This window comes from Maniola jurtina, chromosome 21 (genome assembly GCF_905333055.1).
Source record: "Maniola jurtina chromosome 21, ilManJurt1.1, whole genome shotgun sequence".
In the NCBI taxonomy this organism is placed as follows: domain Eukaryota; kingdom Metazoa; phylum Arthropoda; class Insecta; order Lepidoptera; family Nymphalidae; genus Maniola; species Maniola jurtina.
The window spans coordinates 11,834,453-11,906,541 of record NC_060049.1 but is presented as its reverse complement, the minus strand read 5'-3'; the positions used below and the strand labels follow the sequence as shown (position 1 = coordinate 11,906,541).

The 72,089-nt window shown below is 37.2% G+C and overlaps 1 protein-coding gene across 1 annotated transcript; it reads right to left on the bottom strand.

Moving 5' to 3' along the window:
• Positions 1–17,650: 17,650 nt before the first annotated feature.
• On the bottom strand, positions 17,651–58,857 carry LOC123876216 (leucine-rich repeat-containing protein 24-like). Its single transcript, XM_045922398.1, has 2 exons — positions 58,689–58,857; positions 17,651–20,472 (listed from the first exon to the last, which is right to left on the bottom strand). The coding sequence occupies exon 2, from the start codon at positions 20,443–20,445 to the stop codon at positions 18,694–18,696; it is 1,752 nt and encodes a 583-aa protein (XP_045778354.1). The 5' UTR covers positions 20,446–20,472; positions 58,689–58,857; the 3' UTR covers positions 17,651–18,693.
• Positions 58,858–72,089: the final 13,232 nt, after the last annotated feature.

The window sequence follows — 72,089 nt, the reverse complement described above, 5'->3', positions numbered from 1 at the left end:
ACGTGAGTATAGCCGTAACAATCTAGACTTATAATATGCGTCATAGTATAACGTTACAAAAAGTAAGTTACTCAAAGCCTCATTACATTCTACATAATAGTAGATAGAGTCCCTAATAGAATAGCTTTGAAACTGCATCGTAGACAAAGTAAAGGCAATTGAATCTTAACTTTATAGCAATGGCGTATTTTATCGTCGCGCATTATCATACGATTTCATTTGTGACAATCCAATGAATATAAATGAATTGCGTTTTTTCACTAGAGCTCAAGAAAGCGAGTGGTTGCAACCTTTTAAGAGATGGTCTATTATGAAAAAATACTTTTGTGTAATGTGTATCAAACGACGATTTGAAAATTTACTAACCCCCAACCCAAAATAGGGGTGTTATAAGTTCTACGTGTGTGCCTATCTGTGTATCTGTCTGTGGCATCGTAGCTCCTAAACTAATGAGCCGATTTTGATTTAGTTTTTTTTGTTTGAAAGGTGGCTTGATCGAGAGTGTTCTTAGCTGTAAACGAAGAAAATCGGTTCAGCTGTTTGAAAGTTATCAGCTCTTTTCTAGTTTTTTTAAATTTTGAGTTATTGCAAGAAAACTTCACTCTTCATTAGTTTTAGAATTTCCTATTTTGATGAACTAAACAATTCATACTTGCGAATGAAAGGTTATCTTTCTTAATTTGCACTTGCTACGACTGTTCCAGCCGATCACATAGCAATGCACCATAAATGGCTTTCTACACTAAATTTATAACAGAAAACTAAATAAATAGTCGTAATACTCCCAATGAATTACTATCACAGAAGGTTCCAACAAATAAAAGCTAAACTATGAAAAAGACAAAAAAATGTGTTTCTGTCTTTATTACTCCTCAGAGCTTTTCCATACACTCAGCTTGCTCTAACAAGGTATTTTAAACCCCCGACCCAAAAAGAGGGGTGTGATAAGTTTGACGTGTGTATCTGTGGATCTGTGTATCTGTCTGAGGCATCGTAGCTCCTAAACTAATGAACCGATTTTAATTTAGTTTTTTTGTTTAAAAGGTGGCTTGATCGAAAGTGTTCTTAGCTATAATCCAAGAAAGTCGGTTCAGCCGTTTGAAAGTTATCAGCTTTTTTCTAGTTACTGTAACCTTCACTTGTTGGGAGTGATATAAATTTTTAATTTACCCGTCTTGTTATTTTGATGACGAGCCCATCTTGATTTTTTGTGCGCAGCGGAAACGCATCGTGTGTCCTCAGCATTAGTTTCACTAGTTGAAATCATGTTTCAATAAAGGAATTCCACGCTATTCCATTACAAGGGTAGCGGAGCATCGAACCGTGTTATAATGTTACCATACATCAAGTGAAACCGTTCCCGGGTTCCAAGATATGATAAAATGCCTCCGAAGTGTACGGAACGAAACTTTAACCTCTGAGGAGATATTATGCCGGAACGGAGGCAAAAGGTGGATTTAAATGTGCAATTTCATACTAAAATGCGAGCTAAATTGAGTCGCTACTAAACGGGAAATATTTTTTGAAATTTCTAGTGCGAATAGGAAAAATTTCGTTCTAGTCACGAAATAAATGGAAAAATTAAATACTCGCGTGCTTTTATTGAAAATCTGTCCGTTAAATGTTAGGTTAGCACTTGCTTTAAATTATTTAGCTAGCGAAAAATTTATAATTTCATTGGTTTAGTTTACAGGGCGGATTAAAACTGAAATTTTGTAGTAAAAAGATTTTTGTTTTTTTCAATCACACCCTTTATTTAATTTAGGCTCTATTGATGGTGATGTTTTTTATCACTTTCTGGTTTTTAACCCCCGACCCAAACAGAGGGGTGTTATAAGTTTGACGTGTGTATCTGTGTATCTGTCTGTGGCATCGTAGCTCCTAAACTAATGAACGAATTTTAATTTAGTTTTTTGTTTGAAAGGTGGCTTGATCGAGAGTGTTCTTAGCTATAATCCAAGAAAATCGGTTCAGCCGTTTGAAAATTATCAGCTCTTTTCTAGTTACTGTAACCTTCGCTTGTCGGTGGTGTTATAAATTTTTAATTTACACTTGTAATATAATATGTGCCATACGTGAGTAACAATCTAGACTTATAATATGCGTCATAGTATAACGTTACAACAAGTGTAAATTAAAAATTTATAACACCCCCGACAAGTGAAGGTTACAGTAATTAGAAAAGAGCTGATAACTTTCAAACGGCTGAACTGATTTTCTTGGACTATTCCGAGCCTACGATCTAAAAAGTATCTGAGTTTTCCAAAACATCATTTTCGTCATTTTCAAATAAATAATTATGTATTGAGGCAACGTCCATCTTGACAGCTTGACATTTGTCAATTGACATAATATTATGAACCTAGAACGGTTATCTAACCTTCTTTTGTACAAGAAAACTAGAAAAGAGCTGATAACTCTTAAACGGCTGAACCAATTTTTTTGGATTATAGCTAAGAACACTCTCGATCAAGCCACCTTCAAACAAAAAAAGTAAATTAAAATCGGTTCATTCGTTTAGGCGCTACGATGCCACAGACTTATACACACGTCAAACTTATAACACCCCTCTTTTTGGGTCGGGGGTTAACAAACAGTAACGTTACAAAAATAGGTAACGTTATTAAAAGTCTCATTACATTCTACATAATAGTAGATAGAATAGCTTTGGAATTGCATCGTAGACAAAGTAAAGGCAATTGAATCTTAACTTTATAGCAATGGCGTATTTTATCGTCGCGCATTATCATACGATTTCATTTGTGAGTTTGTGACAATCCAATGAATATAAATGAATTGCGTTTTTTCACTAGAGCCCAAGAAAGCGAGTGGTTGCAACCTTTTAAAGAGATGGCCTATTATGAAAAAAATACTTCTGTGTAATGTGTATCAAACGACGATTTGAACATTTACTAACCCCCGACCCAAAAAGAGGGGTGTTATAAGTTTCACGTGTGTATCTGTGTATCTGTCTGTGGCATCGTAGCTCCTAAACGAATGAACCGATTTTAATTTAGTTTTTTTTTGTTTGAAAGGTGGCTTGATCGAGAGTGCTTTTAGCTATAATTTAAGAAAATCGGTTCAGCCGTTTGAAAGTTATCAGCTCTTTTATAGTTACTGTAACCTTCACTTGTCGGGGGTGTTATAAATTTTTAATTTACACGTCTTGTTATTTTGATGACGAGCCCATCTTGATTTTTTGTGCGCAGCGGAAACGCATCGTGTGTCCTCAGCATTAGTTTCACTAGTTGAAATCATGTTTCAATAAAGGAATTCCACGCTATTCCATTACAAGGGTAGCGGAGCATCGAACCGTGTTATAATGTTACCATACATCAAGTGAAACCGTTCCCGGGTTCCAAGATATGATAAAATGCCTCCGAAGTGTACGGAACGAAAGTTTAACCTCTGAGGAGATATTATGCCGGAACGGAGGCAAAAGGTGGATTTAAATGTGCAATTTCATACTAAAATGCGAGCTAAATTGAGTCGCTACTAAACGGGAAATATTTTTTGAAATTTCTAGTGCGAATAGGAAAAATTTCGTTCTAGTCACGAAATAAATGGAAAAATTAAATACTCGCGTGCTTTTATTGAAAATATGTCCGTTAAATGTTAGGTTAGCACTTGCTTTAAATTTTTTTAGCTAGCGAAAAATTTATAATTTCATTGGTTCAGTTTAGAGGGCGGATTTGTAGTAAAAAGATTTTTGTTTTAAATTGCAATCACACCCTTTATTTAATTTAGGCTCTATTGATGGTGATGTTTTTTATCACTTTCTGGCTTTAACCCCCGACCCAAAAAGAGGGGTGTTATAAGTTTGACATGTGTATCTGTCTGTGGCATCGTAGAGCTCGATTTTAATTCAGTTTTTTTTGTTTAAAAGGCGGCTTGATCGAGAGTGTTCTTAGCTATATTCCAAGAAAATCGGTTCAGCCGTTTGAAAGTTATCAGCTCTTTTCTAGTTACTGTAACCTTCGCTTGTCGGGGGTGTTATAAATTTTTAATTTACACTTGTCTTTCACAGCTAAGCTCGATCAAGCCACCATTCAAACAAAAAAAAACTAAGTTAAAATCGGTTCATTAGTTTAGGAGCTACGATGCCACAGACAGATACACAGATATACACATATACACACGTCAAACTCATAACACCCCTCTTTTTGGGTCGGGGGTTAAAAGTACCTACCTATCTTGAGGGAACCTGTAGGTATGCCTGAGAGTTCTCCATAAGCTCTCAAAGGTGCGTGAAGCTTCCGCATATAGATAGCGTGGTGGAGTATGACCTTAACCATTCTCATTCTAAGAAGATACCTATGCTCATTGTACTGGTTGAAACCCATACATGTTACCATGCGCCACAGCTTACGGGTCGGTGACGATTTAGACCGGCCCGTTACCACCTACCGGCTTACCGCGTAGCAAGGACTTCCTGAGATACCTATGCTCAGTAGTGGCCCGGTGACAATGAGTTATCATGATGATGTTGATGAGTTGCGCAATTATTTTTTGTCGATTTCAAATATTTAGGCGGAATTTCAACCATTAAAATCAGGGCTTACAGGAATTACAACGAGAAAATAGTTCAAAAAATTTTGCAATCAAAAAATTTAGTTTCATCCACAAAACGTCGGTATTGTAAAGCGAAATCCGTATGTGGCCATAAAAATGGTATTCTAATATCGCGCTATAAATGTTTACGCTGTGGTCAATAGGTATTACGTGGTGCCATTTGGATCTGTAAGGGCGCGTACACATGCAAAACTTTTGTTTAAAATCAACGACTATTCATATAACTGGTAGTACTAATACTATCATATTAGTCTGCGACTGTATTATGTGTTACAAGTGTAAAATAAAAACTTATATCACCCCCGACAAGTGAAGGTTACAGTAACTAGAAAAGAGCTGATAACTTTCAAACGGCTGAACCGATTCTCTTGGATTATAGCTAAGAAAAGCTCAAGCCAGCTTTCAAACAAAAAAACTAAATTAAAATCGGTTCATTAGTTTAGAAGCTACGATGCCACAGATAGATACACAGATACACGTGGTCAAACCTTTAACACCCCTCTTTTTGGGTCGGGGGTTAAAAAGTGCGCGACAGAAATAATCTGACTGGTCTATTGAACATTCTCCTCTCTACGCAGACTTAGGAGGAATTTATGTTAGTCCGTGCATGCAGGCTTGTGGATCAAAACACAACAAAAAAAATTATAGTATGAACTACGAGTAATTTCTCCTTTACCTTTCTACCATCGTGCGTAAGGCGTCGTTAAGGTTTGTATCAGTACGAGTTGAAATTCCTCGGACACGTACAAAGCGATTTGCTTCCACGTTTCTAATCCGAACCGCTAGGATATTATGCCTCCACACTTTAAGTCAATAGGCATCTTTTAGGCAAGCGTGCTCCGTCTTAGGCTGCCTCGTCTCTTGCCAGTAGTTGTGTATCTCTATTGTAACATAATACAATAACACTATCTCTACCTGTGAATTTGTATGGACGACCGAAATAATATATCTTACATACTCCATATTATTATATTTCATACAACCATATTGAGTTTCATTTTGGCACAATAAATATTCATAACAATTTATAGATAAAGGTAGCTACTTTTAACTCTCTCCGTCACTTGCTCCATACAATCGTAGTTCCAATTTCATTTGAATATTAAGCAACCAAAGTCCATGAAATTTTGCAGACATATTCTAGAAACTAATATCTGTGTCTGTGGTGTTTTAGATTTTTCTAAAAATATGTAGTTTTAAAATTACAGGGGCTCAAAGATTTGTATGTGAATTTTAAGACCGCGTAACTTTGAAACCGAATATATTAACAGAAATCTGGAAAACCACAGATATAGATATTAGTTTCTAGAATATGTCTGCAAAATTTCATGGATTTTGGTTGCTTAAGAGTGTTGAACCGGTATGAGCTATTCTTAAGCTATTTTGCCCCCCTATATTTTATTAAACACTGCATTTATGTAAAACATTTATATACTACTTTGTAGAATATTTCCTGTTTTATTAAATTGACAGACAACATTTTGCAATTTATTCATAGTTTATCTTTTATCGCCTAAAATACCAAAAGACTATTACTGAATTTTGGATTTCGTGTCATCTTTGACGTTCACTACATCAAAAGTTACTTGGTAGATTCTCACAAAGAATTATATTTACCAAAGAAAAGGTCCTGAACTAATAAGATGACAGAACCAAATCTTTCATTTGGCATTTTTTACATTATAAAAATTCAAACAAAAAAGTCATAATTTCGTAAAACTACAGACACATAAAACTGTCATTTAGGTGGGTTATTTATCTTCATTTATAAATAAAACTAAGTACTCATTAAAGAAGAACATATTGGCAATATATACAGAAAAAAAAAATCTAAATTTAATTAATATTTTTTTCCAAAAAATAATCTTGAAACACACTACAAAACCGTGCAACGAGCAATAGTAAATTGAACTAGGAAATCAGTACCGGCCGAGGCCTCTCCGAGAACGGACGTAACGCTTGTTTGCTTAGCAATTGTTATCGGATTATTTACGATTTACCTGAAATTGTAGTGCGACTATCACTTCTCAATACTAGGTATTTTTAATACTCGCTATTTTTTCTTAAAGATAGATAAAAACTTTTTGTATGTTTTTAAATTGTGTATATGATGCTGTAAGGAATTGCATTCCTAAATCCTGGTGATCCCTCGGGATTTTTAAAGGATCATCCGTTTAGATGTTTTTACGTGGTACAGAAATGCGTTGCATCCCGGGGACGTACTATTACGGATAGGCTACTTTTGTCCTGGAAAATCAAAAGTTCCCACGGGATTTTTAGAAACCTAAATCCACGCGGGCGAAGCTGCGGGCATCAGCTAGTTAATAAATAAGTATTGCCTCGAGCAAATAGCTGCATCTATTGTTCCCTTTCATTGAAAGGGAACAATTTAACAGTAAAACGCGATTTCGGTAGAGAATAGATTAATGCCTATCAGAGCAGTGGCATTGATCTATATTTTTAATAATTTCTAAAAATTAAATTTTTAACTGTTTAAATTTTACATGGGTGTCACATTTATTTCAAAAGCTTTTATAAATTTGTAAAACTCAATACTCAAGGTTTCATTATACTGTTTGTGATAAGGAAAACCATGTTTTTTAAATAAACAGAAAGTTGAATTTTGTATAATTAGTTATTGACTAGAATTATAACTTTTCAGAATTAAATATTCTTAAAGGCTTATAGTTTTACAGTTATTACCGGCTGACAATGCTATATGCCAATACCCTTGCTATTTGTCCTAGCCGCTAAATAAAATTTTGATGATTCATCGTCCTTTTATGGCATTAGCGCGGTTTCTTGTATTCCATTATGATTTCTTTTTTGCATTTGCATAATAGCATTAGTTTATTGTCTTTTACAGCATTAGTACGGTATTTTGTATTTAGATTTTGGTTGTATACATTGTACACTCTAGCATAACACCTGAAACAATAGGATAATTACTATCATTTGCACGTGGTCATCCCTCGTGGATCTTTATGATGGTTTTATTTTTGAATAAAACAATTCTTTATCCAACTAAGGGAGGACTGAGTTTTCGGCAGCTATGTATAGTACGTGACAGGTCGAGATGGCAATCGAGGTATGAGGCGGGGGACGTTCTGCACACCCGCACGTCACCCGCGCTATCCCGCACCGGATTAGCCCAGGGATTGTGTGGGTGTGCGGGGCGTCCCTACCTTGATTGCCATCACAACCTGTCACGTGTTGTGTTGCGTGTTTGTTTGTTTATCGACTCATCAATTCACTTATTACTGCCAAACTGCACATTAAATTTTGATAAATGAGATCTCTCTTTGGCTTAGCTTTACCATTCCGTATGTTAGAGGCTATATTGTCATATGTCATAAAATTTTCTGATATGTCATAAAAGAACTTATCATAATCAAAACGAATGTAAGAGATATAACCTACAAAACCCAAAAAGTATATCGAAATTGGTATTACCTACACAAGACATGAAAAAGAAATGTATATCAAGAAAAAATAAACTTGAAATAGATGAATCGAGTTCGATATCAAATCATAGCAGTTACTATGAAAATTTCGAATACATGTATATAATGATTTATACATATTCAAATATAAATCAGTCATCTGCGGTGAAGTCTTTAAAAGTAGTTGGTGGGTTTTTGTACTTTCAGTTTTGAACTTTATCTTATTTTGTTTTTGTATCCCTAGCTGACTCGCGTAGCAGTGCACTTATTTTTGATGAATAAATACCTACTCAAGTGTAACATCTGCATTTTTGTACCTGTTAATCCCTTTCATTGTACTGTCCATTGTTTTGCGCTTACGGTAAGTACGATTTAGTACTAACAATAAAATTTGAAAAGATTGTAAAGGACCATAAATAAGAAAAATTGCTCAATGTCTTTATGAGTATTAGTAGCATTGCATTATATTTTCGATAATATTGCAAATTAAATATTTAAGACTTTTTAAATTTTAGACGGATTTCACATTTATTTTACCAGACTTTATAAATATATATGTGAAAATTAATATAGTAGGTGTAATTATTTATACTGTGCATGATAAAGGAACCATATTTTCGTAAATATGTATAAGGAAAGTTGAATTTTGTATAATTTCTTGACTCTCTTATACTTACACAAGTATATAAAAGATTAGTATTAAGTACTGACTACAATTATAAGTTTTATTCACTCGTACTTAATCTATAAAGACAATACACTGTTTTAAAAAACATCACTGTTTTAAAAAAAACGACAAACTAACACCACATACTTAAAAATATTGAAAAAATAATCCGTTTGAAAATCGTCTAGGATCAAAACGGTTTGTTATAAACTAAACTGAACTCGGTACGTCCGTTCACGGAAACAAACAAAGAACCTCGGGTAAATACCTAAACTTGCCAAGCAGGCTCATGCGTTAACGCTCTTAATATTCAAATGAAATTGGAACTACGTTTGTATGGAGTGAGTGACGGAGAGAGCCCTCTTAACGCACATCCGTTACAAATGAGATAATGCGGGCACGGAAAGCCTGTACCTATTAATTTTATGTAATGGCGACTATTCATTTTAATTTTGCGAATATACTTCACGGTAATTGTGGAAAGAGAACATAATATTACACATTAAACTTTGTCCATAATACCTACTATAATTTTTTAAAGTACTAGCGACCCGCCCCGGCTTCGCACGGGTGGACATTTATTTTCCGGGATAAAATATAGCCTATACGGATTCGGAAGAATCCCTCTAAGTAATGGTAAAAGAAATTTTAAAATCGGTCCAGTAGTTTTAAACCTATTCAATACAAACATACAAAAATACAAAGGTTTCCTCTTTATAATATTAGTATAGATATAAAGTTTTCGATACCATTAAATTAATTATTGTCAAGAAACGCGCCTCATACCTACACTTGTAACTTTTCCAAGTTAGGTGCGCTTTAGGCAATTAAATATCACTTGCTTTAACGGTGAAGGAAAACATCGTGAGGAAACCTGCATGCCTGACTCCATAATGTTGTCAATGCTGTATAATTAAAGTCTGCCAATCCACACTAGATTAGCGTGGTAGACTTTTCATTGTGAAAGTAGACAGAAATTCGGAATAACTCAAAATTTAAAAACCCCGATACAATAACCTCTATAAGAAAACTAGAAAAGAGCTGATAACTTTCAAACGGCTGAACCGATTGTCTTCGATTATAGCTAAGAACACTCTCGATCAAGCCAGCTTTCAAACAAAAAAAAAAAAAACTAAAATAAAATCGGTTCATTCGTTTAGAAGCTACGATGCCACAGACAGATACACAGATACAAACGTCAAACTTATAACACCCCTCTTTTAGGGTCGGGGGTTAAAAATGAAGGTTTTCTCACGTTTTCTCACGATTCATATACCCAGTTGAGTTTGTAGTGAGCTTCATCTCAGATCAGGGTGCGTTTGGAACCCTTATAGCTTTAGTTTTATGTTTACTTAATTTACTGTCACCATTAATTATTATGTTATACATTCAACTATCAAAAAGTGTACCTATATCAACGGGTCTTGGCCAGCATAATAGACTACCTATGGCCCTTCTCATGCTGAGAGCAGATCTGTGCTTCGTAGTGTGCCGGCGATGGGTTGATCATGATGATGATAATTTATTCCTTGAAAAATATTTTTTAGAAAATGTTACGCGAGTACATTATTTTCAAAAAAACACTAAAATTTCTAACCGCTCTCTAAATAAAACATGGCTGAAAAAAGTTTACGACATAGTAAAATCACCAAAAAAGTTTCACGAATATGATTTTACGACCGGAATAACGCTGTATATTCGACTTTTTGTGCCGAAATACCCAAAAACATTTTTTCTGTGGTTATTTTGGACAATACTGTAAACGTAGTGGTAACGCGAGTTTTTTTCTAGTTTTATTACAGCGTGTGTAGTGGCATTTACATTTTATTCTTATTTAGTTACTAGATTTTTATTCCCACTTTGTCCGCGTAGATTTAGGTTTTTGAAAATCATGTTAGATTTTCTAAAATGTCTTATTATAACTTTACTACCTTATGCTCGCGACTACGTCCGCGTTGTCTAAACAAATATTAAAAATTTCAAAATTGACGCTATAAAAATTAAAAAAAAAAAAAAAGTGCGACGGTACGGAACCCTGCCTGTGCGTGTCCAACTTGCACTTGGCCGATTTTTTCATAATATAAACAACTGTTAAACAGACCGCAGCTGTATTTATAGCGGCAATGGCTCATAACGATGCTGGAGTAGGCTCCACGGTAGGGGAAAGTTGGTAATGAAATGCCCCGCCCGGGGAAATCAATGCGGTTTATTGACTTGCCCCAACCGAGTTTCTTTCGCCCCATTACAGTTTGATGTTTCAATGAAATTTACGCACTTTGGGGCAACAAGGTATTAATTAGTCATTTATACTTTATCTACCGTGATAGCTGCGAGCCGTGAAACCGTGATAGCCTAATGGTTAAGACATCCTCCGTTCGTGAGGTCGGGGGTTTGATTCCGGGCACGCACCATTAACTTTTCGGAGTTTTGTGCGTTTTATAGTTTGAAGAATGAAACTATGTTTACTATCATATTATCATTTTTAACTTCCTAAGTCTGCATAACCGCGCATTCCTAACCGATTTAGACTAGGTATTTTAGGGGTGTGTATATGTACAGTGGAGATTAGGAACTGTGGAGCGTCACTCCCACATTTTTTAACCCCGACCCAAAAAGAGGGGTAAGTTTGACGTGTGTATCTGTATATCTATCTGTGGCATCGTAGCTCCTAAACTATTGAACCGATTTTTATTAAGTTTTTTTTTTGTTTGAAAGGTAGCTTGATCGAGGGTGTTCTTAGTTATAATCCAAAAAAATCGGTTCAGCCGTTTGAAAGTTATCAGCTCTTTTCTAGTTACTGTAACCTTCACTTGTCGGGGGTGTTATAAATTTTTAATTTACACTTGTTAAAAACTTGCTTTTTGGCGCCAATTTTCGTTATGATATTCGCGATTAGGAGGTCAAAATACGTTATTATTCCAAATTTCAGATTCATCGGAGGTATGCGCTTTTCGGATGTACGCCCATATAGTTCAGTAGTAGTCCTCAATTTCATGGCTTCAGGGTTCCACTGTAGCGGAATGCACAGGATAATAAGATAGTGAGTTTCCACAACTTGGGCGTCTGAATGACGTTGATAAATGGGAAGCTCTGCTTGATTCTACACTACAATCCTACTCGTACTTACCTATCACATTTTCACACTAATATTATAAAGGCGAAAGTTTGTGTGTATGTTTGTAACGGATGTGGAATGGAGGTAGATAATATCCTGGATTAGCACATAGGCTACTTTTTATCCCGGAAAATCAATGAGTTCCCATGGGATTTTTAAAAACCTATATCCATGAGAACGAAGTCGCGGGCGTCAGCTAGTATAAACTATTACTTTATCAGGTTTATAATATTTAGTCTGTGATTTGCGAAATCCAAGTATTTCATTTCTATTAAAGAAAATTGTATATCGGTTTTATGAAAACTCAATCAGAATTCCAAGATTTGAAATCAAAGTTCTTTCTGTATCTTTATGTGTAACAAAATCTGTTTTATCAGTAACAAAATATACAATTTAGTTTAATGATTAGCTTGCATAACTACATAATGCCCGCAACTTCATTTGCGTGAATTTGACTTTTTTTTTAAATCCCTTGGGATTTTTCTGGATAAAAGTTGGTTTTATCCACTCTCCAGATCTTTAACTATCCATGCAAATAACCAAGTTGATCTTTTGAATGAAGTTGAATCTTTTGAAGGTGTGATGGAAGGACAAACCAAAGAACAAAGACACTCGCATTTATAATATTAGTAGTGATTTTATTGTACTACGGGAATCTATGATATTTGCTTAATTTATATGTTTGCTATTTGGTAGGTACTTGTTTGAACATCGTTGCTTTGGTAAAAAATGTTGAAATAAAATAAAATGAAAACGTTTAAATTCCAAAAGTTAAAGTTTGGTCTATAAATTAAAGTAGGTACATAGTCAACAAACGCTGGTCAAATAGCCGCCCAAAAAAACTGAAAAAAATACTTTTTTTTTTTTTTTTTTTTTCTCTCGTCTGGCTTTTTACACTGATTAGCCAATGTCAAGTGTGTAGTTATTTACAAGTTAGGAAAACTATATGTATAAGTATGGACTTCGTCTGTGCTGGCGCCCGCCGACATACACGCGGCGCCCCTTTAGAGCGCTTCTCAGTCAGTTCCTCGGTCAGTTCCACCACCAATAAACACCAGCGGGACACAAAAACCAGCCACTTCTAACAAAAAAACACTCCAAAAAGTCACAACACGCGCGCCAACAAACGCCACCACAGACAAAGTCCAAAAAAATACTTTGCTGCCTGTGTTGTATATTATTCAAAAATTCTACAAAGAAAATATAAAAGTCGACTGAATAACCCTGTAAATGTATCAGACGACACCGCTGATATAGTAAACCAAAGATAATATCATTAGATACAGACTTTGTCCACATGGAATCAGGTTTTTTAATAATCCTCGGATGCGAATTCGTCCAGTAGTTTTTGCGTGAAAGAGTAACAAACATACACACATACATACAAACTTTCGGCTTTATAATATTAGTGTGAAGTGTGATGTGATAGTGTGATGTGATATCAATTCATAGCTCTGTTTTCACAGCATCATAATAGAGTGATTCAATATTTGATCACAAAGTCTGTACCTATATGTAGGTACCTACTTGGCGCCCATAATATACAATAATTATAGGCAGTTATCGCTGATTAGTTAGCCTACAGCATTAGGATTGAGAAGTTTGAACGCAAAGTTCACGTAATATTGTATCAACATGAAAGTAATTAGGAAATATGTTGCAGAATTTCAGAAGATACGCTTTTTGACTCATTAAAAGTAGCATTAAAAACTTTTTCACATGACACTGAATTATCTAGGGCTTAGTATATCAATGGACTACGCACAAAATGAAAAAAAAGTCAAAATCCACTTTGTGCCATGCTTTACACGCAGCGGTGTCGTGGAGTATTTTTCGCGGCATTTTTGTAAATTTTTCGGGTTTTCATAGAGTTCATAGTTAGCTTCATAGAGTTGCCATATTTCTAGAGCAGCAAAGTTCCACGAAATGTACTGAATGCTATTTAATTGTTAATCCCCGACCCAAGAAGAGGGGTGTTATAAGTTTGACGTGTGTATCTGTGTACCTGTCTGTGGCATCGTAGCTCCTAAACTAATAAACCGATTTAAATTTAGGTTTTTTGTTTAAAAGGTGGCTTGATCGAGAGCATTCTTAGCTATAATCCAAAAAAATCAGTTCGGCCGTTTGAAAGTTATCAGCTCTTTTCTAGTTACTGTAACCTTCACTTATCGGGGGTGTTATAAATTTTTGATTTACACTTGTTGATGTCTGTCCGTTGCACGAAGTTTTCTATTCTAGAAACATGTCATCTCAGTGGTTGGCTCCAAGTTTTCATGTTTTATTTACATGCGAGACAGCTGAGCCTGTGTTATTTGATTATAAATTATGATGATGTATTGCTTTTAACTTGATTATTTCGTGAACCCGGGCCCCTTTGCGACTCGTAATTATAATTTCATTAAAATAATGTGTAGTAGGTTTTTAGATCACAAACTTCTTCATTTTGTTTTAGAGTTTTTTTAACTAAGTATATGCTTTGCGCTTTACTGTAATCATACCAAAACAAGTGTAAATTAAAAATTTATAACACCCCCGACAAGTGAAGGTTACAGTAACTAGAAAAGAGCTGATAACTTTCAAACGACTGAACCGATTTTCTTGGATTACAGCTAAGAACACTCTCAATTAAGCCACCTTTCAACGAAAGAAAATTAAATTAAAATCGGTTCATTGGTTTAGGAGCTACGATGCCACAGACAGATACACAGATACACACGTCAAACTTATAACACCCCTCTTTTTGGGCTCGGGTCAGATGCGAGTGAGACTCGCGCACCGAGGATACCGTACTCGGGTATTTTCCCCGACATTTTGCACGATAAAGTTATATTACTTTGAACATACTAATTATAATTTGTTCATGAACACATTTTATTTTCGTTAGTTAAAAGATGTAAGTGAACAATTAATTTTTAAAATGTGATCTATTATTTTATATAATAAGGTTAGCCCGCTTCCATCTCAAATTGCATCATCACTTACCACCAGGTGAGATTGCCGTCAAGGGCTAACTTGTGTCTCAATAAAAAATTATAACAACGATCAGGGGTCTATTACGAAGGTATACGTAAGCTTACAACTCGTATGTAAAATGAATGAAAGACTAAATGAATGATGCATGAAATCCTAAAAACAAACACTGTCGCGTCATCGTAAGGGAAATTGGCATTTATTCGATACACGCCAATCTCCCGACATTCGGTACGCAAATTCGATTACTTTCCGTTGGTATGCGCCTCACGCCGCGTACGCTGCGCGCCTTACAATGGCCGCCATTATTTTGGGCAAATTGAAATGTCAACGCCCGATCCCTATGCGAAGTAAGGCTGCGGTTTTATGCAAGGAGAGCGACGAAAATATTGCAATACTAGATGATGCCCGCAGCTTCGCCCGCGTGGATTGGTCAGATCCCCTGCAGCATCAGGATTGAAGAGTTGGAATCCAAATTTTTTATGAAACAATGTCGCAAAGTTTCCTTAACGATAAAAAAAATTACGCAAATCGGATCAGAAATCTCGGAGATATCAGTGTACATGGGTAGAAAAACACAAGTCCATTTTTCAAAGTCGGTTAAAAACTAGCCTATATTACTTTTAATATTGGTTAATCCTCTACTTGTCTGTGAAAATCTTGTCAAAATAGGTTTAGCCATACCGAAGATTAGCCCGTTTAAACAGACACGACACTTCAATTTTATTTATTAGTATAGACTAGATGCCCGCGACTTCGTCAGCGTTGATTTAGGTTTTTTTAAAAATCCCGTGGGAAGTCTGATTTTTCAGGATGAAAAGTTTTTCCGGCATGCAAGCTCTGTGTAAAAATTCATATAAATCGGTTAAACGGATGGGCCTTTAAGAATCCCGTGGGAACTCTTTAATTTTCCAGGATAAAAGTAGCCTATGCCCTTCCCTGCGATGTAAGTTTTTTAATAATAATAAAATTTTATAATTTAGTTTTTTTTGTTTGAAACGGGGCTTGATCGAGAGTGTTCTTAACTATAATCCAAAAAACTTGGTTCAGCCGTTTAAAAGTTATCAACTCTTTTCTAGTTACTGTAAGCTTCACTTGTCGGGGTGTTATAAATTTTTAATTATTTACACTTGTATTATATCATAGCCCTGCATAGCTTCAATGTTGCATGTCGAACGGATTCCTTAAACGTATAGAAAAGTTTAGCAACTATGTTACGACCCGAAAGTTATATTTACCGATACAAGTTGGAAAGAACATGGGTTTCATTCGGTTCAGTTCGATACACCGCATAATAAGTATACCAACATTACTACAGTAAGAGAATTCGTATTTACTTTCAGGAAAAGAAAATGTTTATCTTACGAGTTTGTAGATAGCGCTACGAAAGTAATATTAAAATGTAGTACCTACCTATATACTTACCATGTTAGGGTACCGTACCTCAAGAGGATAAACGGAACCCTTATAGGATCACTTTGTTGTCTGTCTGTCTGTCCGTCCGTCGTGTCTGTCAAGAAAACCTATAGGGTACTTCTCGTTGATCTAGAATCACAAAATTTGGCAGGTAGGTAGATTTTATAGCACAAGTAAAGGAATAAATCTGAAAACCGTGAATTTATTGTTACATCACAGAAAAAAAAAATTAAAATGTGTTTTAATTTTCAAAGTAAGATAACTATACCAAGTGGGGTATCATATGAAAGGGCTTTACTTGTACATTCTTAAACACATTTTTATTTATTTTTAAGCATAATGGTTTTTGATTCATCGTGTAAATATCGGAAAATACCCGAGTACGGAACCCTCGGTGCGCGAGTATAACTTGCACTTGGCCGGTTTTTTTCTTATACGACTATTTAGGGTTCCATATCCGAAGGCTATTTGACGGTCTCATTGGCGCAGTGGTCTTATTAGTGGGAGGTCCCGGGTTCGATTCCCGGCTGGGGTTTAGAATTTTATAATTTCTCTGGTCTGGTCTGGTGGGAGGCTTTGACCGAAGTTTTATGCGAATACTTCGATTATGCCTACGTAAGTATATTTTTCCAGATCATTTCTTTCACGGAAATCTGGAATTCGGTGGTGTTCCGACTAAACATTTAATTTAATTATTCGAAGGGCGGATTAAAAAATTCCTGAAAAATGGGCAACGCGTTGGTGGTTCCTCTGGTGCTGCTAAATTGCATGGTAATCATTTCTTTTTTTCCATGACAAGTCAGCCCTTGACTGCCATTTCACCTGATAGTAAAAGAAATCTTAAGATGCAGACTAAGATGGAAGCAGGCTAACCTCGAATGGGTATGCCTGTTTTATTATACTCACTAATTACTGTGTATTATAAGCTTAGAAAATTATAAATTGCCAACATATACCTACTTTTATCTTCCATACTTACTATTTTGAATTCTGTGGTTACAAATGTAGTACTTTGCAGGATTTCCAGTTTCATTTATAAGTTATCCCTATTTCTGAAAGCGCCGTATTTTCGGTTTTCCATTTTCCAGCTGTCCAATTTGTTTCGTACCCTTTTTATTTGTTTTTGGATTCCAAGACAACTGTGCTTTTACTATTTTGCTATAACTATACAATTGGCATTTAGAATATTTATCAATTTTACATGTACTGTGTGTTTCCATAAAATAAATAAATAAAATTAAATGATACCCGCGACTTTTAACAAACGAAAATACGGTTTTTTTAAAAGTCCCACAGGAACTCTTTTTTAATTCTAATTTTCTGATATAAAAAGTAGTTCAAAGTAAAAGTTAATTCAGGGTATAAACTATCTTTATTCTAAATTTTAACCAAATCGATTCAGTCACTGTGGCGTGCAAAAGGAACAAATATCCAATCACATATCAGGATTATAATAAAACTACAAAACATTACTGATATTTTTTATTTCTCTCATGAGGTTTAAAGCAAGATTGTCGATCCAAAATCTTAGAACTATTAGTAATAAATAACTACCTATTTTTTAATTATTAGTACATTATACACACTAGCGGTCCCATCCATCTAGCGGGGCGACGAGCGGAGCGGCAAGTGGGTAACAATAATTATTATAAGATATTCTAATGCAAATATCAGTGATCATCAAGAGATGGTATCCCATCATCTGAATAGTGACTGTGAAAACTGACAGAAAAACATATTCATCATCATCATCATTATCAACTCTTTGTCTCACTTCTGTGTAGGGTTTTCCTCCCATAATGAGATAGGTTTGGCCATAGTCTACCACGCTGGCCTAGTGCGAATTAGCAGAACATACGCACCTTTGAAAACATTATGAAGAACTTTAGAGACATGCAAGTTTCTACACGATGTTTTCATTCACCGTTATGGCAAGTGATACATTTAATTCCTTTAAACATACATAACACTGAAATGTTGCAGGTGCGTGCCTGGAATCGAACCTCCGACCTTCGAACGGACGGACGTCGTCATCACTAGGCTATCGACGGCTTTTATACTATTAGAACATATTATGGATGCCTTTATTTCTGCTGCTCGCCGTGCCGCGTTTAGCTACAATAGAAGTCGTGGGCGGGCCCTAATCAATCTACGTAAACGTAAACCCAGTTAAAATAGCCACATCAAAAAAATAAATTAGTACTGAAATAATAAACAAATAAGCATTACATTCGCTAATATTGATATGTTCATATCTTTTACTTAATTAATAAATTAATTTAAACTAACATGAAAGGAAGGAAGTAGTGTCATTGCATTTTACCATTTTGCCTTTTTACGCACGAAACCCAAAAAAAGTGTATATTTTAAATCAGAAAAAAAAAATTAGGTGCAATGACACCACTTAGGTACAATAATGACTGAAAATGTATTTCCTAACATATCGTTAAAGCTTACTCTTTCATTAACAAAAACAATCACACGATACAAAAATTTTACAACAATAGTTTTCAAAGGGCAGTAAATTCTGTAGAAAACGTTGACAATGGCATAGTAGGGGTCGTATCTTTATTTGCTTTCCCATCTGCCTTAGCACCTGGCAACGACCAGGTGGAACTACCAGCAGCTGTTACTCTAGGTCCCATATTATCGTACGCAGATTTCAAAAAACATGTCTTACTTCGTCTGGGTAAAGTTGCTCCACCACTCAATAAATCAGGGAACTCTTCACTATGCGCAGTCACTTGCACGGATATAAAAATGTTACCATAAGGTGCAGGAATCGAAAACTCTGCTGGTGGTGGAGGAAAGGATCCAGAGGGACCCTCTATCGTGATCTGGACCGGGTCTAAGCAACGCTGAGTATCCTCGCTCTCCAAAGACATCGATCTGTCAAACATTTCGAAACCATACGAGGAACCCATCTCTACACTAGTCCTGTCACAACTGACAGCCAGAGACGTATCTAACAACTTCTTCTCTTGGTCGGTGAAACTTCTACTAGGAGGTACTCTCCGGCGTCGTATTTTCCAACAGAAGCAAGCCGATAAAAACCCAGCACCAGCCATAGCCACTACGGAACCCACTGCTATGAAAAATTTGGAGTAATCTGGAGCACTGCGCGCTGTAGCCGTTCGCGCCTTGGGTAAAAAAAGTGTTAGATAAGCGATAGCTTCACCGGCAGGACTCTTCGCTGTACATCTCCACTCTCCAGCTAAATCACTAGTAACATTCGTTATGGACACATTGAACCACTGAGAACTTTTGTTTACAACTTCGTCCCCATCCTCATTCGAATGTCTTACAGAATATTCGTAGATTACAATTTCACTATCACTAATAGTCTTATTCGTAACTTCCGTGTGTCGAAAAGACCACGTGACGGTTGGTCTCGGATCACCTCGAACGAAACATCCAAAAGAGATATCTGCGCCAGTTTCAGTTCGTATCACGGATGGGCTCGTCACAGTCGATGGAGGGCAAACCATTTCTTCACCTCTCGTGTCTAACCATAGAACGTGTGCCATACTTTCCGGACCTGCACAAAAAACTTCTTCGTTCCCAAGATTGCTACGAAGGTACCACTCGTGGAAGCCTCTGAGTCTACAATCACAGTACCACGGGTTGTCTGAAAGCGTCAAAGTTTTGAGCGCGGGCAGGTTGAATGTATCTTGGTGTAGATAGGAGAGCAAGTTTTGATGGACGTGTATAGTTTCGACGGCCCGCAGGTTCACAAAGGCGAAGGGGTGAACTTTGCGGAGACGGCATCTCGAAAGTTCTAGTTTCTTTAAATGTTGTAGGGGCGGGAATTGCTGAGCGACTAATTTACTTAACGGGTTGTCGCTAAGGACTAGAAGCCTCAAACGCTCGTTCCCTTTGAACGTGTCAGGTGAAAGTTCGGTGAGGTGATTCCTTGAGAGATCTAATTCTATTAAAATGCGCAGTTCGTTGAAAGCGTTTTGATGCAGGTAGCGTAGATTCGTCGCGCTGAGGTTGAGGCGTTGTAAGTTTAATAGCTCTATGCTCGCAAAGGCGTCCTGATGGAGCTCGTTCAAGGGGTTTCCGTGTAAATCTAGTACTTGTATTTCGTTTGCCAAGTGCGGTAAGCGTCCCAGACCGGCGGAGACGCATGATGCGGTTTTCTTGCCGGAGGACCATTTGCAGTGGCACGCGGAGATGTGGCCGCAGCTTAGCCAGTCGCTCCCCGAGGGACTGATTAGGACAGCCACCAGCAGTCCGCACCACAGTTCTCGAATGCCCATCTCATATCAGATTCGGGTTGGGTGTACCTAGAAAAGAAGAAGAAATTTATAAGTTTCACTTTGTTTTTTTTTCGGAAAACAAAAAGAAATACTTCGCATTTGAAAATATCTTAAGTTCGGTAGGTCTCTATTTTCCTTTTGGAGCTTTTTGGAGTTATATACTTATACGTTTTAAACAATTAAATATCACTTGCTTTAACGGTGAAGGAAAACACCATGAGGAAACCTGCATGCCTGAGAGTTCTCCATAACGTTTTCAATTATGTGTGAAGTCTGCCAATTCACATTTGAGCAGCATGGTGGCTATTTCCTTAAAACGAGCTTCAGAAAGTATATTTTTAAAACTTAGAAAACCGCAATCTTAACCACAAGTCTACCGCAGACTATCATTAACACTTATTAATATGGATGATCCTTGATCAGTTATGATGCTAATATAACAAGGTATTCAATTTGAGGGTTAATTATATTCGAAATTATCAGTCAACCCACATCAAAGCCACTCCTAATTCACACTCTCTGGACGTGTTCTTGATTAAATTAATATACTTGACTTGGTACCTTTTAACCTTTGATATTATTATTCATTAAAGTGGTGATATCCTAGAGGTTAAGACATCGGCTTTCTTTTCAAGAGGTCGGGGGTTCGATCCCGGGCACGCACCTCTAACTTTTCGGCCTTATATGCGGTTTAGCAATGTAATATCAACAAGGAAGACAGACAACAACAAGACAAGGCACAGATATTAGTTTCTAGAATATGTCTGCAAAATTTCATGGACTTTGGTTGCTTAATATTCAAATGAAATTGGAACTACGATTGTATGGAGTAAGTGACGGAGAGAGCCCTGTTAAAGTTAACCGATTGTGACAGGTTAACAGATTGGTAGGTCAATGGGTTGACTACAAAGCGACGTGGCCTGACAACGGACGATACGTTCAAAGCTTGTATTTCATCGCTTAATTAATTGCAACCGCTAGGCTTTGTGCCTCGCTGTTGGTATACTTAACTATCGTTTTACTAAAACCTCGCCTGAGTGTCCATTTTTTTAAATTCAGATACAAGTTAACCCTTGACTGCAATCTCACTTAGTGGTAAGTGATCATGCAGTCTAAGATGAAAGCGGGCTAACTTGGAGTTTTTATTAAACCTCTTTGGTTTTTGCACGGCATCATACTGGAACGCTAAATCGCTTGGCGGCACGGCCTTGCTGGTAGGGTGGTGATTAGCCACGACCGAAACCTCCTACCAGACCAGGCCATTGATGTAGAAATTATAAAATTCCAAACCCTGCCGGGAATGGAACCCGGGACCTCCCACTAATAAGACCATAACAGTGCTTACCACTGCGACAGGCAGGTCGTCTGTTACTGTCACATGATTGTGTCATTTGTGGTCCGTACTCAAAATTACTCAGGCGGTGATAGCATAGTTAAGACGTCGGCCTTTTAGGTCTGGGGTTCGATCCCGGACACGCACCTCTGACTTTTTCGAGTTTTGTGTGTTTTAAGCGATTAAGTAAAGGAAAATATCATGGGAAAGCCTGTATAATTCAAAGTTCTCCACAATTTTCACAAAGATGTGTGAAGTCTACCAATCCGCAATTGGCCAGCGTGGCGGACTATGGCTCAAACCCTTTTCATTCTGAGAGGAGAGCCATGTTTAGTAGGCCGGTAATAGATTGATCATGATGTTGATAATACTAAGTCGAATTCCTATAGTTACTCTCAGTTGTCCTAATACCTAAGTCGAAATTCTATAGGTACTGTTATGTGGAAAGATCTGAAAGCCCATCCAATAATTATCCAAAGAAAACCTCTACCATTAATGTAATTAATGGATAAGAGTTATGACCCTCAGTAATAAGGATTACAGCATAAATCAAGAAGAAGACCTTTAATTTAAAAGGTAGTATAGTACCCAGGTCGAACCCCGCTTCACGCCCCTGTCGTATGCGGCGAGCGCCGGTTCGTTATGCAGCCCCTCTTCCCTCACACCCCTCTAGTAGCTAGGCGCTCACCCCTTCAGTCCGTCCTGGTCGCTCGTGCCTGTGTGCAGGACAGCGGAGCCGCGTAAATTGTTCTCGTAGTCAATAATAGGTTGTTTTTTCTATTTAATACAGTGTTTATCCACTTACACGGGTTTCTTTTATTACTTACCCTATAAGTGGCGCCCAACGTTGAGCGCCACTTATAGGGTAAGTAATAAAAGAAACCCGTGTAAGTGGATAAACACTGTATTAAATAGAAAAAACAACCTATTATTGACTACGAGAACAATTTACGCGGCTCCGTCCGTCCTGGTCGCTCGTGCCTGTGCGCAGGACAGCGGAGCCGCGTAAATTGTTCTCGTAGTCAATAATAGGTTGTTTTTTCTATTTAATACAGTGTTTATCCACTTACACGGGTTTCTTTTATTACTTACCCTATAGTAGATGAATAAACCCTTAAGTCTAATGCCTGATTTAGAGTTATAACTGTTTAACTTGAAATGTAGCAAAGATAGTATCAACTCAAAATTAAATGACGGACCGCATAAGTCTAATTAATTAAACTAAATCACTGTCCGTCAAACTGGGCCCTATATTATACACAAACTTATACAATAAGCTCGAAATACGTCGCTTTTGTTAACTGTAGGGTTAGTATGAGATACATAATATAACGTTGATGAAATTCGAGCCTCAAAATATAATACCTAAGTACTACATGTTAAAGTAAAATAAACTTAAAATAGTCATAGCACGTCCTGTTAAGACACCCGCCTCCTATTTGGGGGCTCGGGGGTTCGTACCCGGGCATAACTTTTCGAAGTTAGGTCCGTTTCAAATAATTACATGAAGCATTGTGAGGAGACCTACATGCCTGAGAGTTCTCCATAACGTTCCCAAAGGTTTTTTTTAATATTCAGATGCAAGTCGTTCGTTGACTCCAACCTCTCCTGGTGGTAAGTGATGATGCAGTCTAAGATGGTAGCGGGCTAACCTAGAGATGTGTTAAGTCTATCAATCAGCACTTAACCAGTGTGGGAGTCAGTGGCCAAACCCTTGTTCTGAGAGGACCGTTACTCAGTAATAGTAGTGGGCCAGCAAAATGATGATGACAAACCTTATCTATCTTATTAGAGAGATCAAATTCCTGCACACATCGACAGTCGGCATTTGCGGAAACTTAATAAAATTAAAATAGGCGGTACTGAATTGTTGACTTTAAATCAAGGGACCTTAGGTTTATTTTACTCTGACGCTATTGTTTCGATGCTCGAAATCTATCAACGTTGCTAAGAATATGTACAATCTCATACTAAGCTTTATGTCAGAAGTACTTATGTAGATGGGTCAGTGAGATAGCAAGGGGTCGCGTGGTCGCTATTAATTAGTGAATAATGAGGACAAGGTGTAAACTTTTAGAACCCCTGATTTAACATAACACGTTTTCCGTCGTAAAGAAAAACTACCTTCCTGGTGCAGTAGTGATCGTTGTGGTCTTATAAATGAGAGGTCCTGGGTTGAGTTTTGACAGAAGCAATTTAGAATTTTTAGCTGGCGGGAAAAACTTGGAGGAGGCTCGCACAACACCGAGAGGAATGGCATGCACGTGAGGAGGCCTATGTCCAACAATGGATTAACAAAGGCTTATAAAGAAGAAAGAAGAATTTAGAATTTCTAAATTGTCTCTGGTCTGGTCTGGTAGGTTTTGTAGCTAGTTATCACCCTACGGGCAAAGTTATGATGCCAAGTGATTCAGCGTTCTGGTACGATGCTGCGTAGAAACTATTAGAGCTGTGAGTTTAATATTAAACTGAAATACCGCCAACCTTATAACTACTGGAAGTTTCTTGACAGAAAAGTACAGTATCATTTTTGGCAGACCCGGGAGTCGAAACCAGGACTTCATCACTCACAGTTCAACATGTTAATTACTAACCACAGTCAATATACGTATTCACTCAATCAGTAGTTAATATAAATATTTGCAATTAATATTAAAAAACTATCAAAGTTTTCGAGACGTACAAACTTGTACTAGAGTTACCTACCTACTTGTGTGAAAAATACTTTATAGATTCGATAGATATAAATATTCGCTCAACAAAACCATCAAAGTTTTCGAGACGTACAAACTTGTACTAGGGGTACCCGCTTGTGTCAAAAGTACTCTATAGATAGGTCAGCGCGATACAAAGCGAAGTGGTAGATATTAATTATAGACAACAAGGTGCAAACTTTGAGAACAGATGCATCTCTCGCGATTTAATTATTTAGTATTTTTGAAGTGTATGGTTGATTTTAATTCAAATAAAACAGAATGATATAAATTCTGAGATCGTGGTTAGCAAACCTAGATAGAGAAACGGGCTGAATTTATAGTCATTTTAGGTAGTAAACTTAGGTCCAGTCCATAACTTAAACTATCATGTATTGTATCATAGTAGAATCAGTAGAATTGGCGTTCTTAACCGGTGCAGCGGTAGTAGAATCACATACGTAGCGTAATAAGAGACACTAGTCTTACATGAAATAAACAAGTGGTAATTAAAAATTTATAACACTCCCGACAATTGAAGGTTACAGTAACTAGAAAAAAACTGATAACTTTCAAACGGCTGAACCGATTTTCTCGGATTATAGCTAAGAACACTCTCGATCAAGCCACCTTTCAAACAGAAAAAACTAAATTAAAATCGATTCATTAGTTTAGGAGCTACGATGCCACAGACAGATACACACGTCAACCTTATAACACTCCTCTTTTTGGGTCGGGGGTTAAAAAGAGATGAAAGACTCGATCTGTCGAAGAACAAACCGTGATATTGAATAACATGGATGATGAATTTTGGTTTACCAATTTAGCAAATTTAATTTTCATACAATATTAAGTAATTTTAATGATGTAGTTAATATTGTATTCACGTGTAATTGTATACAGTGCTTTTGACTGGCCGGGATCAAAATTTGTTATTAACGCTAGTACATTTTGCTGGTGTTATAATTAGGCCATTTTCATGCCATTATTTTAATTATTATTGCTGAACACATATGTTTAATACATAGTAATAAAGTTTATTCTGAGAGAGCAATAAAGTTGAACACTAAAACCCGACTCCTAAGTGACTTTCACAGTTAGGTATCAATACATTATATAACATGGAACGTAGCGTTTGCTGTTTCTTGTTGCCTTCTCTCAGTAGAATCTGTATACCGAACTGCCGCGCTGGTAGTTCACAGATGTATAGGAAGACTTTAGTTGCCTAACATAAGATCTTAGACCAGGGCGCGTTTGGAACCCTCGTAGGTTTAGTTTTAAGCTTACGTAATTAATCATCATTACATTTCCACATTCCATTTCCATTGTGGAATTTGATCCACAAAAAAGTGTACTCAATTTGAATAAATTATTTAAGTTTTAGTTTACATGATATATATGAATTTTTAACCCTCAACCCAAAAAGAGGGGTGTTATAAGTTTGACGTGTGTATCTGTGTATCTATCTGTGGCATCGTAGCTTCTAATTTATGAATCGATTTTAATTTTGTTTTTTTTTTTTTGTTTAAAGGTGCTTGATCGCCGTTTGAAAGTTATCAGCTCTTTTCTAGTTACTGTAACCTTCACTTGTCGGGGGTGTTATAAATTTTTCATTTTTGTGGTGCTTGTGATTTTGATTGTTTGAAAACGTAGAACAAACTTCTTCACTCCATGTGACCATGTATCCCGCATCTTTCTAATATCAGAATAACTTTTGGTGAGCACTCTGCAAAGTGCACCATAAATAACTGCACTTCCTTAAAATAATTTAAAGTAGAAAACATTTTACACGCGGGGGAAATTTCTAACTTCGTTAGTATCTGCTTTTGTATGTTAGACGATAGAGATGGGCATTGATGCTACTTTTAAATCATTTCCATTTGTGAAATAATCATTTTTTCACAGTGATTTCACAGGCCGATTTCTCACGGAAAATGATTTTTAAATTTTCGTACTTGCCATCGCTTGCTACATTTATTAAAACTAGAAATTATGACCAAGATCATTAGCGCTGATATTGCACAGGTAGGTACCACATACCTATACCGAAATTAAATTTTCACACGAGTAGAAAATTCGCGTTAAATATGGAAACGATTCTTTGCTACTTGCTTTTTCACTTTCCAACACGCAGCGATGCGAGTTTTCTCGCTCGCGCGCTCTTAAGCATCTCAGCTCTGATCCATGACCGTGCACGTGTGAAATTTAAGTAACAAAGCAATATTAAGTGCTACTTGGTACATATTAAAAAGCTTTTCACATGATTTTTCACATGCTACCTGTGAAATGGTCCGCCTCTAGTTAGAAGCACAACTTTCTAGGCCAGTTGCAAATATGAATTATGAATCTAAGAATTTATGGGTCTAGTTAAGCGTTAGAGCAACATAGTTGTAAAACTTGTGACGATAATGGGCACTGAGTTGGGAGTTTGTTGAGGTCCCGAGCAGGTAATAGAAAAACAGCATAATTTATGGGTCCCTGGTAATGGTCCGAGTCGATGGAACACCGCAAAGTTTTTAATTACCGAAATTTGTGAAGAAGCTTAAAGACTTTATTTTCGTTTAAGACTAGCTGTCTCACCCCGGCCTTGCACAAGTGGGCCTACGCGTTCTTTAGACATAAATCTTTTATTCGTCTCACTAGTTCGAAAGGCTTTCTTTGTCATTCGAAATCTGTGTTGAAAAGTTCATTTTGCTTCGTAGCGTGGAAAAGGTTTTCACAATTCGAACGTGACGAATTAACCTCATGTTCGACCTCCTAATCGGATGTCAGGGGTTCGATCCTGGGCACGCACCTCTAACTTTTCGGGGTTATGTGCATTTTTAACCCCCGACCCAAAAAGAGGGGTGTTATAAGTTTGATGTGTGTATTTGTGTATCTGTCTGTGGCATCGTAGCTCCTAAACTAATGAACCGATTTTAATTTAGTTTTTTTGATTTGAAAGATGGCTTGATCGAGAGTGTTCTTAGCTATAATCCAAGAAAATCGGTTCAGCCGTTTGAAAGTTATCAGCTCTTTTCTAGTTACTGTAACCTTCACTTGTCGGGGGTGTTATAAATATTTAATTTACACTTGTGTTACTAACTGGTCCTACAATCATTACATACTACAATAGGGGAAAGTCCGCGATGAAGCAATTATGTACATTAAGAGATTACGCAAGCATTCGTTAAGTGGTATTTAACTTTTACATTATACCCAGATAATGACAAAGTCAAAATGCCCTCCTCTCCCGCCGTCCTATAAAAATAAAGATACGATAAAAGTTGTATCGCTATTCGCTAACGACCATAATTACCAAGTTTATAGCGCCGGCATCATTACTTGCTATTTTATGGCAACGTTCGAAGTCAGCTTCGTCAATAAACTTCATAAAGGCACAGCTTACGAGGAGACCTTTACGTACCCATGGGTCGATGTTTGAACTGGATTGTGTATTCAATTAGAAAATTAAAGTGTTCCAGAAACCTTGTATCCTTTCCCGTTTTCTGTGTTACCTTCATTTAGAAATGGGCGCCATTTTGGAGAAAGACCTTATAATCAAATATATATATAATTTTATATATATTATATAAAATTATAATCGTACTAATCGTAAAATATACTTGTTTATAAACAAGTGTAAATTTAAATTTATAACACCCCCAACAAGTGAAGGTTACAGTAACTAGAAAAGAGCTGATAACTTTCAAACGGCTGAACCGATTTTTTTGGTTTATAGCTAAGAACACTCTTGATCAAGCCACCTTTCAAACAAAAAAACTAAATTGAAACTGGTTCATTACTTTATGAGCTGCGATGCTACAGACAGATACACAGATACACACGTCAAACTTATAACACCCCTCTTTTTGGGTCGGGGGTTAAAAGTTTATACTTAATCAGTTTCATCAATAAGTTTCACAAAGGGCAGAAAAAGAAAGCCTTTAGAAATGGACGATGCTTTAACTGATGGTTCTGTGTATTCAATTAGAAAATTAAAGTCGAAAATCGTGTTACGGTTCCAGAGAATTCATATCGTTCAGGAAACTTATGAGCACTTTTAGCTCTCGTTTTCTGTGTTAGCTTCAATTTGTGATGGACGCCATTTTGGAGAGCAATTCAAATGAAGTGCTCATTTAACTGGAGCAATAGATCGTGGTATGAGACTACATTCGATTCGTATTTTGATTCTGTTGGATAAAAACAAATGCAACTTTAAACAAGTGTAAATTAAAAATTTATAACACCCCCGACAAGTGAAGGTTACAGTAACTAGAAAAGAGCTGATCACTTTCAAACGGCTGAACCTCTGTCGATCAAGCCACCTTTCAAACAAAAACAAACTAAATTAAAATCGGTTCATTAGTTTAGGAGCTACGATGCCACAGACAGATATACAGATACACACGCCAAACTTATAACACCCCTCTTTTTGGGTCGGGGGTTAATAAGACTGTTTTAATACGAGAATTTTCTTTCAACGCGTTCAAGCAAATTGCTAATGCATCCGGATTTTTTTCACAATAGTCTGTGGATTTCTCCAGAGCATTGATTACTGGTAGCATTTGGCAGATATCCAGTTTAAGTAGCCGCTGTGAAATTAATAACCGTCAGATGCTTTCTTTGTATAACCAGAACTGCTAATTAGTCGAAATCCATACTAATCTATCATCTTCGATACTAATATTATAAATGCGAAAGTATGTCTGTCTGTCTGACTAGGCTAGCTTTTCCCGGCCCAACAGTTTAACCGATTTTGATGAATAATAGACTTAGTTTATGCTAAAGCAATATGTTCTAATCCATAATGGCAACCTCCCCTTAATTTACGACCCCCTTCCAAACATATGCAACGATAAAAATAAAGACACAATAAAAGCACGCAGCAAACGATCATAATTGCCAACTTTACGACGAGGCATCATTACTTGCTACTTTATGAGATCGTTCAAAGATTTCGATAAACTTCGGCTGTTTACATACAGTACTACCACTTTCAAAGTTACGCCGATGTACTTGCGCAGAAAACTTATTTTTGAATACCGCGTAAATATCTCAGCCTACCCTAAAAATATAAGTTCCATTTGTGTACCGTACCTACTTAAAAAGTGGTTGGGTTGAAATGAATTAGCATTTTCGGAGAAGAATTTTAACTCTTTTTGACTGAATACGTTAAGTAAGTGCAAACATACACTACTCATAATTAAGTGTGCAGAGGGCCACGAAAACGTTTCTTTGATATAAAAAGCAATTTCCGAAAGCTCTGCCTTTCGGGAAATGCTTTTTAAATTAAAAAAGCTCTGAACTATGAACCGACTGTGTAAATAACTAGGTATTCATTTCTCGCGTCTAGTTGTTGGTAATGTGAAACTTAGGCTCAGTTGCATACCAAGCGGTTAAAGTCAGATTACTGCAATAAGAGTTACCTACCAGCCACATTTCACGATTCGAGGTCAACGGGAAGTAGGTACCCTACAGGTTTTCTTGACTGACTCGTCAAACAGACAGACAACGAAGTAATCCTATAAGCATTCCTTTTTTTCCTTTCGCGCTACGGAACCTTAAAAATAAAAGTCCTGACTCACTCATCAACGCGGCTCGATCCGTGCTCTGTAGTGAAGCGGCGATGGGTTGATCATGATGATGATGACAAAAACAACAAGTAGTTCTACTTAGACGAAATAGTAATTATAATTTTATCCATTTAGGTGTTCGTTGTTAAAGTGTTTGGATGATACATCCACACACACAGATGAACGTAATAAGTTCCAAATTCCCGTATGTACACACTGAATGAGCAGAAACACGCTGTGTACATATTTGCAATCAACATTTAGTTACCGTGTTGTTAGCTAGGGCTGTCAAACTGTTGTAATTATAGCATTATCAACATTTGGACCCGTCGCCCGCCGGCCCTCTACTGAGAACGAGTCTTTTCAAAAAAGAAGAGTACCATCATTTATTAGGGTTCCGTACCTCAAAAGGAAAAAAGGAACTTTATTGTCTGTCTGTCATGTCTGTCAAGAAAATCTATAGAGCACTTCCCGTTGACTTAGAAACATGAAATTTAGCAGGTAGGTATATTTTAAAGCACAAGTAAAGAAAAAAATCTAAAAAACCGTGAATTTGTGGTTGCTTACACCAGAAAAAAGCGTGTATAAAATAATTAGTATTTTCAACTTTCAAAATAAGATTAATATACCAAGTGGAGTATCATATGAAAGGGCTTTATCTGTATATTCTAAAACAGATTTTTTTTAACGCATAAAATAGTTTTTAATTATTTATCATGCAAAATTGTGAAAAATACAACTGTAGTACGAAACCCTCGTACTTGGCCGGTTTTTTTTAGTTTTGTTTTACTTATAGGTCTATTTTATTTATAGTTAATTATTATAATACTATTTGATTTATAATAATAAAATATTTTACGTTTGAAGTAAAAAAAAAAAGATAAAAAAAATGGACGTCTATGGCAACCCTAAAACATCTGTAGGTACAGTGTGGGATAAACACTAGAAACGATGCGCTTTGTGGCAAATAAAGGGCTTAGCAGTTTATTTGTGGAGAATACGAAAGCTTTGGCGTTCCATTACACAGCTCGTTAGGGTACTTGAGGGGTGTGAATGTGTGGTGATACAGGCCCGCCGCCCGCCGGTTTACTGAAGTGATCATAGTTTTTGATGACTTAATAAAGGCTTCATCATCTCGAATGATCGCTGGTCCATTTTTAGGGTTCCGTAGCCAAATGGCAAAAAACAGAACCCTTATAGATTCGTCATGTCTGTCTGTCTGTCTGTCCGTCCGTCAGTCCGTCCGTGCGTCCGTCTGTTTGAGTCCGTAAGCCTTGCTTCTTGAAGACTGTACCTATAAATTTTATTTTGTTTTTGTTTTTCTTTTATTTCAATTTGTACTGTTTTTCTTGTTTTGATTTCATGTACTTAAAGCCGATTCACACCAAGCACGTACACGTGACCAGGCGCGTGAATCCTTAGACATAACTGCATGCATTACGTCTACGCGAACATTCACGTCACGCAAGCGGTATGCCATGTCTGATACAGCTCCATACATTACAACACAATGGTACGCGCTACGTCGGCGCTTACGCGACGCATACGCGGCCTGTGTGGCCGGCGCATTTGATTATAATCGGGCTGACTTGTACTTAGATATAAATATCCCTAAATAAAGAAAAAAAATGTATTATAGCCAAGAATTTATAATGTAGGTAACATCAAAATGTTGCTTCTAATAGTGTTAACGTGAAAATGTCAAGTGTTTATCCCCGCCCGCTTTACCCCGCTTAAGGCGCTGCATACAATTACCCCACACGGTTATACGAGTACATGGCTCCGTTGAATTTTGGGAACGAGGAACGTAAACTAATTTCATTAAGGCGGCGGACAGTTAATATTATGATGCATACATTACGCCTTGCGCTGGGGTCATATTTTGTAATTACGCTACCAGATGCAAGTTGTTGTTCAACTAAGTCCTTGGCATCATTAGAACGGAATCTTGAGCATGTTAATCCCAGAGCATATTAGAAGACTTCTAGAGCATATTAGAGATAGGATATTTACTAACATGCAACTGTAAACTCGTTCCATCACTTTTAAATACGACAAGCACTTGGTTCAGACGATCCAAGGCCCGTCTAAAGTTTTGGGACGAGAGTATGAGCAAATCCTTTAAGATTGCCTCTCTCGATTCCAGGGTTCCTTCTACCAGGAAGCTCTAAAGCTCTGTTATTAACCTGACTGCTACCACACCGGCGAAGTGTCTACCAACTTCGTACCGTCTACCCAAGCCACGCTACACACTGCTGTCGAGTAGCCTACGCATAAGCACTGAGCCGCAGCGCCGCATCGCTGAGCCGCCGCACCGCAGCGCCGCCGAGCATCGTCGGAAGTCCGTCGCGTCTGCGAGTCCCCTCACAACGTGTCTGCACTCGGCGTCTGACCAAGGCCAGTTGTCTTCCTTCGGACGGTCAACGTATCTTCATGCGTATGCGATTCTCAATTAACTACCCTGTGATTGTAGCGCGTTACCTACGGCCGCTCCCGACTGAGCTATCTATTAAGTTTATTTAGTTCCACAATAAGACACAAACCTATTTGTATAGATTGTTTGACTATAATTATATGTATCAAACCATCTTCGCGTTTTACTATTACCTACCTGTCGCACGAAGCGCGACATAGCGACAACCAGATCCTATTCGGGAAGTCATGGGTTCGATTCCAGGCACGCACCTCCTACTTTTCGGAGCTATGTGCGTTTTAAGCAATTATACTTAATTGCTTAAAGCTCATTTACTTTAAAATAATCATCATCATCGCGTGTCTTCTTCGAAACAAAGTTTAGCAAACATCATCCAAAAAGCTTTTCTATCTAAAGTCGGCTCTTTTTACCTCGGGTAACTAAGCCCCTTGGGTATGTCGTCCAACCATTTGCGTCTTTGGCGACCTTGAGCTACCTACCTTCCAACACTAATCTTGGGAATGAGAATTGTCCTTTGGAATTAAAATTGCTTTAGTTTTACCGACGTTGATGGATAAGCCATTGTTTTTTTGTTGTGTTTGATAAGTTGTGTTAACGGTGAAGGAAAATCTCGTGGTGAAACCTACATGCCTGAGAGTTCTCATTATGTCCTCAAAGGTGTGTGAAGTCTGCCAATCCGCCTTTGGTTGGAGTTGTGGAATATGGCTAAACTCTTACTCTGAGAAAAAACTCGTTCTCAGTAGTGAGTCAGCGACGTTTGATGGTGACGACAATGATATAAATTAATTTTTTAAACAATGTTAAAAATTCCTGTGTTTTATTTTAACTCGTGTTACTTACTATGCAGTTTCGTTGTCATAATTTACCAAGGTAAAGTAATTTCGTTCAAGATTGGACAGTTAATATTATGCAGCATACATTACCCTGACGGGGGCAGTGGTAGGGCGGAGGTCAGAGTTTGCAATCAATTAAGATGTTGCCTACAGGGCGTGGCTTAACACGGTGAGAAAACATACCAACAAAATTGAACCAAAATATTTTGGATGTTATTTTGGGAGCGGTCGGTAAGCGAATACCTGAAATATTAGACTAGTTGATGCCCGCGACTTCGTCCGCGTTGATTAAGGTTTTCAAAAATCCCATGGGAACTCTTTGATTAGTCCGGAACAAGTGTAAATTAAAAATTTATAACATCCCCGACAAGTGAAGGTTACAGTAACTAGAAAAGAGCTGATAACTTTCAAACGGCTGATTTGATTTTCTTGGATTATAGCTAAGAACACTCTCGATCAAGCCACCTTTGAAACAAAAAAAAAACTAAATTAAAATCGGTTCATTAGTTTAGGAGCTATGATGCCACAGACAGATACACAGATATTAATATATAGGTCGGAGGTTAAAAACTATATCACCTCATAAGCTTTAATCCTGAAGAAAAGACTATTATCGTCTTGTTGAAACCTAAATACCAAGCAATAGTAAAAGAAGCCGCATTAGCTTTTAAAACTGTACTTTTGAGTTCACTAAACGCTAAGTTGTAATTAGAACACTCACTCCAGCGCGCTTTGACGCGATTTCAGGCCAAAACGTGAAAATTTTTGTGAAAATGTTTTTGTTTTCATAACGTTTTTTTGGATTGTATGTTGTCTTTTTCAATGGAGTAATCGAGTCGGTTTTATGGCTACTATTATTATATTTATTACTAGCGACCCGCCCCGGCTTCGCACGGGGGCATTATTGAGTTCTACAACTTTTCTATAGAAGTCAACCATACATCTCTAACTATTTAGGCAGCGTTCGCGAGAATCGTTAACGTACGGCAGTTTTTTCGACGCCTTACTCCACAATTTTCACTACCACGAAAAATCCTATCTATTTTCCGGGATAAAATATAGCCTATACGGATTCGGAAGAATCCCTCTAAGTAATGTTAAAAGAAATTTTGAAATCGGTCCAGTAGTTTTTGAGCCTATTCAATACAAACATACAAAAATACAAAAATACAAAGGTTTCCTCTTTATAATATTAGTATAGATTTTATTCATTTACTTCCAATAAACAGTTCTTAATTATTCTACGATTGAGATAAAATTATACCAAAAATGTGTGATATTTATGATTATAGTAGGTAGGTATCTGTCTATCTGTCGGTCTGTCGTGTCTATCAAGAAAACCCATAGGGTACTTCCCGTTGACCTAGAATCATAAAATTTGGCAAGTAGGTACGAGTATGTCTTATGGCACCAGTAAAGGTGTTCATGAAAAGAAGTCCGTCATTAACTTGCAGTTTTCTACATAAAAGCGTGAGGCATATCTTGTAGAATGGTACGGAACCCTTCGTGTGCGAGTCCGACTCGCACTTGGCCGGTTTTATTTTCAGATAATAATCTAATAGAAAATCGGCCCGTGCATGTAGGTATACTCAATACTTCAATCACATAGAAATGGATTCAACTGAAAATAACTGAGCTATAATCTCATCAATAACAGTATAAGGCTTCGTTTACATTTAGCTCATCAAACAATAAATAATTGTATCCAATTACTAACATGTTCGCTTGACCTTCGAACCTTCACAGATAAACAGCAAATAAGCAATGATTGTTTCAAAGCAATTATATCCAATATCCATGCAGAAAGCATTAAGTACACTTTTTTTAAACATAAAACGATGGAAAAATTAAATTAAAAACTGGTTAAGTATGAGTTGAACTCGCCTACGAATGATTCCGTACCATTGTATCACACTATCACACTTCACACAAATATTATAAAGGTGAAAGTTTGCGTGTATGTGTGTGTGTATGTTTGTTACTCCTTCACGTAAAAACGACTGGACGATTTTGGCTGAAATTACGAATGGAGGTAGATTATCCTGCATTAGCACATAGGCTACTTTTGATTCCGGAAAATCAAAGAGTTCCCACGAGATTTTGGAAAACCTAAATCCACGCGGACGAAGTCGCGGGCTTCAGCTAGTAAGAAATAATAATAAAAAAAGCAACCATAAATTCACGGTTTTCGGGTCTTTCTTCTTCTTGTGCTATAAAACATTGCTATCTGCCAAAATTCATAATTCTAGGTCAACAAGAAGTACTTACCCAATAGGTTTTGATTCCTTGACAGACAGACAGACAGTAAAGTAATCCTATAAGGGTTTCTTTTTTAGGGTTCCACACCTCAAAACCTGTGCAAGAAAGCCTAATATATTATAAGAAATTTTAGATTTTAACTAAACCGCTAATCTTTGTTTATGACATGCAACATTAAATACTGATTTTAACAGGCCTCTCTCCGTCACTTACTCCATACAATCCTAGTTCCAATTTCATTTGAATACATAGAATTCAATAGAATACATAGAAGTTTTAAAATTACAGGGGCTCAAATATTTGTATGTGAATTTTTAAGACCGCGTAACTTTGAAACCGAATATTTTAACAGAAATCTGGAAAACCACAGGCATAGATATTAGTTTCTAGAATAGACTTTTCTAGACTTTGGTTGTTTAATATTCAAATGAAATTGGAACTACGTTTGTATGGAGCAAGTGACGGAGAGACCCCTCTTAACTGGCTTCAGTCAGACTGTTAAATCTAACTAGATTAGTTTAGATGACATTAGTTGTCTGTGTGCCTAGTCGGAGTTTTTTAACCTATTCGATCGCGTAAAAGTTAACTGCGTTTTGTATGGAATTGAAATAGCGCCATCTAGTGACAAGAAGTGGAAACATAATTTGTGAGTGCGAGTTTTTTACGTCCTCGGGACCGACTATTGTTTACCGACTCGCATGCGAAAGTGACAACGTGAGCGCACGTGATTGGTGGATTCAAGAACTATGCGAGTGCGAGTATCAAATTTTGACAATTCGCGAAGTAAATCGAGTAAACACGACGCTAACGCGATAGTTAAGTTGTCGCATAGATTTTTACAGTGAAAGTTGAGTGAGGAGATAATTTTAAAGACATTTATTTGCATTTTTCAAGTTTAATTTAAAGGACTACGATTTAAAAATTATGGCAGGGCGGTATTTTAGTCAAAACTACTTTTAATTTACTTTTCTAGGCTCTAAAAGAATATGTGTTCATAAACATAATCAGTTTTCTAAATCACATATAGATGGCGCTGTTGTCATTAACTTACAGTCTTCCACGTAAAATTATTAAAATATCTTGTACGATGCTACGAAACCCTTAGAGTGCGAGTCCGACTCACACTTGACTCATTTTTAATACATAATGATGATGTACATACTATACCTACCTACAAAGACGATGATTTCAAAACATAAACATAGACAGTAGATATAACCAGTTAAATTTTGATAGACAGCTGCTTCCATACAATCACTTCATAGAAATTTCATTCTAAATTTTGTTGGTTTATATCACGACGCCAACATTACAAAAATAATAAACGCCATTCACGGTGAGTACACGCGTATGGGCTGGTTAGCTTCGGTGGTATCTCACACTCGCTGACTCGCGATTCTCGATGCGTTTGACGTTAGCTCGGTTAACGCAGTAGTGAAGTCATTCGAATAATTTTGTGGATCTCACACTCGGCACACTGGAACCGTTTTAGTGACTTTGCTTGGTGACATTGCTTTGTTAGCGAGTTAAAATAATTGTCTAAACTTCAATGGCATTTGTAATGTTACCTACTTTATTTTAAAATGTATCAAGGGAATGATATAATAAAACTAAAGGTAGTTTTGTTTAGTTGTTGCTGGAGAGGATCTATTTATTTTTCACCATTAATATAATTATTTTGTGAAATTTCCCTTTGTCAGATTTCACTCAGAAAACAGGACTCTATTCACAGCGAAACAACGATACAGTTTGCCAAATGTTTTTACTACATGTTTTATTTATTAACTTCGTTTGAAACTTTAATTTTTTGTGGCTAATTCTGTACACAATCTCTATAGATACTAAATCAAATTGTCATACCTACTATCTAAATGTAATGCGATCCTTTTCCGCAGGGAGTATTATGAAAGGGATAGCAATAAATTAAGACCTGTCCTTTTGATTTATTACTGAGCACAGTCTCCTCTCAGACTGAGAAATGTAGGTCATTCTCCGCCACGGTCGATTGGTAGACTTCACACACCTTTGAGAACTTTATGGAGAACTCTCAAGCATGCAGGTTTCCTCACGATATTTTCCTTCACCGTTAAAGCTCTTGATATTTAGATATCCAAACGCACATAACTTTGAAAGCTAGAAGTGCGTACCCGGGATCGAACCCGCAATATGTCAAATATGTCAAATAGTAGGCTAATAGGTGACGTGAATCAATGAAAAATAGGCGAATCATAGGCTACCTAGCTTCAAATATAACTGTAGTATTGCTAAACTGTATATCATTTCATACAAAAAGGAGGCAATTCCCGAATTTTCAGCGATAAATGCATATCCGGTGGAGCCTGAAATCGAGCCAGTCCGAACATTCAGTTGTAGCAATTATTTTTTAATTGCCTCGAGATTGGTGTCTCTATAAACAGATGTTTTCATTGAAAATGTATAATTACGAGATGATGCCCACAACTTTGTCCGTGTGAATTTATAGGTGTCTCAAAATCCCGTGTGAAATCTGATGTTGGGGGGCCTAAAGTAACCTATGTCCTTCGTCGGGATGCAAGCTATCTCTATACCAAACGTCAAGATGGACCGTAAAAAGCTAGCAGACAGACAAACAGACGGATACACTTTCCCATTTATAATAGTAATATGGAGTTGATTATGTTCACGAATATGTCCGAATGGATTTAGTTTTTTGAATAATCCGAGGGAACTCTCCGATTTTCTGGCATAAAAAGTAGCCTTTGTCCCTGTCCACGTTTTATTTATTTATTCATATACAAATTAGCCCTTGACTGCAATATCCCCTGGTGTTAAGTGATGATGCAGTCTAAGATGGAAGCGGGCTAACCTGGAAGGAGAATGGCAGTTTTCATAAAACCCATACTCCTTCGGTTTCTATACACGGCATCGTAACAGAACGCTAAATCGCTTGGCGGTACGGCTTTGCCAGTAAGGTGGTAACTAGCCACGGCCGAAGCCTCCCACCAGGCAAATGAAACTATATTCGTGCAAAAAATTCACGTCGATTCATTGCTCCATCGCGGCACCTAATAACAAAGACACAATTTAACTCACAGAGAAAATGAGTGACAAAAGGTCAGAGACAAAGAAACAACAGCAGCCAACAGTCAAAGCGAGGCAAAGTCCTACTTAACGGAAAGGCCATTCGGAATTGGCTGCAGTCGCAAGCCGGGAACTTTGTGGCATTTAGCGACTTGCGACGTTTGACTTGCAGACTTGCTTGGTCAATGAGTTAAAGTGGAAACTGTATACTTAGTAAGAGATACTGTATTTTCGATAGAATTCTATCGAAAATACAGTATTAGAGATCTATTTTAAATAGAATTTGAGCGTCGAAACATAATAACGTCATAATACAAGTGTAAAATAAAAATTTATAACACCCTCAACAAGTGAAGGTTACAGTAACTAGAAAAGAGCTGATAACTTTCAAACGGCTCAACCGATTTTCTTGGATTATAGCTAAGAACACTCTCGATCAAGCCACCTTTCAAACAAAAAAAAACTAAATTAAATTCAGTTCATTAGTTTAGAAGCTACGATGCCACAGACACACAGATACACACGTCAAACTTATAACACCCTCCTATTTGGGTCGGGGGTTAACAAGACAGTTAAGATCCATTCAACATCCATCCATCCATACCATTCCATCCATTCCATCCATTCCATCCATTCCATCCATTCCATCCATTCCATCCAATCCATTCCATCCATTCCATTATGAGTTTATTCCATGGTGAGCTAATATATGTATATACATATGTATATGTCCTTTGCACCATGTTGGTTTTCTGGAAGAGATAAGGCCCCCAAATTATATATTTTTGTTATAATATATTTTTGTTTTGCTTTGTATGTGTTTTTTCTGTATTAATTTTGTGGTGTACAATAAAAGTTTATTAATTCATTCATTACAGACATTAAGACTTTCATTAATTTTTCAAGCTCAGAAATTACTTATATGAATATTGCTGTAATACAATACAATTTGTGTTAAGGTAATAATTCAAATAGGTATTCAAATGTTATATAGCAAATAACCGTAAATTTCTCAAATGTCCAACTGTCAGACTATGCAAATTGTACATCTTTAGTGATGTAAAGGTGGGACCTAGCACAAGCGGAGCGTGTAATTAATGTTACCTCGTAGATAACATTTTCTGTTAGCGTGCGTTTATTTGACATTGACGAGAGCGGTGTGTTGTAGACTCGACCGTAACAATAAAGATCATAACACACATATAAACCCGAACAAGTGTAAATAAAAAATTTATAACACCCCCGACAAGTGAAGGTTACAGTAACTAGAAAGAGCTGATAACTTTCAAACGGCTGAACTGATTTTCTTGGATTATAGCTAAGAATACTCTCTATCAAGCCACCTTTCAAACAAAAAAACTAAATTAAAATCGGTTCATTAGTTTAGGAGCTACGGTGCCACAGACAGATACACAGATAACTGATACTTTAAAATACTGTAAAAAAACTCGGTTATGGCTGGATGACGCCAAACAGATCGGCTACTTTGAAACTGCCATCTTTTATCTAAACGTTTTAAGATACCAAGAAGTTGGTGTCACTGTGCATACAGATAACACGGGCTATTGTTTTTTAAATTGCAATACGCTATTCGCTGTATCTTATACAGGGTGGTCTGGGCGATTCCCGCTACTCGCTGTATCTTATACAGAGTGCTCTGAGTGCAACTCTAGGTACGTCTGCAGGAAGCGAAGTACATGACAGATCGCAAGCTGCGACTGCGCTCTAATTAATAGCCTTTGCTTTGCGCCGTACAAAGAGCTGTAATGACCGCTCCAGCTGAATGCTGAGGTGATTTGGAATGGTTCCAATTCACTACGCTTCAACACTTCCAAAAATTAAGACTCAACGGGTCTCTGGCAGAGAACTAGAGAGAGGAAGCTCTCGGTTCAATCCTGAATCAACATCTGTCAAATGTTAGGTACTAGATGATGCCCGCGACTTCGTCCGCGTGGATTTATGGCCTTAGAAATCCCGTGGGAACTCTTTCATTTTCCGGGATAAAAAGTTACCTACATCAATTCCAAGGATGCAAGCTACCTCTGTACCAAATTTTATACAAATCGGTTTAACGGATGGGCCTTTAAGAATCCTGTGGAAACTCTGATTTTCCGGGATAAAAAATAGCCTATGTGCGTTCCAGGGATGCTAACTAGTACCAAATTTCATCAAAATCGGTTAAGCTGCTGGACCGAGAAAAGTTAGCAGACAGACACATTTTCTCATTAATTATTATAATATTAGTATGGGTTTGAGCACTAGAGGCACAGTTCGACGATATTTCACATATTATTAGGCTGTGGTGACGTAAAATCAAAAAAAAATAGGGCTACTTTAGGGCTACCTGCGTCAAATGTACTAACATCTATACTAATAAATAAAATTGGAGTGTCTGTCTGTAATTTCGAAATAACTACCTCATATTAAGCTCATATGGTTATATGAACGATACCAACACTGAATCACACGTTTTTAAAATTTTTGTCTGTCTGTCTGTCTGTTTGAAAAGTTAATCTTCGGAACGGCTGAACCGATTTTGACGGGATTTTGACAGACAAGTAGAGAATTGACCAGGGAGTAACATAGGCTACTTTTTTAACCGACTTTCAAAAAGGGAGTTGTGTTTTTCTACCTATGTACACCGAAATCTCCGAGATTTCTGAACCGATTTGCGTCATTTTTTTTAATCGATAGAGGAACTTTGCGACATTGTTTCATAAGAAATTTGGAGTCCAACTCCTCAATCCTGATGCTGCAGGGGATCTGACCAATCCACGCGGGCGAAGCTGCGGGCATCAGCTAGTTTTGTTATGTAATTGTTATTTTTGTTTGTTACCAAAAGGAGATCATTATTTTTGGGCCTTTTCTGAAAGTGCCGGCCAACGAAAAAAAATGGTACGGATCGTTAGAACTAGCCATTTGGAGTAATAGTTAATATGGCAGAAAAGTTGTAGGATTGCTCTGAACCAAGTTATACAAGGTCGAAGATTCGTCATTTTCATACATTTTATTGATTTCTAAAAGTGCTGGGAAACATAAAATAATGTTAGTTATTGCTAGAACTAATGATTTGAAGCAATTGTCATTATGACCTGAAGGCTGGGGGGCCATTATATGTCGCGTTATACAAGTTATACAAAAAATTAATATACTTTGTATAATTAATTGTAACCGATTTTATGATTTTGTTACTGTTCTGATTGTTTTATACGAATTTGAATACACGTACAATTATTTTGACTCCCACGAAGTGCTGGATCAGCTGCAATGTGGACAAAATTCGTTTATACATACCTGGATTGTATGCGGCCTTGTAAAACTAGGTGATCTCATCCAGCCATCTCCCAAACTTCTACCAATGGGATATCTCCGGCGAGCTCTGTGATGAATGCACCATTTGGTTATAAGTACTGTTCACCATAGTAACTACGGGCTTGCTTCAGTCGATAGCTGCCCAAAGTAACCTGCGTCGATTCTTCTGTGAATCTAGGAAAGTCATTGAACGGAGGATGTCGGCTTCCATAGCCTGGAAATGAGCTCTTCTTCTATTATAATTATTGTGTGTGATAACAAGTTCTGCTAAACTGTTTTGCGCATTGACCAGTTCATGGATTTTGTCAAGGAAATCACGTCTGTAGTACACGTTATTGTCTATCAGAACATGATAGCTGTTTAGCGATGTTATCGCGATCCTGAAATAATCGATTACGTTACTTAATGCCCGGTCACTCTGATCAATCCTGAGCAAACGAAAATCTCTTTTAAAGCAATTGTTCATCACTTCCACCATCCAGCAGCAAATGGTAACAAGCTTAGATTTATTGGTTTGGTCAGTATTCAGTAATTAGCTGGGTTTCATTTAAATGTTTTGTTTCTAGCATTTGTGTCACATAACCGCATGCCTCAAGAAATAAAGGCTATCTATAAAGGCATGTACAGACAGATACAGGCATGTACATATATCTTCAGAAAAGCACTAATTACTTTTGTCAGTGAAAATCATACCCTAACCACAAGTTCCGAAACCACTAAAAGCCTTTATGTTAGTTGCGATGGAACAATAATCTACACGCTGCAGCAACTTACAATGCCTAGATTTTAAATGATACCTTAAATGATATAGAAGATTTTTACTGGATTTTTATCTTAGTCCATGGTTTTAGAGATACCATAAACAATCTTGAGGTAATCTTTCTTTCTTGAGGTGTGCGGTTATTTGGCACAAATGCCAGTAACAAAACATCAGTAAAAACCCAGCTAACTACTGACGAAGCCAATAAATCTAGACTTTTTACCATTTGCTGCTGGATAATGTAAATGATTAAAGACCGCTTTGGAAGAGATTTTTGTTTACTCAGGGTTATTCAGGATTTGTAACCGGAAATTAAGTAACATGATCGATTATTTCAGGATTTTGTCAGCATTGCTGATCGGCTATCATGATCTGATAGACAACAACGTGCATGCACGTGATTTTCTTGACGTAATCCATGAACGGCCAGTGAGCAAAACAGTTCAGCAGAACTTGTTATCACAAACAATATGTAATTATAATAGAAGGAGAGCTCATGCTCCCAGGCTATGGAAGCCTACATCCTCCGTTCAATGACTTTTCTAGATTCACAGAAGAATAGACGCAGGATGCTTTGGGCAGCTATCGACTGAAGCAAGCCCGTAGTTACTATGGTGAACAGTACTTATAACCAAATGGTGCATTCATCACAGAGCTCGCCGGAGATATACCATTGGTAGAAGTTTGGGAGATGGCTGGATGAGATCACCTAGTTTTACAAGGCCGCATACAATCCAGGTATGTATAAACGAATTTTGTCCACATTGCAGCTGATCCAGCACTTCGTGGGAGTCAAAATAATTGTACGTGTATTCAAATTCGTATAAAACAATCAGAACAATAACAAAATCATAAAATCGGTTGCAATTAATTATACAAAGTATATTAATTTTTTGTATAATTTGTATAACACGACATATAATGGCCCCACAGCCTTCGGGTCATAATGACAATTGCTTCAAATCATTAGTTCTAGCAATATCTAACATTATTTTATGTTTCCCAGCGCTTTTAGAAATCAATAAAATGTATGAAAATGACGAATCTTCGACCTTGTATAACTTGGTTCAGAGCAATCCTACAACTTTTCTGCCATATTAACTATTACTCCAAATGGCTAGTTCTAACGATCCGTACCATTTTTTTTCGTTGGCCGGCACTTTCAGAAAAGGCCCAAAAATGTATGGAGCTAGAATGATCTCCTTTAATTTTAAAACGCTAAAATGGCTATAACGTAATTTTTTATCGCGTGGCGTTATCTAATTGTTAATTGCTCTATCGCCATCTCATTCTCGGTTGACCACAGTGAATAAGTCTATCCTTCTCACATTTTAGCTCGACTCTGGTCTCTTCCGTTCATTCGATCATTCAATGATATATAAATAAATCAAACTGCAGCATTTAACCGAATCAGTGGTGGAAATGTTTACAATAAGTCAGTTGTATTCCTTGGGTAAACGTCATTACACATCTAAATTGGTTTCTCTAAACAAACTGACATTACGAGGTCACTGACCGGCAATATTGTTGGGTTGGCGCCGAGAGATTTATAGAACTAACTTACTGATTGAAAGTTTAATAACATTCCCGCAACCAGTGTTGTACCTTCTTACCTTTAATGAAATAACGGATTTGCTGCTGATTTTATTTATTGAGTTTTTATTCTGGTGCCAATGACCTCACCCACGTGCATTTAGGTTTTTAGGAATCCCAAAGAAAATAGTATTCTAATGTGGTCAAGGAATAAGATGGGATTTTTCGAAATTCTCACGGGATATGGAATAAAGAAGATATAATATGTTTTCGCATAGTTGTCGATAGTTTTAGGGTTCTGTATCCGAAGAATGCCAACGGGACCCTATGATTAAGCTTCCACTGTCTGTCCGTCTGTCAGTGGGCTGTATCTCATGTAATGTCGAGAGTTGATAATATTTTGACAAAGTGTGTATTTTCATTTTACAATTAATAATAAAAAACTAAGATAGCAAATTTCAAAATGCGCATTAAAAAAATTATTATTAATTAAAAAGTACATAGTGTTACCTATATCTTGTACGATGGCACGGAGTGCGCTTCCTCCTCACACTTGACGGGTTTTTTGATATATGTAATAATATCTATTAAATATTTATTAGGAATCCAATTCCTTTTGCTATTTTGGTCCGTAAAGAATCGTTCCTTCAATAATAAGAAAATTTACTATACGAAATAAAAGATATTGTATAGAAACGGAAAAACAATCAACTTCTCCTCGATTACCCATCTGTTATCGGGCATACAATGTAGACACAAAAATACGCAACTCCACATGAAATTCCCGATTCCGTGAATCGAGTGGAAAGCGATTGTGCGGATACCAAAGTTGGCGCTAACTATCTGTAAGAGACTATTCACACTTGCTCACAACTGTTTTAATTCATTCATTCTTGTAGTGAACTTTTCCTAAGAAGCTTAATTAAAGATTTTTTGGATTCTCAGATTTTACTTGCAGATTTACTGAGTATGGGTCTCCTCTCAGAATAAGAAGGTTTTAGGCCATAGTCTGCCACGCTAGGCCAATACGGATTGGCAGACTTCACTCACCTTTAAGAACATTATAGATATTAGTATTTTAAATCTATGATATTTAATCTCCAGTATGCAGGTTTCTTCACGATGTTTTTCTTCACAGTTAAACTGAGTGATATTTAATTGCTTATAATATTACCTACTAGAGGATGCCCGCGGCTTCGCCCGCTTGGAATTCGGTTTCTTTGAAATCCCGTAGGAATTCTTTGATTTTCCAGGATAAAAACCTTTCATTAAAATCGGTTTAGCGGTTGGGCCGTAAAAACATAGCAGACAGACGGACAGACACACTTTCGCATTTGAAAGAAAGAAAGAAAATTCATTTATTCATCTTGTTAGTAGATTAGTAGTTTTTAATAATTACTTAATAATAATCAAAAAACTTCCTGCACCCACATGGCACAAGATGAAAAGGCCCCGGCTCAGCATTAATGCTGCAGGTTTTAAAATAAAACCTGAGCGCTGGTATTCTGCCGGGACCAAGAGGAGTGACGCGCAGGAATTCAATAGAGTTAAAATAAAATAAATAGTTAATGTACATAGTGAGTATAGTGTGTAAATAGAAATCTTGAAAACTTGCCGTTTTGTATTAAGATCATGGTTAGAAAGACAGTGATATAAATAAAAAATAAAAGCATAATTAACATTTAGTTATGATAAGGGATAATTACTACACTAGCGGCACGCTATGATGGCCGGTTTGACACATTACAATAGTGATGTGGAATGTCAATTTATTCTCGAACAAAAAACAATTAAGTTTTGTTTTTGTACCTGATTAAATAGGTTTAATAAAACAAAAATGTATATGTTTATTTAATTTATTTGAACGAACTGAATATTTGAACGAAAATGAATATACATACTTTATATGCACACAAGAAACATATGAATACAAAAGATACCAACAAAGGTGCCACAAAAGGCCATAATTAATCAGATTCGTCCATACTACTATTTTCACTGTCGTCACTGCTATCATCACATACATTAATAATTATATGTTCGTTTTCTATAATATTATCTATTTTCACATCTCTTTCATAATCTTCCCTTATTAATTTAACAGTTCTATTCACAACCTTTTCCCAGTCTCCTTTAGTCACATGTTCACAAGCTTCTTCTAATAATTTTAGCATTTTTTTTGTGGTAAATGGGGGTTCTGTATTGTGTCTTGCAGCATATCCCTTAATTTGAGCCCACACCAACTCAATCGCATTATACTCACAATGGTAAGGCGGTAACCGTATAACTCTGTGCCCATGTTCTAATGCTATTTCGTCAATGACGTATCGGATCTTGGTTGGTTTGTTTTCTTTTAAAAGACGTACTAATTCCGCTTTTCATGTTTGCATCTACGCCATTTTTACGAAGCCATGCGACGATATCAGCTTTCTTTTGGGATTGGGCAGGTGGCTTGTCAATTTGCATCGAGTGGTATGGGGCGTTGTCCATAATTATAATAGATGGTTCAGGGAGGCTACACAACATTGAGGTAAACCATTCAGTAAACTTTTCTCCATTCATGTCTTCATGATAGTCTCCAGTGGTTTTTGACGCAAAAGCCATGAGAGAACCTTCGACAAACCCGTTGATGGTTCCGGCGTGACAAATTATAAGTCGCGATCCTTTTCCTACAGGAACTTTGGAAGTAGATGCTGCTGTGTCATCGTTCCAAGAACGGCCTACAGTATGGTTAGCATTAAGCCATGTTTCATCCAAGAACACAACATTTTGCCAATTTTTGATTTCTTTCACTTGCCGTAAAAAAGTATACCTTGCCATCGCTATATCAAATCTTTCCATCAATATTTTGCGTTTGTTACATTTTTTGTATCGAAATCCAATGGTCTTCAAAATCTTCGTTAAAGAACTTTCCCCACCGAAGAATAATCCAGCTTCCTTCAGTGAATGCACCAACTTTTTTCTTGTTGGATACTCCTTCTGTAAATAGTAGCCGTAAACATGTCTTCGGATAGCATCGGCATCAAAGCTATCGATGCCTACGACTGGTTTTGCTCGTTTTCTCTTTTTTGGTGTGTGAAGTTTATTTTCTTCTGTGCCAGTCTCGCCATATTTTTTTTTAGTTATCCGTCTAACAGTTCGTTGTCCAATATTAAGCGCATCAGCTACGCGTTCAACCACTGACGTTATAGGTAAAATTGGCCCTCCATTTTGAGCTTCACGATCGAAATAGTTACGAAGGCGTATTACGAACTCACGTGTCTGACTATTTAGAACAGTTCTCTGCGTACGTTCGGTCATATCGACGAAATCCACAACAAAGGGCTTGAACAGAGTCCAAATTAACGAGCAAGGGTCAACAGTAATGCAGTATCAATATTTGAAATCCAAAGCCAGGTCAAAATTATATCACAATCGCATTGCACTGACAGTTTATACTTTTCGAAGCAACGTCAATTCGAAACTGCTTTGTTTTGCATTGAGCATTGACGCGAGTTTGCCGGAGGTAGTAGTTGTGCTAGCCAGCGATCCTATGTGACGATCGTATTAGATTCCATTTTTAAAAATTTATTGATATTTTTTTGCGATTTCAGAGGTTTGTCCACATAGTGAAAATTGTTCATATTCACAAGTACATTCACCCCTTAAATGGTGCAAACTGATTTTTCTACACTTGTATACATTTAAGAAATCAATTTAATAAATAAATTTTGAGTCCTAAACCTAAAACTACATTCGATAAAATTTATGAATCTCTGCACATCACTATCGTCAATAAAGTAATACAATTATTTCCTTCAAAGTCGTTATCAATTAATACGGAACTTCATGAGCGGACAAACGTCAAACCGGCCATCATAGCGTGCCGCTAGTTTAAGATACGAGACACCGATGGGATACGAGCGAAGTTTAAATGAAAATATGTAAGTAAATATAGCAAATAGCAGTTTCAAACCACCAAACTAAATAACCTAGAACTAATTAGAGTTTTTTGATCTTTTAGGAGTTTCTTTTTTAGGTTGTTCTTAAACGCAGGAACTGAAGTTAGATTTCGCAGAGGAGGTGGAATATTATTCCAGCATTTTGTAGCCAGATATCGAAAACTTCCACGAAAAGCTGCTGATCTATGACGTGGCCAGGTTAGCCTGTTTAGTGGTCCTCGAGTGTTGAAAGCTGGGGAATGCCAAGATAACTTATTATAAAGATAGTCCGGCGTTTTGTTCTTGATAACACCAAACAGTAGAGTGCTGAAATGCAGTTCAATACGCGAATAATTCATTTATAATATTAGTATGGATGATGAATAAAATACATTATCTTGTGAATCTTGTATTTGTCGTACATATGCCTGCGACATAGACAACGACTCTCAACGAATACGTGTGTATCTTCCCATTGGCTATAAGACGCACCGACTAACTGCTGAAGCAAGCGGGGAACTTGCAGCATCCTCTCGACTTGTGTGGTCGTGAGATATGTCAGTTGCAACTTGTGACAGCCCGAACGGGTATACACAGCAAATAGATCCGGCTAGTTAGGTGTGTCTCTCTGCACTTAGCCAGCGGGACAGGCTCTTCTAACTCTGAAAGGAGACCTGTGCTCAGTAGTGGGCCAGTGATGGGTTGATCATGATGATGATTTTGAATATAACACCTTCCATTGTGAAGTCTCTATTTGTCGTACCTATCTTCCCGACATGGATAGCGACTCTCAACGAATACGTGTGTACATTCCCTACGGATATAAGACGCACCGACTAACTGCTGAAGCAAGCGGGAAACTTACAGCAACCCCTCGACTAGTGCGGTCGTGAGATATGTCAGTTGTAACTTCTGACAGCCCCAACGGGTATACACAGCAAATAGCTCCGGCTAGTTAGATGTGTCTCTTAGCCAGCGGGTCGGGCTATGGTTCTTCTAATTCTAAAAGGAGATCTGTGCTCAGTAGTGGGCCAGAAATGGGTTGATCATGATGTATATGTTGAATAAAACACCTTCCATTGTGAAGTCCCTATTTGCCGTAGCTATCTCCCCGACATGGATAACGATTCTCTACGAAAACGTGTGAATCTTCCCACTGGCTATAAGACGTACTAACTGACTGCTGAAGTAAGCGGGAAACTTGCAACATCCTCTCGACTTGTGCGGTCGTGAGATATGTCAGTTGTAACTTCTGACAGCCCGAACGGGTATACACAGCAAATAGCTCCGGCTAGTTACGCGGGAGATAAGCTCAACTGACAAAACAGTATCTGTGCGCGTTTGCCGCGCTTTTGTGAGTATGACACTGTGGTTTGACAACTAGTCAAATCAGTATCTTTTTATCAAACGTTAAAACACGGGCTTAGTATGCGAGCTTAGCTATGAAATACTGGCATGTGACGTCACAATGATTAGACGTGCTTTTTAAGTTTAATCGATAATTTAAAATGGTTATTACACTTAAATTTAACAAAGGACGTGGATTTCACGTATTTTGGAAGAATCTTTATTTAATAATCACTGAGAAATATTGACATAGCAAAATATACCGTATTGTATTTGCAGTGTAGGCAATTGTTTGGGTCGTAGGATCAACGAAATCTGTGTAGCTGTTTTTTTTTTGCCGTCTACGAAGAATTTACAAAAGGTCTACGAGAGGTCTACGGTTCAAAAGCGCTTAACTTTATAGTAATAAGCAGATTTATTTTAAGTTTTAACATTAAAATGTTTCTCATGCATGCTTTTCATAGCATTTTTAGGAAGTTCAATGGACGAAAGCGGTGATGTGATAGCCCAGTGGTTAAAACGTCAGCCTTCTGTCAAGTGTTACAGGGTTCGATCCAGGATCTATACATATAATCAAAGGCTATCATTCTGAGAGGAGGCCTATGCTCGGTAGTGAGTCGGCGACAGGTTGAGATAATCATGACAATGGATGGACGACGCGACGTCTAAACACGGAAACAAAGCCAAGAGAAAATCCAAGCTAACTCTTTTTTCTTCGAATTTCACCTAGGCAACCATCATTGAAATTTTTTCTCCAAATCGATTTCAGTAATTAAAATCTATTTAACCGCAACCCTTTTAATTAAATTACGGATTCCTCGGAGTCGCGTACGGAATGTGTGGAATGAAATCAAGCGGTGCCGATGCGGCAGTGCGGTTGGCGGCGTGCCAGGCGCGAGTCCTGCTCGACGTTGCTATTGTTGTACACTTCCGCACGACCACTGCCCGTTGCGCCTTAGCCTTTGGAAACAATGGATTGAACCACGGACTTGTTATAGCTAGACCTCGCACACTCATTAAATAATGTAGATACTAACAGTGGCGCGCACAGAACTCAAGGTTTAAGGTATCAGTAGTCAGGTAGGTTTCTGATGAAAGAAGCGGTTAATAGCTTAGTGGTTAAGACTTTCCTTTTTGGAGGGTCCGGGTTTCTATGGGGCACGCACCACTAATTTTTCAATACTTTAAGCAATTAAATATCACTTGTTTTAATGGTAAAGGGAAACATCGTGAAGAAACCTGTATGCGTGAGACTTCATCATAATGTTCTCAAAGGTGTGTGAAGTCTGCTAATCCGCACTTGAGTAACATGGTGAACTATGATCAAATCCTTCTCATTCTGAGAGAAGAGCCGTGCTCAGTAGTGAGATGGCAACAGCTATAGATGATGATGACAATGGACAGACGAAGTCTAAATGTGAATACAGGCCAAAGAGAAAATCCAAGCTGCCAGCTGTTTCTTTGAATTTTGCTGTTCAAATCGACTTCAGTAATTAAAATCTATTTATCAGCAATCCTTTTAATTAAATTACGGATTCCTCAGAGTCGCGTACGGAATGTGTGGAATGAAATCAAGCGGTGCCGATGCGGCAGTGCGGTTGGCGGCGTGCCAGGCGCGAGTCCTGCTCGACGTTGCTATTGTTGTACACTTCCGCACGACCACTGCCCGTTGCGCCTTAGACTTTGGAAACAATGGATTGAACTATGGATTCATTGAAAATTCGATGCCAATTTGCACTTGGTTAGCGTGATAGAAATTCTGAAAGAAAATAAGTTCTCAGTAGTGAGCCAGCGATGGATTGATGATGATGATGGTGCTTGAAATTTTTTATCTAATTGTGAAATTAAATGTACCTATTTAGGTATTTTTAGGGTTCCGTACCTTATAGTATCACTTTTTTGTCTGTCTGTCCGTCCGTCCATCCATATTGTCTGTCAAGAAAACCTATAGGGTACTTCCCGTTGACCTAGAATCATGAAATTTTGCAGGTAGGTAGATCTTATAGCGCAAATAAAGAAAAAAACCCGTAAACCGTGAATTTGTAAATAAATCACAAAAAAAATATGTTTTAATTTTCAAAGTAAGATAACTATACCAAGTGGGGTATCATATAAAAAAGCAGACCTGTACATTCTAAAACAGATTTTTATTTATTTTTATGCACAATAGTTTTTGATTCATCGTGCAAAATGTCAGTAAAAATACCCGATTACGGAGCCCTCGGTGCGCGAGTCTGACTCGCACTTGGCCGGTTTTTATTTTGAATCTAATTATGAAATTAAACGTAAGTAGGTATTTTTTTCTTCAACACAATGCCTCATCGAGTTTGCAATATAGATGAGTTTGTCAGCAATAAAGGCCTCTTCAGCTTCCATCAGAACGCACTTCACTGCGACCTCCTTGATCACGTTCCGGAGTTAAGACTCCTTTTACTTACACAACTAAGATAAAATAGGAAAAGTAATTTTCCCAGGATTCCTAGTTTCTGATTGCTCCTTGATAAGGTCTCAGAACATCTATTTATTAATGCCAAGATGTGTCTGTCTGTCAGTATGCTAGCATTTCACGGGCCATCTATTTAACGTTTTTCAACGTTTGGCAAGAAGAACAAAGAATATAACATAATATCTATCTGGCTTTTTCATGAATACTTACTTTCTTTTCCTTTACAACCTCTCGCACTGCTAGGGTCAATGGTAGAGCTGTCCGCTTTAATTTTCTTTTTAACCCCCGACCCAAAAAGAGGGGTGTTATAAGTTTGACGTGTGTATCTGTGTTATGTCTGTAGCATCGTAGCTCCTAAACTAATGAACCAATTTTAATTTAGTTTTTTTTTGTTTGAAAAGTGGCTTGGCTTGATCGAGAGTGTTTTTAGCTATAATCCAAAGAAATCGGTTCAGCCGTTTGAAAGTTATCAGCTCTTTTCTAGTTACTGTAACCTTCACTTGTCGGGGGTGTTATAAATTTTTAATTTATACTTGTATTTATTCTCTTTATTCTTACAACTTTCTAGTACAAATAAATAAATAAATGAAGGCCACGTCTTAGCCACGGCTAAGTAGCTATACATGTTAATACGTTATAGAAAATACCATTATCAGATAAGCGTCGACTTTGCAATAATGTGAAGTACCTACTATACGCTGCGGCGAAGGCCTCTTCAACTTTCAATCGCGTAAGCGCTTTACATCAAGCGTTAATATCGCGTCATTGGTCACGTTGCGCTGCTTTGTAGCGCTAATTATGCTTAAAGATGGGATGGTAAGCAGGCTTATTAGTGAACAAGTGTAAATTAAAAATGTATAACACCCCCGACCCCCCAACACAAGGTTACAGTAACTAGAAAAGAGCTGATAACTTTCAAACGGCTGAACCGATTTTCTTGGATTATAGCTAAGAACACTCTCGATCAAGCCATCTTTCAAACAAAAAAAAAACTGAATTAAAATCGGTTCATTACGGCCAAGTACGAGTTGGACTCGCACACGAAGAGTTCCGTACCATCGTACAAGAAATAACACTTTTTAATTTTTTAATTTTCGTGGCAGGAATTTTTATTATTTTGTTGTTATAGCGGCAATAGAAATACATATTGTGCAAAATTTCAACTCTCTACCTATTCCGGTTCAAGAGATATAGCCCCCTGACAGGCAGACAGACAGCGGAGTCTTAGTAATAGGGTCCCGTTGGCACCCTTTGGTAACAGAACCCTAAAACCCGACCAAGTTCGAGTCGGGCTTCGCTATTTTAAGGTTCCGTACATAATAATTATGAACAGAATACTTTGGGTGAATAAAATATTTTCATTTACGAGCTAAACAGCTTTGTTATAAGTATTGTACTTGTAGATTTTATTAGTTTTGCTGATCAAACCATTTCCGCCCCACTACTGAGTACGGGTCTCCTCTCAGAATGAGAAGGGTTTAGGCCATAGTTATAGTTTATTAGTTTTACGCATCATAAATCCCTAAAGAAAATTAACAAGCATAATATTTTCACACGATTGCACAAAGCCGTATACTAGTTCAGTAATCTCCACTTGAACTGAATTGGGTTGACCCTGAGTAGGTTGTAGGGCTCAAGTCTCAAGACGATTCAATAATACCGTGTCGAGTTACACAGGCCAGTGTTTGCTAATTAGATGCCGTAAACGATCAATTCTAGCCATAATAGCATTAGGGCTATACCGATACACCAACGGGATTGAATAACGAAAACATTATTCTGAGAAGAGACCCGAAAGTACTCAGTAGTGAGCCGATGGTGGGTTGATCATGATGATGAAAACTATTCTAAAAAACGCACAATAGACGGAAACCAATGCCGTGTTAAACCAAAAGGGTAATGGGTTTAATAAAAACTGCCATATCCTTTCCAGGTTAGCCCGCTTCCAATTTAGACTGCATTATCACTTACCATCAGGTGAAATAGCAGTCAAGGGCTTACTTGTATCTGAATAAAATAAAAATAAAAAAATATTTAAGTACGGAAACCTGTCCAGGAAAAAAAGATAAGACCTTGGATCTTCCGAATAGAATAGAATAGATTTTTATTCAAATAAACTTTTACAAGTGCTTTTGAATCGTCAAATATAATTTACCACTGGTTCGGAATGCCGTTCCTACCGCGAAGAACCAGCAAGAAACTCGGCGGTTGCTCAACTGCTTGATGTCCACAGCTGGACATCAAGCAGGGACTCTTATAGGGACTTCCATTGGTGTTTCTATGCTTTTGTTTTTTACTTATAAATACGATAAAAAATCAGTTCATTCTTTTACTAAAGAGTTAATTGTTTATAAAATTGTACACTTTACTCCAACAAAAAGCGTACAGTCTAACTCGAGTAGGTACACACAACCAAACTAATTTAACTAACTTCAGTTAACTCACAGCTAATGTGATTGATCCACGCTAAACTAATTTTAGTTTTTAGTTAATGAACTTTATAGCATAATCACAACTAAAAAAGTTTTGCTCAAAGTTTAAAAGCTGCTTGTGAATTTCATTAAAGGGGTGGACAGTTAGTGCTATGTAAATTAAGTGCAGGTCAAATTTTGCAATTAAGTATGCAGGAGTTTAAAAACTTGTTTACGTAAAACGCCTGAGAAATTTAAATGAGGATTTTCTGTCTTAATATCTAAATATATAAAAGGAAAAGCTGGCTGACTGACTGACTGATTAATTATATTATCAATGCACAGCTTAACAGGGCTCTCTCCGTCACTCGCTTCATACAATCGTAGTTCCAATTTCATTTGAATACTAAGCAACCAAAGTCCATGAAATTTTGCAGACATATTCTAGAAACTAATATCTGTGTCTGTGGTGTTTTAGATTTTTCTAAAAATATGTAGTTTTAAAATTAAAGGGGCTCAAAGATTTGTATGTAAATTTTTAAGACCGCGTAACTTTGAAACCGAATATTTTAACAGAAATTTGGAAAACCACAGACATAGATATTAGTTTCTAGAATATGTCTGCAAAATTTCATGGACTTTGGTTGCTTAATATTCAAATGAAATTGGAACTACGTTTGTATGAAGCGAGTGACGGAGAGACCCCTCTTAAACTACTGGACAGATCGGGTTGAAATTTGGCATGCAAATAGCTATTAAATGCATCCGCTTAGAACTCAAACTACTGGACAGATCACGTCGCATTGAAATTTGGCATGCAGATAGCCATTATGACTTGGACATCCGCTAAGAAGGTATTTTTTAGAATTCAACCCCTTAGTGGGTTGAATGGGGGTTTGAAATTTGTGCATTCTACGCGGATGAAGGCGCGGTCATCGGCTAGTTACTTATAAGTACATGTATCGCGTATTCTCCGTATTCTGTATCCGTCAATGTAGAGATGATACGGTCATCACTCAGTCCCGGGAACTAATATAATGCTGCATACATTACGCTGACGTGCTGTGTCAGCTCTTCCAATTACAGCGTCGCCCGCCCGGTGTGATTAACTGAGGACACTGACGCTTCACTGGGGGTATTATGCATTATATTATCATATATTAGAAAGAAAGAAAAAAGAAAGAAAGAAAACCAATTTATTCATCTTGTGCAATGAACGAGTAGACAATGGTAGGTAATCAATAAGTACAAGAAACCAAAAGCAAAAGAAAAGGAAGCAAAAGGTTCCTTGCATATCATGGACTTCCGCAAAATAACGCCTGCTTCTATACTACATTCTATACTACAATCAATAAATAATAATTAATAGAGAGTATTATATACCTAATCGTAAAAAATTGAATCATCCCTCAGGGTTAAGTATACTGTAATATCGTATTATAGTCGGGTTCAAGTCCATAAGACAACTGTAAGTAATATAAGTATCTATCAAATGAATGAATTAGAAGGACTTAGGCCATAGTCTGCCACGCTGGTCTGGCATTTGAGAACATTATGGAAAAATCTCAGGCATACGGACGAACGGACATACAGCCCGTTATTCTTTTTGGGGTATGGAATCCCAAAAATGGTTAAAAATGGTTTATAATTCCTGCTGGAATAAAACCCTCTGTCGGCCTCAACATTTACCCCAGGAACAATAGCGCCCGCCTCCAGCAGGATTTAAGGCCTTTTTATAATTAACCCACGCAATTAACAATCGCATTTCGACTCCATAATGGGGTTATGGTTATGATTTATTGTAAAGGAGGTAAACGCCATAACCGCTCATTATCCCCGTCTTTGACTTTCAAAGTACGTACTTTCTGAAGTATTTTCTTTTTCATACTATTCACGGTATTTATCCAGAGTCAGCTTTTTTAAGTGAAACTTCTTTACCAATGTTATGAGACAGAAAAGTATATAGTAGGTATACACAATGACTTTATAGTTTAGGTACTAGAGGATGTCCGCGGCTTCCCCTCGTGGATTACGGTTTTTTAAAATCCCATCTAAAATAAAAATCCCAACTAAATTAAAATCGGTTCATTAGTTTAGGAGCTACGATGCCACAGACAGACACAGATACACAGATACACACGTCAAACTTATAACACTCCTCTTTTTGGATCGGGGGCTAATAACAGAAGAGATGTTTTAAGACTTTTCATACTCGAAGTAAAATAGCAATAAATTAATAACAAGTGTAAATTAAAAATTTATAACACCCCCGACGATCCAAAGTATTTGAGTTTTCCAAAACATCATTTTCAAATAAATAATTATGTTTTAGGCAACGTCCATCTTGACAGCTTGACATTTGTCTATTGACATAATATTAAGAACCTAACGGTTATCTAACCTTCTTTTCTACAAGAAAACTAGAAAAGAGCTGATAACTCTTAAACGGCTGAACCAATTTTTTTAGATTATAGCTAAGAACACTCTCGATCAAGCCACCTTTCAAACAAAAAAAACTAAATTAAAATCGGTTCATTGGTTTAGGCGCTACGATGCCACAGACAGATACACAGATACACAGATACACAGATACACAGATACACAGATACACAGATACACAGACACACAGATACACAGATACACACGTCAAACTTATAACACCCCTCTTTTTGGGTCGGGGGTTAAAAACAGAAAAATATCATTATTCATTTGAGAACATTTTGTATTTTATTCGCACTAAAGGAATTAATTATACGACAGTAGTTAGATCTCTTAACCTATCTCTATATAAAAATAATTCATCTCAAGAATTCTCAAAGTTCGCGCGAGAAAATTCAAGGGTTATTATGAATTCTTGTTGCGAATGTTTCTTGCAATTATCTTGATAATGAGCTCTTGTTGGTAGCCGGGGGAAACGAATTTAATGCTAAAGATAGTTTACTCAAAGAATAACTAACACACTCTATTCTCTTTTTTAGGGTTCCCTACCCGAAATGTGCCAACGGGACCGTATTAAATAAATAAATACATTGTTTATTGCAGCCAAAATTGTAAAAAAGTAACAACTTATTCTACAGACGACTTCCGTGGCCCTGGTGCAGTGGCTAAACAGGGCTCTCTCCGTCATTTACTCCATACAATCGTAGCGCCAATTTCATTTGAATATTAAGCAACCAAAGTCCATGGCAGACGTATTCTAGAAACTAATATCTGTGCTCGTGGTGTTTTAGATTTTTCTAAAAATAAATTAAGTTTAGTTTTAAAATTACAGGGGCTCAAAGATTTGTATGTGGACTTTTGAGACTACGTAACTTTGAAACCAAAATTTTAACGGAAATCTTGAAGACCACAGGCATAGATATTAGTTCCCGGAATGTTTCTACAAAATTCCATTGAGTAGGATTGGTTAGCATTCCAATGAGAGACGAACTACGTTTGTATGGAGCGAGTGACGGAGAGACCCCTCTTAACTCTGCGCTTTCCGGTGCAAAGTCACTATTCTAGCTTTTTGGGTCCCAACGTCTACCGGTTTTTCGAATTATATGCCACGCCACTTCTGCTTCACAACACATTTTTCGCTATGTCGGTTGCTCTGATTCTCCTACAGATCTCCTCATTCCTGATTGGATCAGCTAGTAGTAGCTGGCAAAGGTCTGTGAAGTCTGTCAAAGCGCACAGCCAGCCAGTGGGATAGACTATGGCCTTAACCCTTTTTAATCTGAGAACAAACCCGTGTTCAGTAGTGGGTCGGCAATGGGTTTAAATGATGAATATAACAGTCAAGGGTTAACCTATATTGTATTTTTTTTTAAATTCAGATACAAGTTAGCCCTTGAATGCAATCTCACCTGGTGGTAAGTGATGATGCAGTCTGAAAATGGAAGCGGGGTAACCTGGAAAGGATATGGCAGTATTTTACGCCTTTTGGTTTCTACAGGCATCATACCGGAATGCTTAATCGCTTGGCGGCACGGTTTTGCCGGTAGGGTAGTGACTAGCCACCGCGGAAGCCTCCCCACCAGACTAAACGAGATTTTATGCAATCCACACAAAACCAGGACAAGTTTTATACCAGAATACAGTCTCTGTACCAAAGTCTTCAAAGTCAAAGGTTAAACCACGGTTAAAGTTAGCATACAGACAGGCACACTTTCGCATACTATTGCTATGGATAATTTAATCACTAATTACTATTTACCGTATAATTTAATTATACAAATCAAATTGCCGTATCTAATTCGATATTCAAATCAAGCTGTCACAATAAACGTTAATCTAGAAACAAATTCAATTCCAATTTCCTATTTCATTGTGACGCAAACAAACTAACTTGATAAAACTACTTACTGTTTCCATTCACAATCCACAAAGCACAAGTTAAGTAAACATTTCGGTCCACAAAAAGAAAACCACCAAACGTTTTTCCGGACGCGTTGGCCGACCGGTCGGGCGACTGGTCCACACTCTGTCAACGCGTGCAGGCGCGACGCAAGCTCGCGCGATTCTGGTATCCTGGTAACATTTTGCCGTGGCTTAGCTAGGGTTTAACTGTTAACACCTTTTTCAAGAATTCTTACACAATACAACCTACATAACATGACAAAAAGCTTTACACTTCCTTGTTTCTAACAGGCACGAATCTTTCTGTCGTCTTATATCTGTCGCAGGTATATTGTCAAAGCCGTGATATTATATCTCACTAGCGATTATTATAATCGAACGGTAGGATTGTCAATCGACTTCATTTCTTACAATTTAACGGTCATTATAATGTCACGGGGATACTACAGTGATATTGTAAGGCAATGATAATATGATAAGTCAATTGACAATCTACCGTTTAAAAATAATATCACAAGTGAGATTGTAATATCACGGCTTTGACAATATACCTGCGACATACCCAAATCATACGAGCATAAAATTATTATCGTTACTGCTATACAGGGTGAGTCTTTGTAAAATGCTTGTGATATTATGGATTAGGAACAAGGGTAATCCCAATTTTATAGAGACTGATAACATAATCACCATCATTATCAACCCAGCCTACTCATTACTGAGGATTTAAGGCTTTAGGCCACGTGCGAATTGGCACTTTACAGACCTTTGAGAATTACTTTACACACATTACGGAGATTTCTCAGACATGCAAGTTGACTCAAGAGGTTTTCCTTCAAAGTCAAAGTCAAAATAATTTATTAAAAGTAGGTATAATAATAATTGTACTCCTTTTGATGGTCGAAATTGTTTTTATACGATATATAGTGGTGATAATTAATTACGTAACTTAAAACTAAAGCTACGAGGGTTCCTCGTTCTGTTCATATACTTTCCTTCATAAATTATAGCCTTTAAACTTCTTAGCCTCTTTCTATTGCGGAAACCCGTACAAAAATCTGTACGTACAGTAGTTTCTAAGATTAGCCCGAACAAACACGAACTCAGTCCGGCGTTGGACTTTAAAACTTATGATATTACTAGCCGAAGCCCGCGATTTCGTCTGCATGGATTTATATTATTAAAAATCCCGTGGGAACTCTTTGATTTTCCGGTATAAAAAGCCGGTGTCACTCTCTAGATCTTTAACTAAACCCATACAAAAATCACGTCGATCCGTTGCTTTGTTGCGACCATCGTTGGTTGCGACGTGATAGCCAACAAACCAACATACAAACACATTTTCACATTTATTATATTAGCAGTGATTATGTAATGAAGATGATTAAAAATTTTCAGATGTTACAAAATACCTAATGGAAAAAACACGGACAATGTTTTGTGTATTAAAAAGTGCCGCGAGCAGTACCTACAAACGTTACATGTTTCCGAATTATAATAATTGATTCGCCCGAGGCTGACTATGTGAACGAAATTAGATTGTGACATTGAATGACGAGGAAAAAGTCTGAAATTTTTTGAACAAAAAACCGGATAGAAGGGTTCTGTACCAATCGTAATACATGATGTAACACTTTTTATTATATTTCAATTTTTATGGCGGTCATTTTGATTTTTTTATTGGCAATTCAAATACACATTCTGTGAAAATTTCGACTCTCTACCTATTATGGTTCACGAGATAAATACAGCCAGACGGACGGACGGACAGACAGCGGAGGCTAATTAATAGGGTTCCGTATGCACCGTGGTACGGAACCCGAAATAGTAGGCTAGAAGTTCACAAAAGGAAGTAATAAAGTGCCAAGTACTCGAAGACGTAAGGAAAGTTGTGTAACCCGGCGGCAGTCATCAAAGGAAATGAAAAGGTCCACACAGTACAATATGTTTACGTGTACGCTCATTCACCCGCCGTTTCAGGTTTTATACGCATAGTCTAAGAGCTCGTCAACCATTTGTCGTCGGTTACCAACAATAGGTAAGACCTGCGCAGACAACGGACTATAATGTCAACGAAGGACAAAAATTTGATCATTTAAGAATTGTTTCGCATAACGCAAATGGTTGATAAATAAAAAATTGAAAAGTAGTAAACAAGTGTTTTTTTTTTTTTTTTATTTTTTTTTTATAACCATAAAGTACTGACAGCGGTACTTTATTAAGATTACAATCTAGCCTACGAGTAAAGCTAATAAGTAATATTATGTTAACCTAAACTTATAAAAGTACTTATATCTAAGAGTCCGTCCATTGACATATTTCTTAGTTTATCGTTAGTTATTATTTATGACACTTTGTTCTTGTGTTCATTATATTGCACTAGCACTAAATTTTCACTTTGTTCTTTCTTGTGTTCTTTACACTGCACTAACACTATAACTACACTAGCTCAAAAGGCTTAGTCCTTTTAAGTCTACGTTTTAGGTCTGTGTTGTCGAGGAGCTGGATAGCCTCGACGTTCACATGTTGATGGAGCCTGCGTTCGTGGGATTTAGCATGTTTGCTAATAACCGAGTCCACGAAGTCCATTTGAAGATCGCGATGAATGTCTTCATTTCTGACGTACCAGGGTGCATTGATGATACCCCTGAGTACTTTTTTATTATTTTGGAATCGCTGTATTATTTGAATGTTGCTTTTTCTGGTACATCCCCACAACTGGATACCATAAGTCCACACTGGCATTAGGACCTGTTTATACAAGAGTTTCTTATTTTGTGTTGATAGTGAAGAGTTTCTACCTATGAGCCAGTACAATTTTTTGTACCTTATCTCTAGGTCTTCTTTTTTCTTCTTGACATGAGCTTTCCAGCGTAGCTTGCTGTCAAGAGTCATTCCAAGATATTTTGCCGTATTAGCATAAGGTATCTTTTGTTGGTCAATATAGATAGGGTGATAGTTCGGTTTTTTATTTGTAAAATCAATATGGGTAGACTTGGAATCGTTCAATTTTATTCGCCATTTTTTCGTCCATTTGTGGAGTTCATTTAATGCTGATTGTACTTTTCCCGCCACCTCCTGGTGAGTATTACCCACAGCTATGATGGCAGTGTCATCGGCAAAAGTAGCGATGGTATTATGATCAGGTTGTGGAAGATCACAGGTATACAGGAGATACAGGACAGGGCCTAGAACGCTTCCTTGAGGTACTCCAGCTTTGATCTCCTTGAGTTTGGAGTAGGCTTCCTCTTGCCTCACTCTAAATACTCTATCGGATATATAAGATTCAAGTATGTTTGCGAATGGTTGAGGGAGTAATACTTTAAGTTTGTGAACAAGACCTTCATGCCAGACTTTATCAAAGGCTTGTGCTACATCGAGAAATACGGATGAACAAACTTTCTTTTCTTCTAGTGTTCTTTCAATTATATTCGTTATTCTGTGAACTTGATCGATTGTCGAGTGCTTTTCCCTGAATCCGAACTGATGGTCGGGAATCAGATTTTTTTCATCTAATATAGGTTTTAATCTGCTGAGTAGTAGCTTTTCAAAAAGTTTTGAGATAATTGGTAGCAGAGAAATTGGTCTGTATGATGTAACCTCATTTGGTGGTTTTCCTGGTTTGGCGATCATAATTACTTCTGCAACTTTCCACAAGTCAGGGACGTGCGTCATTCTAAATGCTGCATTAATCAGCGTCGTTAATTTAACGATTCCTTTTTTTGGAAGGTTTCGCAAGATTTCTGTAGTAATTAGATCATATCCTGGAGCTTTTTTCAGGTTCAATTTATTAATTATATTAAGTATTTCTTTAGGTGTGACCAGTTTAATGGGAGTGTTTTCTTGACTTGTTTCAATTGTAGTAAAGTCAGTGTGTTCTCCTTCGTTTGGTTGAAATATTTTTTCTAGATATTCTGCAAATCTTTTAGCTTTTTGCTCACTATTTCTTGCCCACATTCCATTTTCTTCCTTGATTGGAGGAATATGCAAACATGGTCTTTTTAAGTTCTTAGTGGCTTTCCAAAGTGAATAGTCGGTGCTCCGTTCGCTTGTAAGGCTTTGAAGATAACTGTAGGTTGACGAATTGTTAAAGTTTTTTATTTGTTTCTTTAGAGCCTTAGTCAAGTTATTCAACACCCTTTTATCAAGGGGAGATCTCGAATGAATGATGCCACTTTTTTCTCTGTTTTCTCTTTTCAATGATGAGTTCAAGGATATTTTTGGGATAAGCAACCAGTCCTTGGGGCTTTTTTCTAAGCTTTGGTGTATTATTCCAAGCAGCCAGCTGAATATCTAACATAAACTTTCTTACTTCTTCGTTTAGTTGTTCCGAGCTTTTAAGCGGCACATTTAAGTTAATATTATTAGTCAGATCCATTTTGAAGCTGTCCCAGTCTGTGTTTTTGTTTACAAGTAGAGGATAAGGTTCTTTATATATGATTATATCACTTAGCGTTAAGAGGATAGGAGAATGGTCTGAATTCATGTCGAACATTTCATCAATGTCTAGGTATTTTGATGATATGTTTTTATAAATAAAGAAATCAATTAGGTCTGGAATTTTCATCGCATCTGTTGGCCAGTAGGTAGGCTTACCTGTACTTATTACATCGCATTTTTGATCTTTAATAGCACTTAAGAGTTCTCTACCTTTTGTAGTAGTCAATCTAGAACCCCAATAAGTATTTTTCGCATTAAAGTCGCCTCCAATAATAAATCTATTTCCAATTTTCTCGAGGAAGTTGACATAATATTCTTTTGATATTGAATGCCTTGGAGGGCTATATATAGCTACTATGGAAAATTCGTATCTTGTAGTTTTGACCTTTACAGTTACTGCCTGAATTTCTTGTTCCTCAAATTTGTATTCTTGATAATGAAACAAATTTTCTTTAATTATGACGGCACTGCCGCCTCTTGCTGTGTTATTTGGGTGTATGGCATGGTACACTTTATAACCGTTAAATTTAATAAATGATTGCTTGGTAAAATGTGTCTCAGATATTAGACAGATATCAATCTTTTGTGTATCTAGGACTACTTGTAGCTCTTGTTGATGTTGTAGTAGTCCGTTTGAGTTCCATGCAAATATTTTAAGCATATAATTCATTTTTTCAGCTTATTGGTAGCCTTATTAGCACCACCTTCAAGTTTTTTCAATCGCTCGTCGAACGAGGATATGTATTTAAGAATTTCATTCAGTTTGCTTTCCACTTTTATTTGGGGCAGTTGAGTGCTTGGCAAATTTTTAGAAACTTTTTGGGCATAAGTTTGGTGTTCACTTTTGTTCGTGTCTTCCTTAGTCTTATTTACATGAGGATCAGTAGATTTCTCAGGTTTCGATGAACTCTGAGGATAAGATGTAGATGATTTTTTAAGTTTCTTATTTTTTAGAATCTGCATTTCTTTGGCAACCATACAACCTCGATAGTTAGCGGGGTGTGCTTCACCGCAGTGTAAGCATTTTGGTTTTTCTTCTGCTGGCTTGGAGCAGTCTCGTGTCAAATGTTTTCCAGTACATTTTACACACCTAGCCTCTCTGGCGCAGTATTTCTGCGTGTGGCCATAGGCTTGACATTTTTTGCACTGTGGTACCAGTTTTGATGTTTTTATAGGATGAATTTCAACTTTACACCCTAGGATGTATTTGATGTCGTAAATTTTATTTATATCTTCTACATTATTAAATGTTAGATTAAACATATTAAGCGGCTCTTTATTCTACCATCTTAGTTTGTTAACTGCATTTTCTATTTTGTACCCTTTGCTTTGGAGGTCTTCAATTATTCTTTTGGGCTGGCATGAGGCAGGCAATTTTTTAGCCATGACACGAATAGGTCTTTCTTGTTTATTCTCATAGGAATGCCACAAAAACTGATTTTGAGATAAAACTTTTGTCAAGTTTCGGTAGGCATCCTCATTTTTAGCGTTTATTTTGACATTCTTTGCGTTCATCATTTTTAATGTAAAATCTGATGAGGCTTCGGGAAGATTTCCAGAGAGTAAGTCAAAAAAGGTTTGATAGTTTTCCACGCCGGACACCATTATAGGTGGGGGTAGTGGTACTTTCTTAGTTTTCTTCTTTTCATTTTTACGCGTTTCTGCATTTGATGTTTCGAATTCTCTACTCTGCGACAGAATGGGTGACGTGCTTAGTTTCCTCTTTTTCCTACTCTTTACTCTTATCCATTCTGTTTCTTGCGCAAGTTCTTCTTCGTCCGTATGATATTGAACGGATGGATCAGAACTTTCCTTGTTTTCGGTAGTATCCATCGGGTCGTTATTCTTATTAGATAAGAGCTTTATTTGTTTCTTAAGCTCCAAAATTTGCTGCTCCATTTTTTTAATTATAATTTGAAGTTTCTCATTTTCTGCTTTTTTGTCTGAAAATGCTTTGAAAAGCAAATGCTCAGTTTCCGTTCTTAATTCTATTTTTGTATCGGCCATAGTTGGAGGAACCGAGTAGTATAGCGTTGTTTATATTATTTGCTATTACAATAAACCTGACGCGACGAAACGCGGAACTAGGTCATTGTGCCTCACGTACGACCGGCGCGGGCGGCGCGGGCGCGGTTGGATCGCGGCGTTAGCCGCTGTTATTGCGGTAAAACACGGTCGATTCGAGTGAAAACTAGGCATAGACTGATAAACAAGTGTAAATTAAAAATTTATAACACCCCCGACTAGTGAAGACTAGTAACTAGAAAAGAGCTGATAACTTTCAAACAGCTGAACTGATTTTCTTGGATTATAGCTAAGAACACTCTCGATCAAGTCACCTTTGAAACAAAAACAAAAACTAAATTAAAATCGGTTCATTAGTTTAGGAGCTACGATGCCACAGACAGATACACAAAAATACAGATATACAGATACACACGTCAAACTTATAACACCCCTCTTTTTGGGTCGGGGGTTAAAAAGAGACGTACTTCGCCGTGGACAGTAATCCCTTATTGCGCAGGCCTATATATTTCGCTTTGTATAAACTGTTCATATAAATAGACCACCATCTCTTAGTCTAGAAAGTTTATACGCGCCGTAGTCACAAGTTTAGAAAGCGCACGTGTCGTAAACGTTTTTTGGAAGTCGATTTATTTTAGGTTTTGTTTGAATTGTGCCTTTTTTAACCCCCGACCCAAAAAGAGGGGTGTTATAAGTTTGACGTGTGTATCTGTGTATCTGTGTATCTGTGTATCTGTGTATCTGTCTGTGGCCTCGTAGCGCCTAAACGAATGGACCGATTTTAATTTAGTTTTTTTTGATTGAAAGGTGGCTTGATCGAGAGTGTTCTTAGCTATAATCCAAAAAAATTGGTTCAGCCGTTTGGAAGTTATCAGCTCTTTTCTGGTTTTCTTATTACTTTTATCCCAGGACCACCAGAGGTTACGTATTTTCTGACACAGGAAATATGTACGATTGAGTAGTGTTAGTAAGTACTAAGAAAGCATGCCTAGCCTACGTGCTAGCTTGCTTAGACGGCCAATTTTCAGGTATCTGATAATCAAGGTACATAAAACCATTACTTACCTCACGTAAATTCTCCAAACTGATTTTTACGTATATTTTAGGCAATATCCTTAAAAATATGTCGCCAATACTCCCAGACACTTCCCGCGTCGGCCGTATTGCTTTGCAGACGCTTTAAAGCTCCCAAAATAAGTAATTACTTAACTGCACGTAAATTCTGATGCTCCATTTTTATATATGTCCACCAGACAGCTATTTTAAAACCTTTTACAAGAAGACAGACCGATCCAGAGGGCCAATCATCCCCTAAATTCAATTTTAATGCCTCTGTGGGTTTGAGCGCGAGGGCATCATTATCTACGCGCATGAGACTGAGTAAGACATGTATTAGGATATATTGACTTCTCTCTCACTCTCTTATAGTTTACTTATGTCAATTAATTATTAATATTAAAAAAAAAACAGCTAAAAATTAAAAAAATTGGAGAATTCACGTGAGGAAAGTAATGTTTTTATGTACCTTGATTAACTGATACCTGAAAATTGGCCGTCTAAGCAAGCTAGCAGGTCTGTAGGCATGCGTTCTTAGTACATACTAACACTACTCAATCGTCCACATTTCGTTCGTCAGAAAATACGTGACGGCTGGTGGCCCTGGGATCTTTCACTATTGTAACAGAGGTTCATAATATTATGTCAATTGGCAAATGTCAAGCTGTCAAGATGGACGTTGCTTAGATACATAATTATTTATTTGAAAATAATGTTTTGGAAAACTCCGATACTTTGGATCGTAGGCGCGGAGTTTCTAATTTATAAAATATTATAATCACAGTTAAACGAGAAAACATCAATTCAATTATAATATCCAACAGTCAACCAAAGGCCACGAACAATCAACCCAAACCCAAACCATAGTCAAACTATTTTTAGGGTTCAGTAGGTATCTGTAGAAAAAAAAGGATGTTGTAGCCTCGACTGTTTTAGTCGCGTAGGTGTGCATGGCACCATTAAATATCGTAGGAGGCGATGACCCTCCGCGCGGCTGAGGTTCCCGAATCGTAGTCGCTTTGTCGCGCAGGTTTGGATGATGCATTAGGCGCACCTTCTTTATATTTTATCTGCTTGAACTCAGCTTATTTATTTTGACAAAATACGTTAAAAATTCATCATCATCAGGATCAACCCATCGCCGGCTCACTACTGAGCACAAGTCTTCTCTCAGAATGAGAGAACACCTCACGCACCTTTGAGGGAGCATTATGGCCAACTCTTAAGCATGCAGGTTTCCTGACGGTGTTTTCCTTCACCACTTCGTTGTCTGTCTGTGTGTCATCTTTCAAGAGAATCAAAACTTATAAATTGGGTACTTCCCGTTTACGTAGAATCATGAAAGGCAGGTAGCAATATCTTATAGCCCAAGCACTCTACTCCTGTGGCCCAAGTAAACAGAAAAATCCGACAACTGAATTGTCATTACATTAAAAAAAACTTGTACGGAACTCTTCATGTGTGAGGCAGACTCGCACTTGACCGGTTTTTGAAAGTTATGTCAAATAAAAATTTTACATGCAATAACAAACAAAATGAAATACAAGCCACTTTATTCCTTATTTCATAGGGTGAAAGTCGATTTCAATTTAATCGTAGGTATATCTTGAAAAGCGAACTATTATACGACTACGTAAAATGGGTACATTTTTAAAGCAACGACATGTTAGAAACAGATATTTCGTTTTGGTCATGTTAAACTATGTGAGTCATTCAGATAATTCTTGATTTAGTGATGTTCGGTCAAAAATATTTCATGGAACGTATAATTAACATAACATTGATGTTACTTTTGAAGAGATATTAGCTGCCTTATTGGATTTATATTATTATAGAAATTGGGTTTTAGAATGGCACAAATAAACGGTAATTTATGAATAAAAGTTTAAAAAGCGTGAAATAAAAATTAAATTAAAAATTTAAAAAACCCCCGACACATAAACCTCTAAAAAGTAAAAAAATAATAGGTAAGTATGTATGGGCCCTTTAAGAATAGTATAAATAGTAAAGTTTTTATCCAAGCGTTCGTTGCGTCGGGGGACCGCTAAAGACTATTCTTTCTACAACAGATGACTTTCATAGTTTATGATAGGTAGCGGTCCCCTGGCGCAACGAGCGCTTGGATAAAAACTTTACTATTTATACTATTCTTAAAGGGCCCATACATACTTACCTATTATTTTTTTACTTTTTAGAGGTTTATGTGTCGGGGGTTTTTTAAATTTTTAATTTAATTTTTATTCATCAGATACTAGAAACAGGTACGAATAGTAAAAGCTGTAGTTAGATAAACACTGTTAAATAAGTTTATTTTTACTCGACTGCCCCAAAAAAAGGAGCAGTTCATATAAATATAGTACGCGACAGGTCGACATGGCAATCGGAATATGAGGCGCGGGGACGCCCGCACATCCAAATGTCACCCGAACTATCCCGTACCGCGTTAACGCGGGAGCTTACGGGTGTACAGGGCATCCCCATCCCGATTGCCATGTCGACCTGTCGCGAACTATAATGTATGTATGTGAGTTTTTTTTATCCCATCATAACTCCTAAATGCCTGGACAAATTTTGAATGCATGAGATATCATTTAGAGTCCTTATATCATCCCGAGTGACACAAGCTATAATTTTTTGAAAAAAAAAAACTTTTTCGAGACAGCAATGCAAGCCGCAGCCGAAGTTTTTGTTTTATTTTTTTTTAATTATTTAGGTACTTATTTTGTTCGTACGTGTTTTTTTTTGTTTTGGATTGATCATGTTGTATGATAGACCATGATCTACTAGCTTCTATCACACCGAAAATATAAAAAAAAAAACAGAAATTTCATCATGAGACCTAGTTCAAATTACAAACTAGGATGGACGCATGCAAAAAACACGCATAAAAATTGCTGACGGCGAAAATTATAGCCCTTCTGCAGTCGGTTAAAAAACCTATTTTGTTTTTTTGCCAGAATAGACGAATATTTTTCTTTCATTTTAAATTCACACTGGAAATAGCTTTCCGCATAAAAATGTAAGTAGGATTCCCCTTGGAATTTACGTTTCGTTAAAAAATGAAAACGAAATAAAACCAGCTAAGTGTGAGTCAGACTCACGCACTGAGGGTTCCGTGTGTTGGAAGAAAATGTATAGTTTTCAATCTTTCGTAAATTATATTGACGGTGCCAATAAGATACCATTGTGGAGTCACAGGAAAATATGAAGAGTAGACAAGCTAATTGGCATCGGCTCCAAAAAATATTATTATAGAAACTATGTAAATACATAATAATATTCGGTGATGAATTAAATAATATTTCAATTTTATTGTTGTCAGTTTTTATTTTTTGACGTGACAACGTCTTATAATTCGATAGAGCCGGCTGCACGCACGAAAAAACATGACTCATGCGGCGTTACCTCGCTCTGAGGTAACGCCGCATGAGTCGTTCCATGTAAGGCTTGAAGTGCAAGCGAGAGCGCGGAACGAGCGACAAAGTAGCACAATCGGCCATTGTTGTTACGTTCAACTATCGTCAGTAAACCGACTTTATAGACAACCAATTTTTTTATCACCATTTTGGCACGCAACCCTAAAAAGGCAATGGCGGTACAAAATCACTAAGTTGCTTTCCAATTTTAAGCGGGCTTATTCTAGTCACGGCCTCAGGCACAGCGTATAACAATAATTCGCTATTCGAGCGGAAATATAGCTAAAATAACTTAGGTGCAGGGTACACGGGCGCCTGAAATTACAATTTGTAGTCCAAAATAATCTGAGAGATGGCGAATCATATTTTTGTAGGTATATGCTGCCATCATCTTTATCAACCCATTGCCGAACAACCCCCTACCATAATGTGATCAATGGGCAGGGGTAGCTACTCTAAGCAATGACCAATACTATGCAGAGAAAGAGAGAGATAGAATTTTTTTGACGTGACAACGTCTTATAATTTGATAGAGCCGGCTGCACGCACGAAAAAACATGACTCATGCGGCGTTACCTCGCTCTGAGGCGTTCCATGTAAGGCTTGAAGTGCAAGCGAGAGCGCGGAACGAGCGACAAAGAAGCACAATCGGCCTTTGTTGTCACGTTCAACTATCGTCAGTAAACCGAGTTTACAGACAACCAATTTTTAAAGGTTACTTTACAAATGCTAACTATCATATATTTGACATTGCTAATTTATTTACACAGGTTACATACAAAAATTCCGGTGAAACGATGGCCACCTTGGCACAGCAGTAAGCGCTGTGGTGTTATTAGTGGATCTTATTAATAGAGTAACTGACATAGCTCAACGGGTAGTGCCCGTTGAGCCTCAGTTACTCTGGTTATCTTACGAATATCCTCATTTCTGCGGTTCGATTGCGGTAGAATGACAGCTACAATGTCACGATCACAGTCATCTCTGATTGGTTGATGTTCGCTTACTATTGGCTAAAATGTATTGTGGCAACAAGAATACCACAAATTCACGATTGCGTTTGTAACAATGATTGATGCAGTTTCCCCGCAATCTATCGTGATCACGTAGAGAAACTTTATAGCTCTCTCCATCGCCCGCTGAGTGACTCCGGGCTTTTTTAGGGTTCCGTACCTCAAAAAGAAAAACGGAACCCTTATAGGATCACTTTGTTGTCTGTCTGTTAAAATAATAATAAGGTAATAATTATAATTTGACATGTGATATATTTAATGTAATAATGTAATTTAATTTAATGAATTCAAAGAACAGTTTTGCATGCCTGATTATATAAGGTGAAACATTTCTACTGGACAATATGTAGTACTACTTAATAAGATCTTACTGTAAAAAATGTTTCAGCAAATAAAAAACTCTAAACTCTAAACTCTGTCAAGAAACCTATAGGGTACTTCCTGTTGTCCTAGAATCATGAAATTTGGTAGGCTAGGTCTTATAGTACAAGTACAGGAATAAATCTGAAAACCGCGAATTTGTAAAATGTGTTTCAACTTTCAAAGTAAGATAACTATACCAAGTTGGGTATCATATGAAAGGACGTTACGTATACATTCTGAAACAGATTTTTATTTATTTTTATATATGACTAGCGACCCGCCCCAGCTTCGCACGGGTGGACATTTATTTTTTCTATTTTCCGGGATAAAATATAGCCTATACGGATTCGGAAGAATCCCTCTAAGTAATGGTAAAAGAAATTTTGAAATCGGTCCAGTAGTTTTTGAGCCTCTTCAATACAAACATACAAAAATACAAAGGTTTCCTCTTTATAATATTAGTAAGATAGTTTTTGATTTATCATGCAAAATGTTGGAAAAATACCCGAGTACGGAACCCTCAGTGCGCGAGTCTGACTCACACTTGGCCGGTTTTTTTATATGAGTCACATAGTTAGCGACCATGTCCCAGTCATTAGCAATAACAAAATAATGGTGTGGTGTAATTAGTCGGCGCGGTGGCGGTCCGCAAACAGATGCGTGCTGCACTCTGAGCCGCAGTGATTAGTCAGTGCGCTCCGCAGTGCGCCCACACTCAGATTGATGGAGAGTTTATGACCTCACCTGCGCTTTGTACGACTCCACTACGGGCAATGCTTTTTCTATGTAAATACACGGTCGTTTAAAAAGCTTCAATATGTTGATATAGGAAAACTTTTTTTTTAATTTAAAGACTAGCGTTTAGCTGCAATCAGACCTGTCAGCAAGGGATGTTACAGTCTAAGATGCAGAATACTTGCCTGGAAAGTGCCTATTCACTCTTTATTAAAAGTGAAGGGGAAAACTGATGTTTGAAGGGTGTTCCATATCCTAGCGCTTTGAATTAGAAATGAGGAAGGAAATCGATTCGTAAATGTCTTTGGAATTTTGACTACCTACGGGTGCAATCCTGACTGGACGATCCTCTTACATTT

What these genes read in the sequence shown, in the direction of transcription:
- LOC123876216 (XM_045922398.1), bottom strand. Translation starts at nt 20,445, where the DNA reads ATGGGCATTCGAGAACTGTGGTGCGGACTGCTGGTGGCTGTCCTAATC.